This window comes from Chanos chanos, chromosome 3 (genome assembly GCF_902362185.1).
Source record: "Chanos chanos chromosome 3, fChaCha1.1, whole genome shotgun sequence".
NCBI lineage: Eukaryota > Metazoa > Chordata > Actinopteri > Gonorynchiformes > Chanidae > Chanos > Chanos chanos.
The window spans coordinates 41324417-41396505 of record NC_044497.1 but is presented as its reverse complement, the minus strand read 5'-3'; the positions used below and the strand labels follow the sequence as shown (position 1 = coordinate 41396505).

Here is a 72089-nt window from a genome sequence, read left to right as displayed (position 1 = left end):
ATCATGAATATAAATATGAAATAAATTGTTGTTGACACATGACAACTCATTAGGACAAACTCAAGGGTACATTATATAAAGGATATTTTATTTAAACAGTAATCAGAATTTAACAAGATATGGTGCACATTTCACAGTATGACTAAATCTAGGAATATAGCAAATCCCGTGATTCAACCAATTAGCATTCAGGATTGGAACTGTGTAATTTGTAATGTAGCTTACAGATCAATGAGTAAAATGAGAACTCCAGAGTACATGCAGTTTGACTCTGAGAGACAACTACAGACTTTCAAATATGTATACCTCTAAGTGTGTGAGAAGAATTTCTTTTGAATACCCATGCTGCTAAGTTAATATTTATGGATTTATTTGACATCACACATGACATTATATTAGGGTACTCAATTCTGGACTTCACATCCAAAATTTGTTGTGTTTCCTCTATCACAGATAATAAATTGGGCAACTAGTGCAATCAAGTGCAAGTGTATGGCCCTGGAAGTTCACAATGTACAAGTATCCCTAATCTACATCATAAAACTCAAAGAAACATTAAAAAATCAAAAAATCATAGACGCTCAAGATTTAGATAGTAGTCTTGTGGACAGTTTTCATCCTTGAACTGGTCTTTTACTCACTGCAGTCAGAAGAAGAGAGTGAGAGAGAAATCTCAAGTGAGGATTGAGGATCTCAGGCTAACTGTTTGTGACGTGCATTTAGAATTCGTTTCCAGGTCTTTGCATGTTTCAAAGTCTACCCATCCCCCCGGTGATCACTGCCTTCGACTGAAGTATATTCCTCAAAATGTCACAAACCTACAGAGTGGTGGATGGATCCTAATGGGATTTGGGAATTGTATTAATGAGTTCTCTTCATCTACCCCAGCAGCAACCAGAAGAGAGAGAGAGAGAGAGAGAGCAGAGCACTTTAAGAGACACTCATTCTTTAGAAATAACATAACTGTACATTAGAGCCCGGTGAATGTTTATACATCTATGTGTTGCATCTTCGCTTGTGATATTATATGCTGTCAAGATATGCATCACCAGGCTGCATTTTGCAATGTGTCAAAATGCACATCAAATGTTTGCGGCTGCCCTGCCATGTATAAGGTGTATGTTATGATATTAAAATAAGATTAGACCAGAGGAACAGCACTGACATCTATATCTGGTGAGAGACTTTTGTCCAAATAAGACCGAAAACCATGTTGCAGTTACAGTGCTCAATATTTATTGTTTGGAGACATCCACCATTTCAACTCAAATATGATAAAACATTGTTTATGGGTTTTTGGTATGTTTTTGTTTGTTTGTTTGTTTGACATTTTGTTGGTTGTTTTTTTTTGGGGGGGGGGGGTTCATGTTGTAGGTGAAATCCTTTGGGAGATATCTAAGGTGACTCGCCTTTACATTTCGTAAGACCAATCATTTTTCTAAGTCATTCACAGCCACGCACACAGCATCTGTAAACAAATAAGGAGCACTCCAGACACAGGACCCTGTGCTGAGAAACAGCACTAATGAGGCAGGACTTCTTCCAAGCCCAAACATTTTCTAAACAATCCTTGCTCTCTCCTTGTCATTCCTGTGGCAGAGCAACCACGGTTGTCTCCTGCTGTATTAAATGAAAAAAGTACAGCTGGGGATTATCTTTCATCTTTACATGCCCACGGGCAGCACAGTCTGAGATGAGATGTGGGGATGCGGCAAAGTCTCCAGTCTTTAAAGGCTGGCTGGGCTTAAAACAATGTCAAACATCAGCGCAAAGGTCACTGTTTCAGTCACAGCTTAATGTATGTTCACTCTAAACTTCTGTCTCTCAGAAAAAGGATTGGGACAGTCCTTCTAGCTTTCCTTGGTGCATTATGACAGCACAAAATAAATGAAAATAAATAACTATGACTCAAGATATGTACCTAGTGATGACAAAAAGGGCAATATTGTCAAGACAAAAAACGATGATGAGAATGATGGTGCAATCACACTTTCATCTACGGTAACTATAAAGTCTGAAGATTGAGTTTTTTTGTAGCCGTGGAGGAGGTAAATACATATTGATTATGCTAATAATTTTGTAGCAATGGTGCATAAAGTGAGATGAGGGGCAGTGACAGAATTTTTTATGTATTGATTAAATTTCAAATTAAACGCTTGCCCTTGATCCAGGTTGCCGGTGATGTAAAGAAATGACAGAGCAATAGATTGTACAGGAACACCTTGGCCTCTCCCGCTAGATTAGACAGACCGCTGCATCTCTTTTGCTCATGCTTGGATTCTTAAACACACCACATAAAGTTCCTTGACACATAATCAAACAGAGCCTGTGAATCCTCTTTCAGATTTCAAGTCTTGAGAGACATGTCAGTTCCCTGCATAGTCAATGGAAAATGATTCCTATATCCCATTTTTCATTCATGTTCAATTGTAGCGGAAAGAAAGAAAGAAAGAAAGAAAGAAAGAAAGAAAGAAAGGAAGAAAGAAAGAAAGACTACTCTACATTTGTATACTGTAGAGAATCAACATGAGTCATGATTGTTTTGTTTCACACAGTTTGCTCTTTGATCTCTGAGAATTAACAGCCTTAATGTGGCATAAACCCAGGCTCAGTGAGCCAAACGAATGACTTCTCACTCTCTCTAAAAGTTCTCACCAGTTCTCATGACACTGTGTCACAGCAACATCAAGATTTGTGTTTTTATGGTTCAATTCAGAATCATGTTTTTATGAAGGTCTTATTCAATTCTGATGAAACAGTTCCGGTTAAGCCAGATTTCTTGATTAGAATAACCCAGAGTAGAGTACAAAATTCTTTGTGGGAGACCATCAGAGTGTGTTTGACCATAGTTCAATATCTCTGACAAGTGTTAAGTATACAGCCTGAAACTACTGCGGTTTGCTAGCAAGCATAACTCTGTTAACATGACCTCACAACAGAGGCAATGTTATTTCTGGATTTGGTGAAAACACACCTCTCCAGTGTCTATGATTGATTCTATAGAACAGTATTTTAAAATGATTTGTGTGTTCACAGTGTTTTCCATTTAAAGCTGTCTGTAGCTGAAATGGCCAACATTACTTTCTCTGAAATGTTATATCAGTCTGATCAAAAACAACAACACTCTGGTCTGCTGCTTCTCTCAAATATGTAAGCTGAGCAGATAGCAGAGACAGTGAACTGTCTTTTATCATTTAAGGTTATTGCTGATTAGCCTATTCTTGATAGGGAATGAGTGAAGAATCAGTGTTTTTTAATCACTCCAACAAGATTCATTATGGCAAATACATCTGGACTCTACTAATTTTCAGTTAGAAAGAGGCTCAGAAAGAATATAATCTACTCTCCTAGATATACTTTTATTGTTTAAGTAAAATTTTGATGTCATGTACAGCGATAACACCACTGTTTAACTGTACCCATCAATTCTTTTCAGTCATGTTCACAAAATTAATGAAGTTCCCTCCTTCAAAAATGTTACTCAGATAATTAAATGATCTTGCACTTTCTTGCTATGAATTGCTGGGAGTATTTGTTCTCCTAAAGAAGTGCATTGGAAGTTTCCATTTAAGAAATTAGGTTAAAATCGTTGTCTCCCCTGACAAATTGAAATACCATAAAGAATAATTACATTGCTTCAGTAGGGGTGCTTGCATTTGTCCCTGCAAAGCTTTTGTCAATACCATCTCCTCTTTGAATCTATTTCAGTGGTGGACTCCAATAATATTAGCATAGTGTAATAGAGGGTTCACAGTGCTGTTTAGGAGCTTTAGGTCAGACCTGTAGAAATGTGAAAACAGCCAGTTGGTCCAACCATTCCTAATATTTGTCAGTTATGAAACAGGAACATAATTTCTGCATGTCATTCAGTCACACTCTGATAAAAAGGTGCTGCAGGCAATGTTTCTGTGCTGTTCCATTTCCTTAACAAAGTGTTATAAAAGCTTTCAAAAATAAATAATGAAATACATTTCTGCCTATGTTAAGCATTAAATATGTGGTTGAATGGAGACTGTCAGTTTCTGACTAGATAGCAGTCTTTTGCAATGGTCGGCTGTTGCTCTGTAATTTTGAATGATTCATACTTTTAACCCTGTGAGGAGATCATCATTCAAATTATGCAAATAAGCAATAAATTGCCAATTTCCAACATCTTGATATATGCATGTTAAATCTCAGAATAGCTTAGGATGCCAGGGCTGCTTACAGTTACTATGTATGCAGTTACTTACCATGTAAGTCAAGTGTGTTTTGCCAGCACTGCATTCCATATTCATGTTCATGTAAGTTTAGGGCTCAGTCCAGTGCATGTCCAAAACAACTGGGACCAGACATGGGAAAAGCAGTGTAATGGTTGCAGCATCCTCTGTTAATGTGATTTAAGAAGGACTTTGGTTTATAAATCTGACTGGATGCCACCTGCGGTGAGGGAAGAGCCCTAGATTACATTGTTTGGACCTCTAAATGCCTGAGACCATGTACCTGTTTGTATAACTTCACTCAGTCATAGCGCAGAAAATTTTTACAAGAGCATTGTTCAATTTTAATTGGCCTGATGAACATGTGAGTACAAACCGCTGTCAAATTGGGCTCACATTAATTGGGAGAGTGAGAGAGACGGAAAGCAATTAGCTTAAAAGCCTCTGAGTTCATGATGTGGGGCTGTGGAATGGATCATTGTCACTGCCTGGATGTTATCGCAAACTTTGAGAGCTTTGATTGGTCAGCACAGACATATTTTAGATTTATGTTTGCCCATCAAGTGTGTGTTAATACCCAATGCTGAACTAAGAATTTGGTTTGCAGAGTGATCCAAATAATCATAAAAATTGGATGATACAGAAAGTGTGTAGTATTAAGTGAAGTATCTAAAATTTTAACTGTACAGAAGTTTTATAATCAAGCATTTACACGACTCATCCTTCAGTGATCATGTGAAGATTAATAAGTAATTCAGTTCAGCTAACACTGAACTAGTTTTGTGATGAAGAGATCACATGCTTATGTTGGACAAGTTTTGTCTTCTGTTTTCATGGTTTTTTGGGCAACAAGGTCATTTTGGGCTGCTTAAACCTTAAAACTCTGTCTCTATTGAGAAACTGTAACCTTGTGCTAGGAGTTAGGTCCAAGATGGACAGCAACTTTTTTGGAGAACATTTAAGTATAAAATGATAAATACAGCAAAGCCAGGTCAGGGGCAATGAATCAGTTGTTGTTATACCTTTATATCTATACCTACAATACCTTTTATACCAAATAGACTTACAATTAGTGCATCAGTCAGGTTTAAAGTACCACACAAGCAAAAGATCATGGTAAGGATGCAAATTACTTTCAGTACCACGTTCCTGTATATCCTGTGACGGTAAACAGAAAACTATAAACAAAACCTGCAACAGAGAGACAAGGCTGGTATGTAGGATTTTTTTTCTGAACATTTCATACCATGAAATGTAAAAACATAATATAAAAGGAAGGTTACAGGTGGGCTTTCAGTCTCCTGCGGAAGATAGTGAGAGATTCCGCAACAACAGTGGGGAAAGCTGAATGAATGTATGCAATCCCTGCCCTGTGTCTACATCCAGAATCTTGTGTTCTCTGCTGATCTGAACTGCAGATCAATCTCTTTATTCTGTTACTTTGCTGATTGCATCAGACCCGTGTTAAGCACTGGCACTCTTCATGGCCCATATATCAAACTGTGTTCTTCTGTGAGCACAACACTGCATAAGCGGATATGCGCACTACACACAAGACAACACAAAGTTGTCTGCACGTACATCAGTTTTTTTGCTGAACCTCTAGTGTTAATGCATAAGACACTGACACATGTTTACAGTTAATGGAATTTTCAGTAAATTGGACAGTCATCACACTTGTTCTGGTAAGGTATCTTTTGTGTCATAAACAGTCAACATTGCACTGAATCAGTAACTGCCAAAGTGAGCTACACAGAAACTGCGACAGGCTATGTATTGATAGGACAGAAAACTAGAAGGTCCAGTAAAATCTGATTTGTTTTTTTTTTTTTAATTGATTATACTTGTAATTAGATACTGCCACTTTGCAATAGTACTGGGCACTTGACTGAATTTTTAATTCAGTTCACAAGCGTGCAATTATTTTATATGAAATAAAATTGAATTGGTAATTATTTTTCAAGAAAATTCCATACATACACCAAATCTGCTATTGGACACTGGGCTTCATTCACCAAAAAGAAATTTCTTCTTAAATCCCACTTACGCAATTTTCACGAAGATTCTGACATTCACCAATGTTTTCTTATTTGGGATTTGTTCTTGGGTAAGAGTAGAATCTACCCTCACTCACGAGCACACTTGAGTGCTGACATGTTTGTGTAATATAACTGGTTATTGCATTTTCTTCAATTCTACAGTTGTATAATACTACAGGATTTAAATTACAATAATATTTTTATCATTTATAATATTTTAATAATTATTTTCACTATTTCACAAAGCATTACGGTCTTTTAAAATAAATAAACACTGCACTACACAGCAGTACACACATACTCACTCCACCACTGAGCGCACCATTGGCATCTTAAAAGGATGCTGGATGTGTTTGGACACATCAGACGGTAAGCTACTTTACAAACAGGAGAAGGTGTGTATAAAGAGAACAGCTGAAAAACTGTGTTTAATTCTTGAAAAAACATTAGAGAGTCTGTAGACTAACCCAGCGAAATTCAGCCATAATTTTTTTGCATTTTATAATGTTTGGGCATCTTTCCATCGTTTTAGGCTTGTAGGATTATCAAACTGCTGTGTTTTGCACTACATCGCCATGAAACGTGGTGTACCACTCCCCCCTCCTGGGACCGGACAACAGAGTTGCTGTCCAAATTTGACAGCAATTGATTGCTCGTTTGTAAATAAAGGCTTTAAAATTAATTTGACTTTTGCAGTGTGATTATTTATAGCTTACAATTAATCTCAAGAAAGAAACACATCGTTTAAAAATCAAAAATCAAAAAGGTTTCAGAGCATATCTTTATTTTTTCTTTCCCCCTCCAGTGGTCAGTGTCTCACTTCTGTTTTGGCAATATTTTTTTGGGCCTCAGATTTGAGATCAAACCGTTTTTTTTTTTTTTACTTCATCAGTTGTGTGCCCTTCTCCAGATGCAGCATTCACTGAATGAGTAAAAGCATCCCATGCATCTTTGTTGTTGTTGTTATTTGTTGTTATTATTATTTTATATCCACTACTACTACACTACTAAATATGACATCTTGTTTGCGGTTCACTTCCTGCAGCAATACCTCTACTTCAGAACTACTGAAGTTTTTCTTACGTTTAGGGTCTGTTGCTCCACCGTCTTTAAATTTCCGTTTGGGCATTCTTGACTTCTCTCTCAACTTTTCTATTCAACTTCTGTGTGTGATTTCTGTGTAAGCACATGGCCCTGCAGTTTCATGGCCTTTTATGGGGACTGGTGAGGCGTTTAACTATGCTAATTAGGAACACCTGCCATGCGCATTCAATTTACACGAACAATGGGATTCATCATTATAAGAACACAGATGCACAGAGCAATTCTGCGGTTTAAGAACACATCGTGGGCAGCACGGCGGTGCAGTGAGTAGTGCTGTCACCTAGCAGCAAGAAGGTCTCGGTTTCCATTCCTGGCCAGGCGGACAGGGTCCTTTCTGTGTGGAGTTTGCATGTTCTGCGTGGGCTTCCTCCGGGAGCTCCGGTTTCCTCCCACAGTCCAAAGATATGCAGGTTAGGCGAGACACTAAATTGCCCCTAGGTATGAATGTGTTTGTGTGTCTGCCCTGCAATGGTGTTTCCCCTCCTTTCGCCCTATGAGTGCTGGGATAGACAGTGACCCTAATTAGTATAAGCGGCTTAGATAATGAGTGAGAGAAGAACACATCGTGAATCTGACGTAGACTTTTCTTAGGACCTTTCTCAAGAACAAATTTAAGAAAAAAATTTAAGAAAAAAAAGATATTGGTGAATAAGGCTATGACTTTTATTTTTTTAAATAAAGTCTTAAACTGATATCATGAGTTTTACCATCATTAAAGTTTTGACATTAAAAAAAAAAAATCACGAATAGCCAAGGCCATACACATAATAAAACTTTTGGTATTCATGGTTCAGAAAGCTACACCCTGCTGAAGTAAGGAAAATAAATTAATAAACATACAACAATTTAATATCAAAGTGCTCTGGATGAAAGTGTAAGCAATCACAATTAAATAGTTCCGCAAAAGAGAACAGCAACTGAAGCATGTCACTTGTTATGGGTACAGTTGTCACATTAATCAAACACTCAAGAATCTCTTTGGGAATGAAGCTCATTACATAGCCATAACTCATTATTGTCATGGTAGCCCAAGTGACTCGCCCTCATCATAATCAACAAACGCAAGTTGGTGTTACAGAGTTTATTAGCTTCATTGGTTTGATTATCAGTGGTCACCAGACAACACCATCAGGCCCGTGTTAGTCAGCCAGCTCCACTGGCGTGAATTACCAGACATGTGATTTTTCAATGTGCACTTGACATGTTGGACAGCTAATAAGATTTATTGTGCTTTTCATAGCCAGGGTTTTCATGATAAATATTATCCAGGAAAACGCCAATAAATGAAGAAGACTATGAAGGAGAAAATATCTCTACCCCAAGAACGTAAAAAGAAGGCTCACAGAGAGTAACTTGTGTGGTTGGCGATAGAGGGGGCATGTCTGCACTTAATTTTTTTACATAAAAAATATTTAGAAACGGAGAATAGCTCCTACTGAGATGTATAGATTAGACATATTCTACATTGCTTGTATGTGAAACTCACAACTGGCAGTATCATAATATCTTGCTGTCTTGCTACAGAAAACAGCCAAAGCAAGCATCTTGTGAAGGTGTCAGCTTTTACTATCAGCATGTGTATCAAATTGTGGAACTAACATTAAATTATATTTGAAATATGATATCATACATTGCCCAGTTTATCGCAAATGACAATCTAACAAATTGTGCTTTTTTTGATCATAAAATGTATGATGAAGGCTGTATTAGAGCTGTGTGAGCTAGCTATCTGTATTTACATTATAAATATTGCATTAGCATGGCATGATTTCACAGGCAGCCTTGGAATTCATGTGCAGCAGAATGAGCTCACTTGCCATTCCATTTGGGACTAAACCCCATGCATATTCAGCGGCACTGGTGTAAACATTTGGCAGCACTACAATGCTGTTCACTCAATGAGCATTTCATGGAGCTCCAAGCCTTCTGACAACCTTTGTAGACCAATAAAACTAGAAACACAAGCCAAGCAAATAACAATATATCGTAAATGCAAGACCGCATCTGATAAATCCTTACATGTTAAATCCAGTGATTCCCAACCTGGAGCTGAAGTGGTATGAGTGAACAAGCCATAAATGTAACAGTAAATACTGGGAAATGGCTTAAAAAAGATTAATAGGAACCATTTTAAGATTATGCTGAATACATGTGATTTTTGAGGTCGCATTTTTTTTCCCTTTCATCATTTCTTTTATGTAAATAATGCAAAAAAAAAAAAAGGCCATAACATTGTCTTTGTGGTAATTTGAATAGTTGTATCTAAGCCCTGCCACACCAACAAACACAGCTAGACACGCTTTGATACACTATATGTGATCAATCTCCTTGTAACGGTGTGTAGGACATAAATAAATCAAACATGTTTCCTTTTCATTTCTCAGTGTGACTATGTGTAGGCTAAGTGCATCAGAGTGGGTCATAACTTCTGCTACCAATACGTCAACACGCAGAATTGTCACTAGGGCTGAATATGAAGAAGTTTCACCTCAGTCCTTTAAAATCCAGCTTCATTTCAGATTTAGTAAGGGGCATGGTGCTGAGCAGAACCCTTTATGTAATTTTTTTGCAGACCACAAATTAATTAGAAGGATTTGATCAACCAGGTTGTGGAAAGTTTGAATATTAAAGTGTTAGCAAAGGTATCATCTCAATCTATTGTGTATAAATTTTGTGAACCTGAGGAAGGACTACAGTCTGACTCTGTCTTGAGCATCCCCACACATTTATAACTTATCACCAGGTCACAAATAAAACACTGCCATTTATAACATTTATAACACATTTATAACAGAGAAATGTCTTTTTTGGCCACATTAGTGATTTGCTCACTGATGAAGAATGTAATGACTTTAGAATTTCAAAATGTTACTTAAATGTCATTCTCTGATTAAGTTAATGCTGGTTCAGTGAGTCCATGGTTGTTAAATAAAGATATCGTGCACATTTCAAGGTAAACCATCCAAGTGACTATTACCAAAGTCTTATAAGATCACTATGACCAACAAAGATACAGTTTACTTTGAGGAGGAAGCCCTGGCTTCTCCTTGAGTGCTGTCTTCCATTCGTGTACCCTTAGGCGTCAGTTAACGCCTGCCATCTCTGCTACCTCTGGGGAACAACTCCTGCAGGCAGTTGTGGCACTTTCTTGTCGTGTGAAATGAGATTCCAGCTTCTGTCAGTGACTCTCCCTGAGCTCTCTTCTCTAACCTCTCAGCTCTCATGACTCTCACTGGGCCTCCTCTTGGGACAGGCTGCACCTCCACCCAACACATCTTACATGGGAGTCCAGTCCCATCCATGCAAGGCATGCATGTCCACATGATTTCAGAAGACCTTTAAAGTCAGCCACGGATCAATATTCGGACAACCAGGTGAAACCACTTCTGAGTTATCAGTTCTCATAAGCACAAAAGCTAGGATGAGATATGGTCAAAAACTGAACGTGCAGCAACCCAACAGTCTGCACATGAATGCAAAATGTGATATATATATATTTCAATTACACCTTATGGCAACAGGAACCTTGCAAAAATTCAGTGCTACCACAAGACCAATGCACTGTTTAATTTCGACGCTCACTGATATGGAAAAGCAGTTTGGTAATTGACTGGTTCTCCTTATTATGGTTATTTTTAGGGTAAATAGCAGAAACCCATTTACACAACACATAGTCTGGCATTTAAATCATGACTGGCTTTGTAATACTGAGTAAATACAATGCTTGTGGCTGTTATTACCTGTGCTGTGTTGACATTGCCTCACTCCAGTGATTTGCCTCAGGAAAACTGTGGATGGAGAACCGATGTGTGATTTCAATTACTGCATTATAGCCAAAGTTTTGCAAGACTTTCAAGAGATTCTCAGCAGTGAAATGTTTCCCATTTCTGAGGCAAAAGACCTTATCTGTAATGATCAAAGAAAAGCTTCATAGCTTAAGTCCACTCCTGGGATAAATTTTGATATCTGCTTATTCGATGATCTCCATTCACATATAAGACATCGCTTTTAGGTGTTCAGTATCGAGTTGTTAGGTGGCTGTTTACCCTAATGTAGGTGGACTCACCTACTTTGTCTCTTTGTCTCTTGTTTTGCTTTGTGTGTGTTTTTTTTTTTATCATTTGTGGAATTTCAGCCAAATTTGGAGTCAAGTGGTGGTTTATAGGCTTTCAATTCTGGTGATAATTGTAATTACAGAAGGCCTCTCATGGGGTGAGCCTCATTAGAGCTAATGCTTGATAAAAGTTTCTCTCTTTCCTACTTTCCAGGCATCTTTCATGGACTTTCTTCAGTGAAGGCCTTAATGTGATTTATAGACCGGGTTATAGGACATTTAACAGGCAGACACAGTAAGAGACCAATGCATTAATCCATTCCCAAAGGATAAGAACCAAAACATAGCAATATTGTAGACCCATGTTCAAATATAAATACTTACTATTTAGACTACTATTCCTTTTTTTGTCTTTATCAACAGAAATTAAACTGAAAACGAACACTTTGTCCAAAAAAATTCCTATTCACAACTAGACTTTTAAGATTACAGAATGGAAATATTAGTTGCCTCTAAGAAGAGAAATATCCTTTATGAAAGCACTACTTGGCAAGAGCTTGGTTTATTGATTCATGATCATTGGAACACTTTACGACCTGGCACACTTGGAGACCTACTCCCATTGGTCCCTCCCGCCTCCATGTTTCTCACTGTCAAATAGCCTTGCAAAAGACAGACTGTTTGAGTCATCACCCATGGCTTATTATATGTGACAGCTGTCCCACCCAGGTGCCTATACTAAGGTGAAGATCACTGGAGATACAGTGTTCACTGCGCAGACAGATTCTCACACTGCAGATGTTTGACTGACAATAGGCAGTGAGAAAGCATCCCCCTCTCAAAAAGTTAAAGATGGTAATATCGCCCTTAATCAGCTCTGTAAGGCCTAAATGTTCCAGAATTTTTCCTCTATGACTTATTAACAGATTTATTATAGATTGTTCTGTTTGAAGGGGAGGTATGTTGACCTCTCTGTACTACACTTTTGAGCAGAGAGCTTGATTAGTTCATTGTTCATGTCTTCATGGGTTATGAATTAACTGTACTAGCTGTACTGTAGTAATGGCTTCAGTTTTATTATTGTTATTATTATTGTTGTTGTTGTTGTTATTATGTGTCTGTTTTTCTTGTCAACAAGCCATTATGAGGATTAGTAAATTTAGGATTTTTGTCTTCCTCAGCAGAAAAGTATTCAGACTATTCTACAGAAATACTGGTTCTTACTGCAGTACTCCAATTTTAAACACTCAAAAGGACTTTCATTCCTCTCTGAAAGAGAATTGGAATGAAATGGTCTGCAAGACAAGGCAATGCGTGACCGCAGAATTAGGACAAGAAAAGACAAACGACAGCAAGATCAATGAAAACGGCTGGCCAAATAAATCACTAGGTCATAAATAAAACACTGCCATCCAGCCAAGACATCAGCCATGTTAGTCAGACCTGTACTGGACACCCCATGACATGGTGGATGTAATGCATTAAATGAACTTGGCTGGGATAATTCATTAAGAAAATAAATAACATAAACATGCACTTAATGCTGCAGCAGCTACCCATAATATTAACACAGCTTAATGTATCATATTTTCATCAATTCCAGGCAAGGCAAAAATCTTGTTTTCCAAAAAAAAAAAAAAAGATTTGAAATAAGATTTTTGAAGACTGATCAAGTACTTCACTGTGGCTCCATTATTAGATAAACCACAGATAGAATTACTAGGTTGGATCATTTGCTGAGTAGGCATGTTCTCCTCTGTGTGCTAAGCTTTTTTTACTGAGAGATTGATTAGTTTATAAAGCCAAAAGCTCAAGTATGCATTATTTGTGTAAGTCTCTTCCCTGCCTTCTAACAATTTCTACTTCTTTTCTCCAGCTATGATTAGAAATGAGAAGCACACCATGTGCAATAACAAAACGGGTTAGAGAGAGAGAGAGAGAGAGAGAGAGAGAGAGAGAGACAAAGAGGGAGGGGGGGGGGGGTTAAATTATAGCAATCAGCAGATGATTTTTTGGTTATTTCTCTCTCCCTGCACTGATGAGCTCACATTTTCAGCTACTGCATTCATCTTCAAGGGCAAGAGAGAGATCTTGCCTGTCAATGTGAATTCTTTTCTAGTTATGTGATGCTGGAATGTAATACTTAATACTTTTCTGTTCTTGTTACTGTCTATTTCTTGTTAATATTGGCTTTCCCTCTGACCACATCGATGACTGACTCATACCACTTTGTTGCACCAGATGAAAACAAACAAATTAAAATCTAATTACAAAATCAAATGAAATCTGATTATATGACAACTCAGAGGTGGAAGTCTATGTACTGTTGGGGAAAATTGTGAAAATTGTGGAAAAATTGTTGGCAAAAAAAAAGTGCATAGCTCCAGAAGCCAATTCAAAAATGGGACTGTTCACATTCTTGCGCTCTTCACGTGTTCTAAGCGTTGTTACATTTGGATGGACTGGACTGAGCTGGGCTGAGTATGTTCTGATCTGTTATTGTAAAGAGATCCTACGGAAAACGAGCCCTTCCCCCTGTGTATTGAATCGCTTGAGTTAATGTGATTTTTCTATTGTCCCATGTGATCAACAAATCATGAAATGTTGCTCTATATTTGGCTGAAACAAACGGCCTGCATGTAACAAGCCACCTTTTCTCACAGTTTCATTCAGCAAAGCTCCTCCTCTGATCTCCCTGAGGAATATGCTTTTTTCACATTTGGGGGAATTTAGCTCTTTTAGAAATAGCATACTATTTCTTATCCTTATAACAGCTGCTCTCCCATATAATGATGAAAAGCATGGTGGATATAAAAACCAAGGTCCAAATAATATTCACTTACATATTGTGTCAAGCCAAACTGATTTCTGTGAGAGTGTGTGAGTTATATATAATGGAAGAAGTACATGTCTAGATCTACAGATTAGCTTTATTAAGAGGAGCATGCCTATATGTGCCTCAGCATATTTGTGATGTACATTTGCCTCTCACTTTGTTTTACAGGCCTTTCAAGAGATAAGAAACTCTCAGGTTATGTTTCAGAAACTATGCTTTTGTTGTGTTGCTTTTTAATTGAATACAACCTCAAATTTATGATGAATTCAAACCTAAGATTTTAGCAAGTTGCCTAGAAAGTATTTGTCTGTTTAGTAGATTTTGTGGCAATTCAATGGTAATTAGCGGATTGTGTCGATGTAATTGTAGAGATAAGACCCCTGATTTATCTACGTTAAAAGAAATTAACAATCACTTCCCAGGAGTTTGTCCACTGCTGTTTAGGAACTGGAGTGTGATGATTAATGCAAATGGGTAATGGATTTCAACATTTTCTGCTGTGCTGATCATTAAGCATTAGCCTTATGTGAACCCAGAGCAGCCCTCTACAACCTCTCAGGTCACATTTACAGCCAAATTACACCGCACTGCAAAACAAGGTTTTATGTTGAACCCAAAAAGGAAAAAAAAGAAGTCTTTGATTAAATAAATTATTTACATATAGAATCAAGGGGCTTGTTAGAGGGATATTGACCAGACATTTCATTGTTAAGTAAGAATACAAATTAGAAAGAGAGTGTACATTCTTCATAGCTGTGTCCATGTAACTAGAGTGACTGCTCAACAGGAGAACAAGACAAAGTTCCCAAAAATAACATGTTATTGTTCAGCATTCTTCTCCCTGCAGGAAAAAAAAATCCAACACTGCTCTTTTTTTATCAACTAGTAAAGATGCCAATTCTAAATTGAGCTAGATATTAGCATGAAAGTCCCAGGAAGGAGTACGAATGGTGGTTTGATTGTAATACATAACATGTCACAGGATTTAATGAGTGTCAGGCTGCACGGGCCCTGGGGATCTTCATCTGTCTCGTCTAATTGTGCACACTAGCGAGACAGACATTGAGTAAGAGACATAAGACAGATCGTAGGAGGAGGGAACATCCCAGTAAAAATCATTGACCCCTGTTAAGCAGAAATGCCTCTGTGCCCACGAAAGGCAATAAATAAACGTTAAATCTTAAAACTATGTCCTGAAAAAATTTAAGAGTGTCAAAAAAATTGTTCCCAAACCACATTTTCAACTCAGCTATATTAGACCAGCATCAAATAACTGTCAGAGTCCTGTCAAACATCAGGACTTGGATAGCAGTGTCAGAGAGGTGGAACAGCGCAGGATCCAAATAACACGCTGAAATCCTTTTATCCAGCAGTGAAAAGAGGAGGTTTGTGACAGCATAGATACTATATGAAAAGCAATGATTTTATTTTGTTGTTGTTGTTTTTGGGTTTTTTTTAACAACTGTGACTGCATCTCCTCTCTTTGCAGCTTGCAGTTTTTATTAATGTTTAATCAAATTAGTTGTTTGCTTGTTTGTTTTAATGAAAAACTATAGATCAGAGTGCAGGTGATCTTGAGAGAGAAAACATAATGTAAACAAAGCCCCACTGACTGACAAATATCCAATAGCCCAGGACAGACTGAACTGCAATTACAAAGTATAATGATGAATATGTTCACTTTACACAAGGTGTCTGTGGTCAGGGTGTTAACGCACTCCCAAAACTGAGGACTCTTATTATGTTTTACAGAGATTGTGCCTTTTCAGGTGCGGCAGTGAATGCTGATAGTCTCTTCCCTCTCGTGTTCTTGAAGCCTGCATCAAGCTTTGGATTCTATGACTGTGTGCAGTTTAATATTTATCCAACTCTGAAGTTCAGTATCATGAGATCTGTGTGATCTGAAAGCAGTTTCAAACTTGCATTATAACAGGATTATGACAATTTCTTTTGCTCTGGTCAAACATGAAAGATGATTCTTTCTGTGACATCATTCATTGTCTTGTTGCTTATCAAACACGAAGCAACACGAAGAAGAAGAAGCAGAAGAAGAAGAAGAAGAAGAAGAAGAATTAAGTAACTGAAATTATGGATGTTATTATTTTTATGTTATAAAGTGTTGGGAGGGTTAATGAGAGAGAAAGCATAGAAAGCATAGTAAATATTTAAATGAGTTCTCATGCAGCCAGGTTAGCTTTGCCACATTGTCTGTTCCTTTGTCTTCTGACAATGCAAATGAATTGGTCCTCTCTTAGAGTTACATTCAACCACTGCAGGTGCTTGCTGCTGCACAACAATATTGACAAATAGGACCAATTGTGATGAATTATATTTGAGTCTCAGGCAGTGTTTTGCTTTGGCTCCTGAATCAGCTAGCTACAGGACCGACTTGATTCACCCATGGCAATGCTTAACAATATCCACAGCTTTACAATGTCATACAGAGACAAAGCCAAGTATCCCCCTCTTGGACCATGCCTTTCATTGGGCCGCCACCAAAGAATATGCAGTATATGTTGGTATGCTGCTGGACGACAGGACATAGAATGCATCGTTTCCTCTTAGTGTGCTCATTTGTTTGTTGGTTCTGCTGTGTCAAAAGATTATGCATATGCATATAATATGAGGCATAACATGCTCATGCTTTTGTGTCTCACAGAGATATAGGACCTATTCACGTTTGAGTGCAGCACAGCTGCAAGTCAGCATGTTTGTCATCACCATTTAAGTCTCCTGTCAGAATCAGCAAGGACATGACCAAACAAGAGCTGTTTCTGGAATTCAGTCTCAGTATCCTACGGAGCTACAGAAAGTACAGGAGTTTCACAGTTGCATGAGGTCCACAGTTCTGGGACCAGACTTTGTGCCGTTTGATAAGGTGTTTATGAAGGCAGTAGAGGCATGTAGGACCTCTCTGAGATGGTGCAGTGATTATAATTTCATTTCACAGATTCCGCTGAGGATTGCTGTTACATGTAAAATCGTCTTATGTGAACATAAATGGAGCTGTAATCTGCATAACTGTTGCAGCATTGAAATCCTACATTATTCTTTTCTTATGACAGTTTTTTTTCATACTACAGGGAGAGTGCCTCAATTTGAATGAGATACACACTTATTGAATTTTGGCATTGACAGTCTCTCTGAGACAGGACAGCATTTTGTTCATACATGGTAATAGGTTCTGATAGTATCCAGCGAGGTTTGGTTTCACTAAGCTCTCCCTAATTGGATGAATGGGAATATGGTGGCTTGACACTGGCTTGGCGAGGACATTAGAAAGGTCAAATAGCCAAAGTCATTATCTCAGACGCACATTTGGCCAGCTAGTGATTTACAGACATTGGGTCTGATTGCACTACAATAGGAATGTCTAGCAGGTACTCTCTATCTGAGAGATAGATCGCTCTCTTATCAGGGCAAAAGTCAGCCATATTATGTGACAGGCTAATCTCAAAAGACACCGAGGGTGGCGTTTCAAGGCAGATGGGTTCTCTGGCTGACAGCCAGAAAACTACTCCGTCTATTTTGTTTGAAACATCCTGGTGCCTCTGAGAGGTATTCTGCCGACTTTACCTTAAGCCAGTTTGAAGAGAGAGGAGCTACTGTCTTACATGACCCAGTTTTGTGGTTGTCACTGAAAAGGCACTTATCCAAAGGCAAACATGTACACAAAGAAAAAGAGGATGTATGTGTCGATCTGAACACAATAGTTCAGGATGTAATGGATGCATTTCCCCTTCAATCGATGTGTGCACAGTGGCTTAAAACTTTAAAATGAGTGATTAAGATAAGAAACATGGTTGGGAGAGAAATGGCTATATACATTATTTGGAGAGGAACATTTCTGCAAGGTGAAAGGTGGTGTGGTGTTGGAGAAAAAACTGATGAAGTGAAAATGTAGCGCTGCAGATATGCCCCATGATGTTGATAATCATTGTTCCATTTCCACCCTCTGCTAGCGCCCACTGTTTGTAATGCAAATATGTCTGTCAGCTACTTTCAGCATAACCTCCATCACAATGTGGCCCGGGGCTGCAGAACTCTTGGAAGAGCCCTCTTTTGTTTGTGTTTGTGATCAGCAAAGGACCGCTCATTAGAGAGAGTCACTCCACAGCCTCTTCCTCTGTTCAAATATTGTCTGTTTTCAGGCTGAACATCTTTGACTGAAAGTAGTGCAATCAGCTTTCTTTCATTTATATGAATGCACTCTGTAAGTGTACATCGATATCATTGGTTATCACTGGTGACAAAACGTGCTTCAGTGGTTGAGTGTAAATCAAAGAGGTAATTGTAAAGGCTGAACCAGCTTCTCACAGTATTGCTTGGGTTCTGTTGTTAGCTGATCTTTTTTCAAGATAACAGAGGTGTTTTACAGGCGACTATAAGTGCCAGCCGTTAATTGTTACTCTTCATGCAAGACATTTGTATAAAAAAAATGCTTAGAGGAATCTTCTACCGCACAATCAGTGGCTCAGTGTTTGTTTGTTTACTTATTTATTTAATCATTTATTATTGTGCTTCATCAAGTACTGTAATAGTACAATGCCTTCTCAAGGACAGGACTAAGACACCCAGATGCCATGAATTCAAAGAAATAAATAAAAGAAAAACCCTGAAATGATTCTGCCTTCAGTTTGTCACACTTACCAAGAAAGTAACAATTTTCACAGTTGCCCATAACAGTCAGCTACTACTGAGAGCACAAGGAAAGACCCATCATTTGTTCTCACATTCCTCTCAGCAGAACAGCATTTAATCACTGAACTGTTAAAGTTCTGAGATAGCCCTGAAACGCCATGCTGGCAAAGAAAAGGCTGGTTTAACAAAGAACGGATGCAAAATAGTCATTATCCAACAGGTAACTCAGCGGGGATTTCCACTACTGAAAAACACTCTCACCCATACCCCAAAATGTGTTCCGTATAGCAACACATGCTGGAACAGCACGAAGGCTCTCTTAAACAAGCATTATCACATTTTGTTGATCATGTCTTTGTCACAACCCACTATGTACCAATTTACAACATAATCAGATTGATTTAATGAGGAGGGGAGGAGAGCATGTGGTCTGTTTTAACAAACCATCATTGAAACAAGTTTTTCTCGGCACTGTGTAAGGAAAAAATGCATTTGCTTAGGCTAGTGGTTCTATAAGCAGTCTGTGTGAGATAACGGCTGTTGCCTGGCTGATGGTCGATATGATTTCATGACTAGTATTGTTTGTCTTTCATACTGTATTACGTGTGCAGTTTCCAAAGGATGGGTCTGCAAGCATTATTCTGTATAAACCTACATCTCTGTCTTGCACATTAATTACTTGTGTGTTGGCAGCTGTGCAGCTTCTGGCATGTGCTGTCTTGTAAAGACAATGAGATGAAGCTGTCTCTGTTGGGGTTCGGTTAAAATGAAATGGATGACGTAGAATGATGAATAAAAGGAGGAAATGTGAATGCATTTTTTTTAGATAAAAACATATCAGTGACACCGTTAGGAATATGTTGGAGAGACTGTTGTTCTTTCACCCTGAAGTCTGAATCAACATAGTGCCTGTCACTGACTATATGAAAGGACCATTTGCACTTCACTGAAATGAAGTATATAAATAGATTCTATGGCCATAGCTTTATAACTATTATTAGGAGACACTTTCTCTACACATATTTGCATACAACAACCACTTAATGTGGGATATGAATGTGAATCATTGATCTAGCCGTCTGATTGTCTCGGGCGGGTATTCATGCTCCTGTGACATCACATCAGCGGGATGTGTCGGTGATTCCCGTGATGGTAAAACAGGGACAGTACACAAGTGAAATACTGTAAGACAAGAAACTCCAAACTGCAGATATGTGTTGCACTTCTTTGTGAGGGACAGAAAGGTTGGACAAGTTTCCAATATGTGAATAATGAAGTAGATTTGCCAAGGGCATATCTACTCCAGCAGGCTAACTCTAACACTGACTCACTCCGCTCTTTAAGTAAACAAACATTTTTTAACTAAAATGTATTATTAAGTGATAAACTAATATGAAGAATTAACATTTATAAAAATAGTGTTTACAAAATTAAAGGTATTTTCAGTTTTTTGGAAAATTTCATAGATGAAAATGAGCATAAGAAGACTGGAATGTTCAGAATTTCCCTTTTTAATATGGCTACTGAAAATACGCTTTTATGCTCAAATGTGTGGTTTGGCTTGTGCAATAATGTGATTACTGTAATTGTTTTTCACAGGAGAAGTAATTGACTTATCTGTCATTGCGGTGTCTTTGTACTGTTTTACTGAGCTGCTTTGGCAGACCTAATAGGTCCCAACAGTCCAGACCATTTGTAGCTGGCAGAAAAGTGAACATTGCTTGAATATTAATACTACATGAAACGTGGAAATAAGAGACTACAAAAATTTTGGTGTGGCATTGATCAAGGATTATGGTGACTAATGTCTTCTATGAGCATTAAATAATTTTAAAAGCCACACATATTTCATTCTGTAATGAGATAAAAATTAAGTAATTTAATCAGTCAGTTTATTAAATAGCCCCAAAAACTCCCTCAACACAGGAAAACAAAGCAGGTCCTAATGAACCTGTATTTTGCCACCCTGGCAGCGTTTTCACCCACTGGTGTTACAGGTGATGCTGTACTTTGACTAATTTCTATTTCTATGGCTACAGGTTTGTTTAAACGATCATTTTCACAGGCTCAGGTAAGGTAGGTTCATGTATATCTGAACAGTAAAAAGGTGGGTGTGTGGCTGATCCAGGCAAAAAGACTCACTTGGAAAACAGATAACGCAATGGAAGTGAAGGAGCAGAGGACTGTAGTTTAGTGTTCTCATATTCCTAAAATACAATGTGAATGGAAGTTTTTTCTCCTTTTCAAACTGAGTCCCTTGGAGTTCTTACTGCAGTTAGCGCAAATTACTTTTTGTAAATCATGCTGGATTTTAATCATTGCAAAAAAAAAAAAAAAAAAAAAAAGCAAGCACTTAGGATTAGATGTGAATCCAGTTAAAGTTTAACTGTTAACTTTAAGTGTTGTGCATCCAGTTAAAGTTTATTGTGTACAGTACTCAAAACCTTTAAATCAATGCTGTTGCACCAGGGAAAAAGAGCCCTTAATGCTGTAAGTTTAAAAATCAGTGTGATGAACTTTGTAGCAACAATAAAAAATCAGGGTTTCAGAGACTGAATAAATGCTCATGCTTACTTAAACACTGGGGAATTTAAACAGACAGAAAATGGGTTCAAAGGGAAATTCTCTGCTTTATAATAACAAACCCCTGTTTATGTCCAGTGCCTCTTGAGAGTGGTGTGTCACTACTTTTATGTCTTTGGAATAGACAGTAGACAGAGGAAAACAAGACAGACAGTGAGAGAGAGAGAGAGAGAGAGAGAGAGGGAGGGAGGGAGAGAGAGAGAGAGAGAGAGAGAGAGAGAGAGAGAGAGAGAAACTGAGGGACAGATGGTGCATACGGTATCATGCTTTGAGATTTTTCCCTATATTAAAATTCTCTGTACAGATACCTGCTCAAGTATTGGATTTATTCCTCGTAGATCCACACGCTAGATCTATAGAATAACAGCTGCGAGTGTTACCTTTATGTTTGAAAAGACCGTTTTTATAATCAAGCAATTTCAGAATCCATTTATTTAGTCAGTTCTATTGTCTCCCATTATTTTATATCAAAATACATATACATTAGTTACTACAAACTTACCAAATGAATGGCAGATTCAGGGACTATATTGACATAGACAGTTGACATGAGAACAGCTGACTTTTGGAAAAAAGAAAAACAACAACAACAACAAACTTCTTTTTCACTTCTTCTAAAATGTCAGTTTTAGGCAATCTGCTCTGTCATCAGAAAAGAGATCATTTCTGTGTAGGTGAGTCTTGAATGTCCTTGGGTGTTCTTTTGTCATTGGCATAAATTTACTTTTTAATCTGAATCTGTCTGATTCACCAGAGTCATTTAAGGTTTCTTATTGTGAACCAAAAAATAACATGAAAACATAAAAGCAATGAGTGATTCCAGTGAGAAGTTTCAGAGTGAGATGGACATTACCGCCGGAGTTGAGAGAGTTAGGAAATAATAGTAGTCGGAGACAGGGACTCAAATAGCGAGCCCTTTGAATGATCCGTTTGGAAGGACAAGTTGAAGGAAAGAGATGGAATTGAAAGAGGAGTGTCATCTCGGTAACTGTTGGAGGGTCCGTGTGAGGGGAATGAAAGTGACAGGAGTGGCTGCGAGACCAAAATCCATCAGTGCGAGTGTTGAAAGGTCAAATGGGGCAGGTAACCCCTCTGAAAAACCTCATCTCTAGGGGTGCTGAACCTTGCTGCTAACTGTTACTAGACGCCAGGCCATGAATCTGTGCCCTCTTACACAACCTCACCATAAAGCGCCCAGCATTAATAGATGACATATCTTTATAGGACTGAACACATACATTTGTTAGCAGTAATCAATTTTAGATTTATTACCCCTCTTGGAAAAAATGTTTATTTGAGCAAGTAAAATCTAAGCTGTCCTGTCACGACCCAGTATCTCAGCAGCAATTTCAGTATATGTGTGAGTGCTGACTGGTGTGCTGGTATTGACCATCGCTCACCTCCTGTATTTCAACTGCCACAGTCTTCAGCAAGTGCAAATAAGACTGATATTCACAAGGCCTATGTGTTAATGGCCTGGCACAACTCTGTCGCTCTTAGTGGAAGGATTTAATTTTTTAAATGGATTCTGGTACATAAAACATGGTAGACTCTATTGAGTTCTGTACAAATACGTTAATTTCACTTAGCTCTCTCAATCTGATTAGATCTGGATTGTGGTGATTTATGTAACCACTAAAACAACTGTTATTTTCACATAGACAAAAAAATGAAAGAAGTCGACAAAAATGCCCAGATTCAGAAAGCTATTGAAAATATTTACTATTTGGTCAAAATTCACAAATAAGTGATGCAATCTGATTACCTTTAATAAGAAATACCTGACTATCATCTGATCATCACATATAGTTCTGACTGAATTTCTATAAAGCAGAAAGGCAGACTATTCCTTTAAAACAAATTCTGGTGAAATCTAGTGGATTATCAAAGCAACCTTGTGTTTTGTGCCCACAAGGTTACCCACATCCAGTTAGCATAATAAGTTAAACATCAGTCAATTTCTCTGATTTCACTGAATGTTAATTAATATTTACTCAGTCTCCTCTGAGTATGTGGGCACATTGTTGGGAGTTTGAGCTGCCAGAGGGAGGAAGGATTGAGCTGGGAACAGTTCTCCCATATCTCTGCATCAGTGAGTTCCACTGATGTGCTCTGCCTTGTACGTTTTAAACATCTGCTTAGACAAACAATTCAACAGAGAGACGTCTGACCTTGGATTAAAAGGCCTAAATGTGTTTTAACTCAGAGAATAAGCCGGATAATTATGCACTGCTGTACGTATGTGGTCCTTCTTTTAGCACCGGGAAAGTACTGTCTAGATAACAAGAAGTTAATCATATTCTTTTCAAAATGCCTTGGGCTTAATATAAAAAATTTTTCTGTAGGTGCAACGGTTTTAAAGGAAATGCTAAATATTTTATGGGGGTTATTCCATTATCTTTTAAATATTTAAAAGTCTGCTCAGTGAAGACTGCTGATTGTTGCTACCATTAATATATTGTGCAGTTATTAACATGCTGATTGCTGAACTATAGTCAGTATAGCTGCTAAACATATGAGATCAGATAAAATGAGCTGAAAGCTCAGAAATTATCCAATACACTTACCTTCACTTGTCTGTATATCGTTAATAGATGCCACATATCTGACAAAAAAAAACAAAAAAAACAAATACATACCATTCCGACTGCTCATGCCAACCGTTATAATAATGAAGGAAGAATGGCACTGAGTCGCACATTACCTCTTTAAAGTCAGTATCATGTACTGATAGCCCGATTAAGGCTTGTGGACACTCCCACACACATCAAAGTGAACCACACTTCACTATTCTACACTACACAGCATGGCTGATGATCCACTCTAGATACTCATGCACCCATCTAGAATAACTGATTCTGACATGATTTAGATTTCAGTGAGTGCATGCTCCCACAGAATTCAGGGGCCATACTAAATACTTATTTGCAACATGTTTTTCTTATTTGCCGAATATTGCAGTCTATGTCCATACACAATTTAAATACTTGCTGGGTTTCTGAGCACTTGAGGGATCATAGGCATTTATGAAAAATTAAGTTTAGACAGAAATATACATCTTGTATGTCTTCTTAAGAGAAAGGCCTGGGAGTTCAGCGCGTCAATTATGGTTTTAAATGCTGCAGAAGCGTTCTATGTGAACAGGAGTTAAGGTATCAACCATGACAGGTCACAGACAGTGCTTCTATCCAGTTGATGTAAGCAGCAACTTCTGTTTCAGTTACTTCTACCCAAGTGTGTGTGTAAAAAAAAAAAGTGTGTGTGTGTGGGGGGGGGGGGGGGTGCGCTTATAGACATGTTTATGATATTGGAACACAATGAACACCATATTAAACCACAAGGTTGAAGTTTGTTTCTTATTCTAAAATGAACTATTGATCAAACATAACTTATAAAATTTCCCCTGAAATACAGCATTGTTGCAGCCCTGTAGAGTTACCCTGCTTAGCAAGGGTTTACAATGTGCCTGTTAGCAAGCTAGCAATTGAAGGTTCATCAGGCATGAGATGGTATTTTATGAAGTCTGTTGTTATATGAAAAATGAGCAATCACATACTATCCCACCTGTTTTCCATCCCAGTGATCCTCTTTCTCCTCTGGAGCATCTCCCATTGCTTATCATTTCCAAGCACAGTGGCATGAAATTGGACTTGTGATTCTCAACTTAAGTGAATGTTATAAATACAAAGAGCCACCAGTTCGCATTCTTTCTAACGAGTTATATTCTGCCACGAAGTATGGAGACATCCAGCAAAAGAGAGTATGTGAAAAATAGAACCTCAATTAATTTTGTGAAGAATATATTTTTAGCCAATACCCTTATTTCCTGTAATGTTATATTTGATATATTGGAATAATTTCCAATAAGGTGATCAGTGTAGTACTCAGCACCCACGGACTCAGAGTAAGTATGTAGTCTTTTTTTTTTCTTTTTTTCAGATACACTAATATACCTAAGACTGCTGTTCCACTATCTGTGTGGATACAGCATGCTCCTAATTGTTGTCATGTGATACTTCAAAGACTGTGTTTTTTTCTTTGCAGTTCTGACTCATACGCATTGGTCAAACTATAAAGGTTAGGCAAGTATTTTACGGCAATGCCAGTTCACAATAAGCAAAATGGAAAGGGTGAGTTAGGAACCTGGCTGGAATGGTGGATGGAAGAAGGAAAAGAGTAGAATATAATGTGATGATTTGAAAATAGACCTTGAAATGCTTCACCAGGGAGGTTTCAACGGGTATTAGCCTCACACATCTTGGCAGATAAAAGCCATTACCTTGTTACTGACAGGGTAGGTTACCCGTCTAATGGTTGCTCCCTGGTTGAGGATTTAAGAATTCAGTTACACTTCCTTTGTTGTATTTTCATCATGACATTGCTTGACGGTTTTCAGTGTTACCGTTGATTTGATAATGGTTGTCTGTATTCACAATCCACCACAAATATCATGTATGCACTAAAATGAGTGATAGACATTCTATTTGACCGCTTCATCAGAGATGCATCCTCTTCCACTGGATTGCGATACTCAGTTGTGCATATTATTCTTAGCTCGGGAGTTCTGAATTTATGTGGCACGGAAGAAAAGTTACAAAAGGGATCTGTTTATTCCCAATACTTTAGAATTGCCATAACTAGGCAATACTAATAATAATCACAGTAACTTGTTGCTATCAACTTAAAAAAAAAACAAAAAAACACGACGCTTAGGACACATAAATATGAATTAGTACCATATTTTATCATTAGATCATCTTATAATTCTAAATGTTTACAGGACAAATCTAACTATGTCATTCTTGTCAAGAGGATTCAAGAGGATTGGCTTTAATTGCCTGATAGGCTTAATTACAACAAATACAATAACAAGGTAAATTAAAAAAAAACAAGGCAATTCCCCAATCTCTTTTATGTGGAGGCATATGGAGTATTTCAGAAAAAATGGTAATGGCCAATCACTGTAGGAGCAAATATTTTTGTTCTTTATGATGGGTTGTTCACACTGATTATTATAATAAAGCACACATAATATTTTATGGTTTGTCATAAATGCAATGGGATAGTAAGTGAATTTAATAATATGGAGCTCTGTTCTAACAGCCAGTGAGGTATGAAATACAACTCAGTCACTTCTCAGTAGAATATAACAAACATATACAAACACATGTAATTGCCCCCACAAGGACTGCTTTCACACTTGTAACCACTGTTTTGTTCCATCTGTTACTCGAGGCCGTTGCAAATCATTTTTGTATAACATACACCTAAGTAATTCTTACAGTTTGGGAAATGCCTGTGTGATATCATGTTTTGGTTGTACACAGATAAAGATGACACATTTACAGGGGAACCCTGGGGAGGTTCTCTCTCTCTACAATGCTCCTGACGGTGGATTCATTGTTACTGGTCTGTCACCATGACTAATGCTTTCTCAACACAAACATGCACTGCAGGTTGCTTGCCCCAAGAAGATACACAAGTGTTCTCGGTTTCACAACAACCTTTGTCAAGTAATGCATAATTTGGCTTTAGAACTCAGTGGGGTGTTCTGAAGTGGACACATAATTGCCTCCCCACCTGGTAATGTCCATGGATCCTGACCTGATCATTGATTCAAAAGGTTATCTGTGATTAAAACCAGTTCTGTCTCAAAACGTGCACCCAAGAAAACAGAACAATTACTGTCAATCTGAGATGCAATCCTCAAATCAAATCAGTGTGGCTTTTATCAGTTGTGTCACTTGTGACCCACAGCAAGGAGGGCACAATATGCAAATTCATAGAATGATTTCCTTGCCAAGTTCAACATATTAAAAAAAAAAAAGGAAAAGTTGAAAGTCTCATTTTCTGAGCTCCTGAAATATTAAAACATGAGTGCTTTCTCTTCTGCTGCTCAGGAGAAAATGCACTGATGAAAATGTGTGATATTGAAGCACTGCGTCCTAACTTTTAGCAGAGAGAAAATTATCCTGTGGATTTGTTTTCCTGCTTCAGTGAGCTTAAAACCTCACCTTGCAGCAACATCAGCTCACCTGCTGTCAAACTCTCAGGAGATTATCATGTATATTATGAATATTTGGGACACCTGCCTGACATCTACATGTGTTTAAATTATTGGTAATGAGTATCCCTAATTATTGGTAATAATAAGTATCCCTAAAGTATCCCCAAGAGTAAAGGGAATCTGTGCTTTGGTTTGCAGTAATTAATAATTTGTTAATGCTAACTGAGTGAACAGTTATAGTTAGTTAAGGGATATTTACTGTAGAGTGTTATCAAATTAGCTTTGGCCAGCTGCTTTTTCTTTGTTGCTTTGTTCGATTTTAATTTGTATACTGCACACTCTCTGAAATGATAGATTCCCTTACTCACGCAATAATGATAAAAATAAATAAAATAAAAATTAAAATTAATCAACAGAAGAATTTTTTGGTTTGATTAAAAAAAACATTCAGATGTAAAACTGCTGTTAAGTTACTATTTTCCCTTAATTTAATCTTACCAATAAAGACATTAAGTGAACCTAAGCGGCATTTATCATTAAAACAATTGGTAAAAGTACTTCATACTTCTACCGTCCTGCTTTGTTGCGGTACAGGCTGGACATTTGAAAAAGTAGCGTCATAATAAACCCCACAGTTGTGATCCTGGCCTCATGTACAAACAATTTTATACCATACTGGATAACTACAATATGTCTGCATACTGAATGCTCCCATCTTAAAATGCCAAAGTAAGTAAAAAGCTTTCTAACATAAACATACAAAGAGCTTCTAACTTCAGAGTCCAAGAGTTTTCTATGAGTTACATTTTTTGTCAGTTGAGTAACCCGCAAATCTACATTTTGATCAAGTTGTTAACATTCTTTTGCTGTGCAGTTATGCAAGTGTGCTGTGCACTTGTCTTCATTTGGTGTGTACGTGCGTTTATGAGACATTTTAAATTGTTCAGTATTCTTGAGTATGTGAGCAGAGTGTGGCTTATCAGAATGTGTTTGCATGGGTTGGCTTATATAAACGTGGAAATCCACAGTATCTGCATCCAGACAGGGCACTGATGCTCAGAAGCTCAGAGTGCCTCGTCTTCTGTTTATAAAAGCAGAGTCTGTGAACCAAAAAATAAGGAAAGGCAAAAAACTGGATATTTAGGTGTCATTGTAGACACACACATTCACAATGGAGAGGGATTGCTTAGCACAAAGAGAGACTAAATTTAGAGTAGCATCACTTCAAAGCCATTCAAGGAATTTTCCAAGTTCAAAATATTGTCATGTCAGCTGATGCACAGACAGGGAACTCTGAGGTCAGGGCTTTACTTGGAGGGAGATCAGAAAGGAATCCTATTTTTAGGTGTTATCATCAGTTATTGTGAGCATGAAGAGTTTGCACTGTCATATGCTAATGTACTTATATTTCTAAATAAATGCAGCTGCCAAGGGAGCTTAAGGGCATCAAACAGAAGTTATTGTTCCTTTGATATTCGTGGAGTGAGTAGGGACACTTCATTTTTTTTTAACCTCAATAACACTAAATAAGGGTATCAGAGCAAACATAATGACAGAATTGTTTTGCTGTTGTTGTCGTTGCTGTTCTTTGTTTTTTCTTTTGAAAAAACATTTTCCTCCTCACATTGGTTAAAACGGCATTTTGTTTCAACTCTATTGTGGACAAGAGAATATTTTGAAACTGAAGAGAAGCATCTACAGTGAAGGACTGTTCCTGTAGTACTCAGTAATTCCAGGGGTAAAAATGAAATTTTAACATATTCTTTTAAAACATTAAACAGATTAAATGTTGACAGAGCCTATCTGAGAGCCTGTTTGTGTGAAATGCTCGTCAGAATTCCTGGGGAATTGCAATAGGGAGTTTAAAGGGGTCAACAGTGCTCTACATTTTAAAGAGACAGCCAATTTCACTTCATGGGTGCCCTGATATGAAATCTTGTCAGATAATTCCCAGGGTAAGAAATAATGTATAAAGCTTCTCAATTTTGTGTCTCGGTTTTGTTAATAAGCATTTCTATTCAAAGAACACAACAGATAATCTGAATATTTTAAAATTAAATGAATCATGTCATATCAGATAAAGTTGGGGGAAGGAATTATTTATGAAACGTCTCAATTATTACATGTGACATACAATAAAATATTTCAATCCATAGACTAAAGCAGAAAATCTAAATATTTTTGAAGTCAGCATTGACAACATAATGCCTCCAGCTGAAAATAAGGCAGAAAGATTTCATTTTTGGAATAAACACTGTGTAATGTTTATCTTCAATCCAAAATTACAGTATAAATCTTCACTTGATTACTGGGACTGAATCTTTTTTGTAGTTTTCTGAATGAGTAATTGAATAAGAACCGGCTAAATGCCCTAGCTCTTCTGAACACAATCCAAAACGGCAATTTGATGAACAATATGTCAACAATTAAAAACAATTAAATGTAATATTGTTTCACTGGGCCAGATGGCCCTGTGATACACAACAGGCTTTTGTAGAGTATGATGCATCCACTCTATGTAGTTTAGTGCATATAAAGCAGATCAACCAGTCCCTCCCTCGTGAGGTTCATTACACAGACTTCATGTAGAATTGACAGGAAGAGAGGGATGAAAATCTCACCAATGTCGAAATCATTTTTTCACACAGGGTGCTGATGCCTTCTTAAGGAAATTCGGTGATCATCTAGTGAGTTTAACTGATGAATGTATACAGTGCTGTTGTCAGATTATGGGTGCTGTGTGCTTATTACACTGACAAGTAGAGGAATTAGTCGAGTCAGTGTGACGTGTTAAATATTAATAATGTTGCATCCTGTATTTTGACATTCATTTTTAGACCAGTTACAAGAAAACGCGACTGCTGCAGAGCTGTGAACTGATGGCATGTATGCATATGTGGCAGAGATTAATGTTGCTGACCAAGAAGTCTTCACAACTTAAAACAAAAGGATCTTGATAAAGATTCATGAAGTAGAACACCACACATTATGTTCTCATACTAAAAGATTTCAAGAAGACTTTTTTATTCAACAAAATTCTGTACTTTACAATGATTGATATATTCACTGAACCACAAAACCTATACTGGCTGAAGCTAGTCATGAGTTCATTTTTTTGGCATTATTTTCATCAAATCAAACAAAATTCTTGGCTTAAGTTTTTATTGATAAGTTATACATTTATCATGCTAAACATTCTTGTTTCTTTGTTTGTGTATAGATCAATGTATAACAATGCAATGTATGTATTCATTTCACTGTCCCTCATGATCATGCATGCACTGTTTGGTGCCAATCCCTTTCAAAATACGTTGAGGTTAGCATTACTAATTAGCATAATATGACTCTTATAGTCAAACTTGTAAACCATGTCATTAAGTTTTTATACTTTGGATAGTTTTCTATTGTCCAAAAACTTAAGTGAACATGTCTAATTCCACAGGAAGCAGCATGGATTTTCAGACCTCTGGTAAAAACAAAAATATGATTTAACTGAGAGTGCAGGTTCTTGACATTCATACTCCTTGTGTTCTTTGATTTATTATACTACAGCACATTGGCATGAATCAAGTTCGACAGAAGATTGTCCTGTATCCATGGTAACAACATATTTGAATTTGTCCTCATTTTGTTCCATTTCTTAACCTTCTGTGTTCATGAACAAAATTTGGTTTTGCTGGATTAAAAGCATCAGAAAAGATCCTTGCATACAGATTATTTCTGTTGCTTGAATATATGCTGATATTGTACTACTAAAACTTCTGTCAGAAACTTATTTTAAATCTTACTTTAGGAAAATATTAACCACATGTCTTATGAGCACTCATCTTATAATGATGAGGAAATACAACATAAAGATTTATATAGTTTGGACCATTACGAAATGTTAATATTTTTGAAGTGTGTGTGTGTGTTTTTTCATTAAACCAAGATGGTTATGAACTCTTATCCAAAAAAAAAAAACTGAAAAGAAAAAGAAATGATTTTATCAGTGATACACACCACGTAATCTTCTGATAGGCTAGATCCATCTGAAAACACATGAATTGAGATGGGTTATCCTAGGATGTCCCTTCTGGGAAAAAGACCTATTAATCTCAAATAAAATCATTGTCTGTGCAGATCAGAGTGCAGAGCAAAAGACAAAAAAGAATTCCCAGCCTAAGCCTATCTCCATTTTCATTCTGGCATATTCTGAAATCTCCTCCACTCTCCTCCGATGCGCTTGGCTAGTCAGTGTGGTGGTGTGATGGATGTGCTGTGTGTGTCAGTCGGAGACACCTGCACACCTCAGATTTGTTTTTTTCCCATTAATGCCATATATAATCTGGTGAGTGTATCTTGCTTGTGTGTAGCTGTCTACACCAGTCTGGAATACCTGCTAGGCCATGGCAGATGTGCCAGGCCGAGGAAGGAATCCCATTTGATTAGCATTCCCTATTCCCTCTTGTGATTTGCTGTGCCATGTGTATTAAAAACTGACTGACATAAATCTACTGATGTTCCCTTGTTGGCAGAAAATGCATTTGCCGATCTATGAATCAAAGAACCAATCAGCAGCATCCGAGTGGTAACTAAACACATCATTAAAACTCCAGTCATGTGTTGGAGGACAAAAAAAAAACACTGAGCTTGAGGTATCTCCATTGAACAAAAGCGATGGGAAAGTATGCATATAAGATACAGTACGTAAAATTCCTACATACCTACATACATACATACATACATACATACCTGCATACGCACATACATACATACATACCTGCATATGCACATACATACATACATACATATGCTACTGGAAGGTGGTCACAAAACTCGACCAAACTAAATATGGACTACACACATTTTGTATATGTATATATGTAAGTATAAGGGATAAGTCTGTATATTAGTGATATAGTAGACAAATACTTTAGGAAACTTACTGAGCATTATTTTTGGTGTTGTCTTAACCTTCTGTGTTCATGAACAAAATTTGGTTTTGCTGGATTAAAAGCATCAGAAAAGATCCTTGCATATGGATTATTTCTGTTGCTTGAATATATGCTGATACTGTACTACTAAAACTTCTGTCAGAAACTTATTTTAAATCTTACTTTAGGAAAATATTAACCACATGTCTTGTGAGCACTCATCTTATAATGATGAGGTGGTCACAAAACTCGACCAAACTAAATATGGACTACACACATTTTGTATATGTATATATGTAAGTATAAGGGATAAGTCTGTATATTAGTGATATAGTAGACAAATACTTTAGGAAACTTACTGAGCATTATTTTTGGTGTTGTCTTAACCTTCTGTTGTCTCAAGCTCAAGAAGCTTCTGCCTCTAACATCAGCATACCTTTAATAGTTCTAACCATCACTCATGTCTAAAGGATATTCTTATTAAAATAGATCTTATTAATTCAATTCATTAATAATTCTATAATATCGTAAATCTTTAAATTCAGTAATGCATGTTTTGTTATCATGCAGTGTTTTCACATGTGATTGTGTTTTCAGATTATGAAATATCTGTGAATCATATCTATTGTAAAGGGAAGAATAAGTGGGCATGATATCATTTGTGGGAGGCATCTGTACTGTCGGGGGGTGGGGGGGGGGGGGGTGCTTCTTAATTCAAGCACTGCTGTTTTCTTATGCAGGGGCTGCCATTTCTCCCTCAAGGCTCAGAGTTCCTGTTATCGCTCAGTAAATGACAGAGATGCTGTCAAAGAACAAGAATGACTTGTTGTCCACTTCAGGGAGACATCTTCGAGAGGGAAAAAATCAGACTGACAAGTCAAACAAAAAGCTCTGTCTCATATGCACTGAGAGTTATGGTCTATTTAACTCCACCATTACACTGAATGCTTCCAGATTTCCTTGTCAGTTCTCAATAGTTAAATGCTTGGTACCAATGTAGCCTACATCAAAGGACAACTTGTAGAAAGAACTGATCCCAAAAATATGTCAGCTTTCACAAGTTCTGGACAAAAAACTGAAATGCACTGTCTCTGATGCATTTGATGTGCTTCGAAGAGTGGAATAGAATATCATATTTTTGAGGAACTGTAACTTAAATGTACTTTGGGATTATTTGTTAAAGTGAGTATGGAGGTCAACTTGGGTTTTCTGCTTTATTTTTAGCTTTATATCTATAATTACAGTCACACAATAAAAGCTATTTTCCTGTGTTACAACAAAAATGGCAATTAACCTCATTCTCAGTGTGAGAGAGATAAAAACAGATAATAAAAAAATAACTTGACTTTTTGACCCCTCTTATTGTGCAATAAATGTGTCATTTATTTTCAAATTTGTTGAGTTCTTTCTGACCAATAACATGCCTCTGCATGTAATCAGTTCTTCAGTTCAGAGAGTTAACATAAATAGTAAAGACAGGGCATCTGAGTTTTTTTAAGGGGGTAAATATCAAAGGTACCATAGTAACCTAAAATTATCTCTCACTACAACATTTAAGCACAGCCAAGGAGAGGGGTTATATAAGCATGATTTCAATGAAGATCTGAACAAAGACTCTTAATCCTTTTAGCTTTGTGGGGGAATTAACAAATATGAAACAAATTTAATGTATGCCAATAACATGGGGGATGTGTGTTTACAATCTTTTGTCAGTTAACATCTATGTTCTTAAAAAGTTCTTATATTTGTGACTTATCAGATGAACTGTGTGGTCTACAAGAAACGCAGAGGGATATCAACAAAGATGTATATTAATGAAAAGAATGTGCAAAACGTAAGGCTATGATTTTTAAAACCCTGCAGTCTTGTCCCTGAAATTAATGGATAATGACATATATGACATCAGTGTAAATGTTCAGAGGTGTAAGTCTCACAAAATTCTTGAGGAATATCACAAATCATGTCATTTTTCTCGCTTTTCCGTCATGGTTCGCGTACTGTTAGATGGACAAAATCCAGAGAAACTCTGAGAACCGCTAAGCAGCCCGTTGTGTGGGGAAGATGTGTGACTTTAGCGGAAGTGTGTGTTTGCCTCGCTCACCTGAACTAAGGTGCCTGTCGGAGTAGATGGGAACTTCCGAGTAATTGGACAGCCCATATTCTGAGTAATTAAACACGACAAACAGAAATGCATTGATGCATTGGAGAAACACTGATTTTATACACAGTAGCTGAAACCGTCAGTGTGTCGCTGACAATAATTTCTTCTGCACTATTTTGAAATTTCAAACGGTGTCCTTGCTTAGCTGACCGGACCGGAATAACAATTTCATAGAACACACCGGCGGTCTTGACATCTGTCTTTCTGAAAACCTGTCTCCGAAGTGAGGAGGGTCTAATTTAAGACACCGCTGTCCATAAGCGACTGTTGCCGCGCCCTGCAACATTCGGTACTGTGGTGGAGTAATTTTTAAATGTTAGAGGTAGCATGCTTCAAAATGCAGATGTCCGGCTTATTCAAGCACTTCCTCATGCTCAATACCCTGCAGTCTGTTTTTGCACATATTGCGGAAACGTGCACACATTATGGATATTATGCACGTTTCGATTTGCATTTTGCAGTACAGTACACATTGTCACACAATCATCCGCCAGAATTCAAGAACTGCCCAGAGCACATTTGATAAAAGTCACTGCAGATATACTCCCCGAATGTGCAAAAGGCATGCAAAAGGATCAATATGTTAATTATATATAATGGTATATCATTTATATATACAAATGGTATACCATTAAGAAATGCGGCAATTTAGCAGGAAGACTGACATGTGTCTGCCGTGTTCAGAGTTGACAGTTCTTGTTCAATTTATGTATTAGGAAACATGATTTCCATTTTTAAACGTATCAAAATCACACAAACGCACAGTTATCCTGCAATGGCACATTTTACTAAACTCTGTTAGAAATGCTCGAATTAAACAAAAAGAGTATGTTTCGTACAGACGGTTGAGCACAAGATAATGAGCTTCTCGCCATGTTAATTCCTCCTATTCTGTGTGGTGACCTGAACCAAGTCCTGCCGAACCAGATCACCGTATATATGAACATATCAGAAAAAATGGTATCGCATCAAAACCGACGTGACGTAAGTACTGTGTCTGTTAAAGTGACATCTATATTCATGTGGAACATAACATAATCATTTTAATGATTTAAGAATTTTAACCGCGAGTTCTGGCCAGTTACGACTGAGTTCATTATCGGGAAAAGAGAGACATTCTGGGTATTGAACTGATTACAGTCGTTTTAGTTCCCGTGCCACAAACATTGCAGGAAAGCATTGTTTACATTTAAGTGTACAACATAGACACTTGTGTTTTATTCATGTCAGCGTCTATGATACTGTAGAGGTGCGGCAATGTGCAAATAGCATGTCTGTTGTGTTTTAGAATGTTAAATTCAAACCCCAAGGGAAACTTGGTGAACACCATGTGAAAACATCATGTGAAACTTGAGTAAACACTATGTTAGCGCCACAGTTTTGAAGGTAGGCTACGCAAATGTGTATTTTATATGTAAAAACACGATATTCAGTCATGTTTCAATTTCCTTTGGCTACTTTCTAGGGTTCTTCAGCAGGCCTTGGTCCAGTTTACTAGTAGCTGGGATGCAGTTCATGTGATGTTAGTAGAAAAGTTATTTTGTTGCAGGATATAGCGACCATCTCTCCTCTCTTTCTTCTTAGTTTTAGTCAAGTCAAGATCTGCTACTGTTGTAAATTCGTTTAAACCATGTATTTATCGCTCAAAACAGATTATTGCGGTTGCAGTGATTGCAGTAATTCACACACATGGTAAAGGTAACATTAGGTGGTGTGAATAAATAGGATGTTGTGTCACCCTTTGGTCACTCCCTCCATCTGAACTCCTGTGCCTCTTGTCTAATTTGGCCCATTTCCCACCTATCCTAGAATGTAATGTGAATTTAGTAATTCCATTTTACATTGACAAATAGTGAACATGTTGTGTCATTGCTTATCAATTGCCCTCCTTTTACTGCTTTATGTATATTTAAGTGTTAATAAGGCTGTCCTGTACAAGTGAATTCTATTCATATCTGAATTCATTTGAACACGAGATTACTCTGTAGTTGAAATGTAGGAAAGAGAACAGAGGTATTTATAAGAAAAAAAAAACTTCATCCTGTTTAAAGATGGAACCTTTCTCCTGTTTAACAATGTCATCTTTCTTAAACATCACAATTTAGCTTTATTTTTCATTTCAAGCAGAGAGCTTTCTTGACACAGCTTCATCTCCATCTCTCAAAGTTCTTCAAGACTCCCTTTCTGATCCTTGCAAACTTTTGAGATGGTTTTTGAGAGAGGTTAGCAAGGCGAATCATTGTGAATCACCAGCAAGACAGCAGAATTCTTTAAAGCTTTGAGCTGAACTGTTGAATGGTGCTCTTACTGAATAGTTCATATTGACATAGCCTGCACAAAATCTTGGCTCCTTTCCCTACTAACAACTGACACAACAGAAACATTGGTATAACAATGCATTTGTGGTTTATTCTTGATTTTTTATGGTTTATTCTGGATATCCGCAAACTCCCAAATGGTCAGCAACAGATTCACATAATGACCAGAACCTTCATGTCTTTGTATTCAGATGAGTTGGCTCTACTAATCATCTCAAGATTCTGCACCAACATCTGTAGAAAAGCACATGAACAGATAATATATATGAAGGGTGTTTTCACACCAACTTGTGAAAATTGTTTTTAAAAAATGTAAAGGACCAATAGATTATCTACTGTAATATCAGTGCAGGCATGCAGTACAGGTAAATGGTCTCTCTTTATATATATATATATATATATATATATATATATATATATATATATATATATATATATATATGTGTGTGTGTGTGTGTGTGTGTGTGTGTGTGTGTGTGATGGGTAGGGAATGAGGACACAAGATTAATAGCAGGTCCTGTCACTAAGGCCAGGGGGAGTCAAGCCCACCCCTTCACTGATGATGGTCTGCAACTTGGCCTTACTCAATGCTGGCACTGAGGCCAGATTTCACGCTTGGATAATTACAACGACATTGTCTTTTTTCATTTCACTCTCATATCTGGATCAATACAAAACACTGATCTGTGGAGATTACAGAAATACCCGTCTTGTTGTTTACCTCCACCCACCCCCAACCCCCCCAAAAAAGAAAAAGCCATTGCATTTGGTCTGAATTATGGGGAACAATGAATATTGGTCCTATGAAATTTAGTTTTGGAGATGTTATTAATAACATTAGAATTTTCACTAGATAAGTGACCACTAGTGTGACCAAAAATGTTGCCTTTGGATGGTTACTAAAGGAACTGACATTTGTTTTTCGTTTGTGTGTATGTTTGTTTGTTATTAAACATGACTGTGAAATTCTTTTGTGTGCATATAGGAAGAATCACTGAAAATGTTGTCTTGTGAAAACAAATACAGTAAAAACTATTGCTGCTTGTCGTATTGCAACTACTTGGTAATCAAGGAGTAAGTTTAGTCATTCATTAATTACATTACACATTATTTGATAAGGGTGTGTTCTAACTGGTAATATTAATGTCATATATTTAAAAAAAAAATGAAGTCCTAATCCACACATTGCATATGACACAACACCTTAGTAGCCTAATTTGACTTAACTTGACTTGGGTCAGTACACGTTTGAACAATCACACAAGGTCATTTGATTTTTGTGTAACCATGGCAACACAAATTATTTGATGCACGGTTGGTGGGGCTATAAGGGGGTTAAGAGACAAGTATCATAGCATCACAGTCGAGGATTTGCCCTGTGTAAGCATCTCTGTGGGAGTTAAGTGCAAGCAAGCGACTTGCTGTTGTTCTCTTCTAGAGTTTCGAGAAAACAAACGGAGTACTCTTTGTGGTTACCGTTCTTGCTTTAGTTGTTGTTTTTGTTGCAGTTCTTATTTCTTTGGCAAAAGTCAATCCCTCATGTGCACTACTTTGGTAGGTGTGGGCTGTCTGATATTCCGTTTTAGTGTGAAACACTGTATCCTTCGCCGCGTCTCTACCTCGGTTTGGAAAACGCGGAAAATCAAAATTGAGGGAACATATTTTTCACAGAAGATTTTTTGATGCTTAAAAACTTCTGAGATGAAAAAAAGCTGCGTTGATAAACGTTTTGCGTGTGCGCTGCTTGCGGTCACCCTCAAGCCTGTTGGTAGCGAGAAGCACAACTTTGCTGCGTCTAGGATCTATACTGTGCCGCGATTTAACCAAAGCTTTGCAGGGTCCACCAGGCGAGCGGTTGGACGAGGACAGCATTGTTTTTCGCGTGCTTCGGAGGGTTGTGTTGAGTAATGACGGGCTCGAGGATTTGGGGTGCTTTAGGCAGGCTGGTGCTGCTCCCTCTTCTCGCGTCAGGCGCCTTAATGTTCGTCCTGGTGCCAGCTTCCTTTGCACATCCACAACCGTGTCAGATTCTGAAAAGGATTGGACACACGGTCAGAGTCGGGGCCCTACACCTTCAGCCCCGTGTTTTCAGCCAACATGCCTGGAAGATCAAAGGTTTAGACGAGGAATGGGATACTAACCGAGAAAGAGAGGAAAAGGAGTTGGAAATAATCACCCAAAGTGTAAATGAACACGTTGCACGGGGTATTAGGACTAAAGGATCAGTGACTAATCAGCAAAGGGGTGCAAAAAGTAAAAATGCGTTCAAACAAGTGGAGAGCGAAAGGATATTTTCACCTAGAGACTCTATTCTACTTGCTACAGATAACCTTAACCGAATGACAGGTATTTTACCTTACAACTTGTCTCTGGAGGTGGTGATGGCTGTTGAAACAGGACTTGGGGAACTGCCAGCTTTTTCGTTTGCATCCTCTTCCACAACTGTATGCGCTGATCCTGTGTCGTTTCTACAAAGTGTTTGCCATACTGTCATTGTTCAGGGAGTTGCTGCTATAATTGCATTTCCTCAAAACAGAGATGAATTAGTGAAGTTGGAATTCCTTTCGTCTTCGCTTCATATTCCCGCTATTAGTATTGTCCAGAGCAAGTTCAAACGGCGGAGTAAGGTGTGTATGTGTTTTCTGTATGATTTCTTCAGTTTATGTACTTTGCTGAGCCGGTTGATTCTGTATGTAGCATAGTGGGACAAAGGTGCTTCATATCAACACCAGTGAGCCCCTGCTCAACCGTTATATTAAAAATTCAGAGGAAGGTGCTGAAATAACGTGTGGTGGCTTCCCATGGTGCACCCCTTTGTAATTAAATAAACTGCGATGTGTGAGTGTTAAACATCATCCTTCCCCATGTAAATAAAACCTCAAAACAGTAAGAAATAGTGGCCACTTTAGTATGAAGCACGATTATATCGATATTCGCTGAGTGTGTTTGTTATGAAGCCATCTAAAGAACAAGGACCACGACGTGTTTATAGTGTTTAAAGGTTTTTCGCTCTATAAAGCGTCAGTTCTGGATTTAATTGTATAGTTGCGCGTATCCGCTGATGTCTGTCAGCCACGATGCACGACTGCTTTATACTCTTCAGCATTTCTAAGCATTTCGAACAATTACACAACAGGTGCGTCATGGTCCTGTTCAAACTGACAGAATCTTTCTCCACCAGTGTTAGGAGTGCTTCTAAGGCTTTGGCCAGCCTCACTCACTGAATCCTTCAGAGCAGTGTGTCACACAGCGCTAAAGCACTGATGTGTAGGCTGTGATGTAGCGCTCTCTCCAAACTGTGAAGTGTCTATAACGGAAGTAAAAAAATATCTGCTTCTTTTGTATTTAACTAAGTATTGAAAGGACAGCCACCGCATCAGACTGTGTACTAAACGAGGTCCAAATAGTTTCATTCAGATCTCTGTGATGCCACCTCTGCTTTCATAGTCTATGTCTGATCGCAACGCTAATATAAGAAGAAAAAGACTGTTATAAATGGCACAGCGGACATTGTAATGCTTACTCACAGAGAGAGAAAGAGAGGGAGCGAGAGAAAGAGAAGGGAGGGGATGAGGGAGAAAGAGAGGGAGGGAGGGAGAGAGAGAGAGAGAGAGGATTGGAATTCTGGCATGTGTAAGACATAATTGTTTTTTATCATTGACCAAATGGACAAATTACACAAAATGCCATGCTCTTGGCAGATAACTCATTTGAAGTGAGCACCATCTTCTGGTTAGAGAATTGTCTGTTTACAGATGTCCAGGTTAGGGTTATACAGTCATGACCATCTATCATTAAATACAAACCTGATGTTAATTCAATATGTACTGATTCAACAGCAACTGAACCTTTGTGTGTGTGTGTGTGTGTGTGTGTGTGTGTGTGTGTGTGTGTGTGTGTGTGTGTGTGTGTGTGTGTGCATGCACACATGTTGGTTAGGGCCAGTGACTGCTGTTGTTGCCACTGAATGTTAGTGTTCCCTGTCAGAATCAGAAACATCGCGTGTTTGCAATGCTGCTCTGTGGTGACTGGTTGGCAGGACGCAGATAAAAATGAAGTTGTAATTTGTTAAGGTGAAGGATTCTGGGATCATTTCCACTCTTAAAATTCTCTTAAATGCTCCTCTGCCCCATCTATCTCATTCTTCCTGGGGTAAAGTGCTCTTGTACTATGTTAATAAATTTTGTCCTAAAGGCCATAAAGTGGAAACAGGGTTGCTTTAAGGTGGATTTATATGAAGACTAAAATATGTTAGATTATAGTCTGAATCTTTAGGGTGACATTAATGGGATATATAGCTTGTTGTTTGTGACTTTTTGTTACAGTCAGACAAAATAACCCACATTGCTGGGATACATTTTGTAGCCCCATGCAAACTGACTGACATATAAGTTAGTAGGTCAGAATATGTGACAGTGCTTTCAAAAAATTAATGTCATTACAGAGGAAGGACTTTTTGCCGTTGTTTTACTTGTTTGTACATTTTCTCAAAAAAAAAAAAAATCAATCAAGAAGAATTTCCCTGGAGTTATTTGAAGTTGAAGTGTTGAATAATTAATTTGAATAATTAATTTTTACAGTGGAAGCTTTAGCCTACCAGTGTGAAAATTCTTTAGCCTGACCTGAACAAGCAAGAAAGCCAGTGAAAAGGTCAATTATTACATCTCTGGTTTTCACCAAGAAAGCATTTTGAGAATGACGTGCTATTCATGTATCCCCTCTGCCAATTATAACAGTTTGTTGGGAAAATATTCATAAAAAGCCTTAAATCTATTCTGCCCATTTACATAGGGGTTTGGGCTGTTTTAACCAAGGCCAAAGAAGTAGTAATCACTTTCCATGATGTACTTGGGGGATTTAGCCTGATGTTTTCACTAAGAATTAGCTCTTGGTACATCTAAGACCTCCTGCTGCAGCAGAATTTCAAGAATAAAAAGTTCAGTCAATTTAAAGGTTTGTCATATTTCATAATTTATTATGAACACATCAGCAGTGATTTGTGGTGGGATTTAATAACTTGGCTTGAGTGTAAACTAAGACGGCTTTGTTACATTGGGGCTGTGAATACTTGAGTCTTTCAAACATGGATATCATTCATGTTCAACTAGTCTGTCATTACAGAGGAGGTACCATTTTTAGAATAAAGCTGTTACACTGGAATCATTTTTTATGAAATTGTGCTTGCAAACCTAGCAAAGGCTTCCCTTACACATCGTTAAATGAGACAGAGAAAGGGCCACAAGAAAATTCAGCTTGATATGGCCACTCAGATTTTCAAAGTGACTGCTTCTGCATTGTTACCTTGTGTACTGTTAATGGTAATTAAAGGTCTGGTGCAGCTTGGGCCAATGGGGACTGTTTTATGTCATCCGTCTTATAATAATAATAAAAAAAAAATCCCCCTTTGTTTAGATAGCTTGAAGTGAATTCCCAAGAAGCTTTTCTTTAATCAGTTACCCTTAGCCTGTTTTGGACTGCCACTCAAAAGCAGCTCCCTTGGGAAATTAAATAGCCTCACTAAGCATTTCATCTAACAACCTTTATGAAGGTCTTGGTCTGCTAAGTAAGGCAATGGGAGGTCACTGATGGCTATTACATGACTGATATGTGGGACCTCCATGGTACCTATGATAAAGTAGATCTTTGCCAAACAGTCCAGTGGACTTTATGGTACTGAATATTTATCTGTCCCTTACTATGTGTTTGTTGGTGATATCTGATGTAGTTTCTTAGACGAAAAACACTCTGATGTGCCCATACAAAAGAAACGTTGGAAAGAGTGTCAACTCAGAATACTTAACATTTCTTATGAGAATGTTGTGAATTGCAAGATGGTCACTAGAATTCACTCATGAATGACTTCGCTGTATGAAGATCAGAAATCAATTCAGATTCCCATCTTAGGGGTGTGTAAATTCTTTGAAAAGAATGCTTAGCAAAGTTAAACTATTAAAATAGAACCTTAGAAATATGATAAATAATTCTGGGTAGCTTTTCACAGTCTTGCTTTGGATTCTTTGCATCAACTTAAGCAATGAGATTGTAATTACCCAGTTTGAGTGTTAATGAAGAGACTCATTAAAGTGATGAATAGAAGAGTCTGTCTCTATTTCCAAAGTGCAGAACATACCCAGTGCACAACTGTCTGATAAAAATTCTCCAAACTTAATCATAAGATGTCAGTCACACACAGAATAATTAGTAAATGTAGTGAAAAGGACATTATATTCACAATGCTTTTTCTAAATTATATGCTTCTAGATCTGGTCTCACACACAAGCACAAAGTTATTCAATTCAACTACATTTTACTGTTCAAAATTCATCCATCCATGTGCAAAGAAAAAAATGTCCCAATCAGTAGAATTATAATAAAATCTGTGGCTCCACAAAAAATTGTCTGGCAAAAAATGCATTTCAAACCAAGTTAAACCACTGAGTATGGCTAAAACTCACAACGTGCTTATATTTGGCCAAACCACTCTTTTCCCTTATATTTTCTGAAATAATTTTTCACTCCTTCCTTCCCAACAGAATCCTCTTCATTTCCAGATGGCCATGCAGAATCCTCCTACTCCAGAGGCAGACCTCATCTTCTCCCTTCTGTCCATGAATAATTGGTATGATGTCAGCCTGCTGATGTGTCGAGAATTGAACATTTCTGACTTCAACTTCCTCCTGCGTAACAACTCTAGATTTCACCTGGGATCAGTTGTCAACATCTCCACAAACAGCAGTTCCAAAAGCCACTTCCAGATCTCCCTACAGGGACACCTCGAGTCTATCAAGGACTCTACATCCACTATAGTGACATTTGGATGTGATATCAGGGACATTAAAAGGATTTTTGCCGCTGTAACAAAGTTTGGTTTAATGCTACCTGACTATCACTGGATTTTAGGAGACTCTCAAAATGTCGAGGAGTTGAGGACAGAAGGGTTACCGATGGGCCTTTTGGCACATGGGCGTATGAGTGAGCCCCCTCTGGACCATTATGTACAGGATGCTCTGGAGCTGGTGGCCAGAGCTGTGGGGTCAGCTGCCATTGTATCCCCAGAGCTCGCCCTCATTCCCAGCACAACCAACTGTATGAACATCGAGGAGAGAAACCTGACATCAGGAAAATATCTGTCCAGGTAGTTTTAACATGTAATGGATATCTGGTTTCATTCACCCTCTGGTTGTAAACAGTTCGGTTAGAGTTTTTATCATCCCAGCATTCATCTACATTGACTGACCATTCATAGAAACTAAGTTGGGTCTTTTTTTATATCCTGGTTGTATTAAAAACATTGGCAGAAGTTCTCAATGAAGTTTCTGAGATTTGTGAATTGACATGTGAGCCCCTGACGAGTTTGAAGGGCTTAAGGCACTTTTGGGAACATACTGACCCAGGAAAACATGATGAAGGATAATGTGTTCTCTCCAAGTTGGAGGAATTGCAAAAAGTACAGCAGAAAACTCAGTGGTTAATTAGCAGTAAATTAGAGTTAAAGGCAAGGTAAACACACAGAGAAAGGGGGTTTTTATGTAGAAATGATAGCAAATTCATTAGGAGACATCATTCAGTATAAATATTGTTCCTAAAATCTCTAGAGCTTGTAAGTGTGCGCCATCATTGCAAGTACAAAAAAAAGAAAAAAAGATGGAATCATTTGGAAGTTGTTTTCATCTGGTTACTGAAGTACCACTGACAAAGAGTAAACCTTTTTTTCAAAAGGTTTTCAATGTTACATTATCTTTCCAGTGTAATGTCACATTGGATACTTGTAAAGTGGGTATGAGATGTTTTATTACTGAGATAAAGTACTCTCAAATAAGCTGTAAATGAGAAAGGTGCATGACAACTGTCATTGTTGAAAGGTGCATGACAGCGGTCATTGTTGAAAGGTGCATGACAGCGGCCAAATGACAGCAGGGTCCACAGGAGAAAAAAATACAGCAACAATGAGAAGAAAAGGGTTGATGATGAATAGGGAAAGGAAGCAAAGAGGAACAAACTAAAACAAAACACAAAAGCAGCTGTAGTGATATTATCTGAGAAGCTGACATGTTCTGATAGTCAGCAAATCAGAAACATTCTTGCCAACCTCCATATGTTGACGCACCTGTCATCCTCTCCTGTCCAAACTGATATGGGGTTTCATCTTAAATACAGAGCTGAGCTCCTCTCTCATCATAAATTTAATAAGTGTTCTCTGCCTCCACTCATACCCTTTCACAGAATAGAAAGGGAAGAGAAATGGAAAACATAAGAGAAAAATGAGCATCTGAGTTCATACCAGAAAAAAAAAAAATTGAGCTCAAGATAAACAAAGTTTGTTCCTTTATTTTGCTCCAGATTCTTGGCAAACACATCGTTTGATGGTCTAAGTGGCTACATCAAGATGCAAGAAGAGTCTGTGATCACCTCTGAAAGCCATCATTTTATTTGGAATCTGCAACACGATCCCATTGGCAACCCTATGTGGACCCGTCTGGGGAGCTGGAAGCAAGGCAAAGTGGTGATGGACTATGGCGTATGGCCCAACAAGAGACAGTCCCATCAGGGAGGTGACTGGCGGCATTCCTCCCGGCTGCACTTGCGCGTGGTTACATTAGTTGAGCATCCCTTTGTGTTCACTCGTGAGGTGGATGAGGATGGCCTGTGCCCAGCCGGACAGCTGTGTCTGGACCCTTTAACCAACAATACAGCCGTCCTGGAGAGCCTCTTTCAGAGCCTGCAGGGTCTCAATGACACTGTCCCCATGGATCTCAAGAAATGTTGTTATGGCTACTGTATCGACCTGCTAGAAAAACTTGCAGAAGACATGGGCTTTGACTTTGATTTGTACATTGTGGGGGATGGCAAATATGGTGCTTATAAGAATGGTCGTTGGACTGGGCTGGTGGGGGATCTGATGAGTGGGGCAGCACACCTGGCAGTGACCTCCTTTAGTATCAACTCTGCCCGTAGTCAGGTGATCGACTTTACCAGCCCCTTTTTCTCCACCAGCCTGGGCATCCTGGTGAGGACAAGAGATACAGCTGCCCCTATTGGAGCTTTCATGTGGCCTTTACACTGGAGCATGTGGCTTGGAATCTTCGTGTCACTGCATGTCACAGCTGTGTTCCTAACGTTGTATGAATGGAAGAGCCCCTTTGGGATGACCCCAAAAGGCAGGAACAGGGACAGGGTCTTCTCTTTCTCTTCAGCTCTGAATGTTTGCTATGCCATCCTTTTTGGCAGAACAGCAGCCATCAAGCCGCCTAAGTGCTGGACAGGCCGATTCCTCATGAACCTCTGGGCCATCTTCTGCCTGTTCTGCCTGTCCACCTACACAGCTAACCTAGCTGCTGTGATGGTTGGAGAGAAAACCTATGAGCAACTCTCAGGTATACATGATCCCAAGGTAAGATTTTTACATCCATTTGTCTTGGAATGATGTGAAATAACCGTAACCGTGTGTTCTAAGAAAATTCTATATGTGACCTCTGGTAATGGCTCTCTTCTTTTCCAAGCTTCATCATCCATCACAAGGTTTCCGCTTTGGGACTGTTAGGGAGAGCAGTGCAGAAGACTATGTGAAAAAAAGCTTCCCAGAGATGCATGAGTACATGAGAAGATATAACGTCCCAACAACCCCTGATGGGATAGACCATCTTAAGTGAGTCATAATCGTTATGGCAAAGGCATATAGATCACAGACACAGACATCTAATTTACTAAATGTTCGGAAATCGTCCTCTACTGTGTCCTCCTTTATCACTTAGCTCTTCCTCTGAATCAGCATATTGTACAGAAGCTTACTGATTGATAGTTCTCTATAACAGATAGTTTAGCATAGTGGTAAAATAGAGTAGAGTAGAATGGAGTTTTTATAATTTCAGGTTTGATAAAGTTCTTTGTGAGTCAGTATCACTGTTCACATGGAGAGCTGAGTTCTTGACCCTTACAGGGCAACTCTTAGTGAAAGACATCCAAATTCTTCTGCCTGCATGACATGAGTTCATGATAAACTATGTGTGAGAGAATGCAAAGAGGGTTTTCCCTCTTGGATATTCTGTTTTCTGGGGATAACTTCTGAACCTGCAGAGTGCCCTTTTGATCTTTCCCAACCTCTGGGACCCAATTTGATGCTGTCTATGGATCAGACCGCTTGCCCTCGAAAATACTGCCAATGTGTATTTTATAATTCCTTCAAGCAGGCCAGGGTGAATCGAGTCAGAACAGGCTGATGAAATTTGCAGTATTTTTTCCAATAAAGGTGTTATGAGGTCCTCTTCCCAAATCAAACTGGCACCTGTTTTGCCAAGATAAAATGCTTTTGAAATAGCATAGGATAAACAAACCCAAGTCTGCTGGTGCAGTGTTGAGTCTGGTTTTATAAGTTGGTGGTTACCTCTCTGAATGTATAAAATGTTAAGACAATAAAAGCCATGCAGATTTTTCATTCCAAGTTCATTCCAGTTTTCCAATATTTCCTTTATTCTTGGGGACATTCCCATTTCTCTTTAGATATAAGTAAACAGGATTAAGAGATATATTCATACGTCTGTGCTGATGTATTAATTTTTGAAGCATAATGTTAAAAGATAACAGGCCTCATTTTACTGCTGTGCATATGTTGGGTGTGTGTGATAGTAACAGGTAAGTTCTTTATTTCATTTCAGAGATGATCCTCAAAAACTAGATGCTTTCATCATGGACAAAGCCCTCTTAGACTATGAAGTGTCTATTGACGCTGACTGCAAGACTCTTACCGTAGGGAAGCCATTTGCAATTGAAGGCAAGTCAACTGGTTCAAACATGTGCCCTTGTTCTATTAATGTTATTAAAACTTTGTAATGGTGTTGTAAAAACATCGCTGTGCCATAAAAAAACAACAGAGAAGAGGACTCTAAATAACTTTAGAATGAATGCATTTAAACTCTTAAGTTAGATATTATCCATGTATTAGATTTATTATTTTAAGTAACAACAATTTTGTCCTCAGGTTATGGCATTGGCCTTAAACAGAACTCCCCTCTGACCTCAAACATCTCAGAGCTGGTTAGTCAGTACAAGTCCGATGGCTTTATGGACATGCTGCATGATAAGTGGTATAAAGTGGTGCCCTGTGGCAAAAGAAGTTTTGCTGTCACAGAGGTAAGAGCTTGGACAAAAGGAAAAAGTAGGTCCATGTCAGCTACTTCAGCTAACATTACATTTCATTCTGTTACATTTTACCCAGTACATTGCAAAAGGTCACCATGTTTCTCTTTCTGGGGATTATTTAAAGTCATTGTTTTACAATAAAAAGACATGACTTTATTACACACTCTAGGAAAGCAACCTCATGATATATACATACATACAAGGGGTCCTTCACATTGTCATGAAATTACTCATGCATGGTCTTCATTTTTGCTTTTTAATTGGATATGCTTACAACACGGTTTTGATGCTGGATGCTTGGAGATATGAGACCCCATGCTTGTAATTTTTGTGTAGTTTAATGGTCGTTTTGTTTTATCTATACAGACCTTACAGATGGGGATCAAACACTTCTCAGGGTTATTTGTAATGCTGTGTGTAGGAGTGGCTCTGTCTCTGCTGACCACTGTTGGTGAGCACATAGTCCATCGCTGGGTGATTCCCAAAATCAAGAAAAAACCACAGTACAAGTACTGGCTTCACACAAGTCAAGTGAGTTGATTTGTTGCATTGTTCATTGACCGCACAAACCACAATCAGGTTACATTTCGGTGACATATTGTAGGATTAATGTAATACTAAGTCCATTATAGGAAAACGTATTAGTGGAGTCCTCATCGCCGGCTCTTTATTTCCTTAAATGACAATTGATGTGATTATTCTAACAGAGATTACATCGAGCACTTAACTCCTCCTTCAGTGAAGATAAATTACCAACGGTTGCAAAGTCAGAGAAGAGGTAAGAAATTGTTTTTCCCCGTACAGTTTTTGTCATCCATTTTAAAACCATTGATTTGAAATTTATGAATGAATTGATTTAGTATTACACAGGCCAGTTGGAGTGGGAACCTGAGATCATTGGCCAGTGACGGGTGACACAAATATTAGTATAGACAGTCAGCTAATAGAATGTCAAAGCATAAGTCAAAAAGAATGCCCACCTTTTAATTCGGATAGATTAAAAGCCAATTTTGAATTACCAGGTCAGCAATGCAAATGCTGTTCTTCAATGCACAAATGTTCAACTCACAAACGATATATACATTAATCTCACTATTACATTTGGTTTCACTTAAAAGCTCTGTAATTCCACCATACTGACTTCCCAGATTTAGGAATTTCTAAGTGTCTTAGTGTTCATATATTATGCACAATTCTAACAATCTATCCTCTAAGATGCAATGTGGATAACAACCAACCAGTGCCATGGAGCACCTCGGACACCTTCAACTGCAACAGACGAAAATTTCTGAATCAAGAAGGACAGCAGAATGATCTAGAATGTAACCAGTGCAAAGATCCTCCTCAGGTGAAAAGGCAGCTTCCTCTGCAGGCCACTTCCAATGGGAAAACAGACATGCTGGGTTCTGCACGGAACCCTATTGTGCAGGAGCTGTCAGATTTGGAGACACAAATCCAGATCATCAAACAGCAGCTGCAGCTGGCCCTGAAGAAAAAACAAGAACTGGAGCAGTACCAGCAAACAAAAATAACAACTCAGCCCTAGAGGTTTGGGAGCACTTCTATGGCCAGAGCCTTGTGGATTACTGCATTCAAAAAGGCTTGGCCTTAATGCTGATTTACTTCCATTATTGGCTCCTAAAGGGGCAAAACCAACTCAAAAAGTTTCCCCGCACATCTTTTTAAAAAGGTCTTTCCTTTTCTATTTCTCCTTTTTTACAGAAGAAAAAACTAAAACTGATTCCTTCTGAACTTTTGAAAAGGAATGTGAAAAGGGCGAATGGAATGTTCAGACCGGATTTCAAAGCTCTCCATTTGTGCATTTGCAGAGCTCTAATTTTAATGGCATTGTGTGTTTGTATGGTAGTGTGCCAGAAATGGTATGTGACTGGACTGTGCAGGAAGGAGAGGCTCACTGTGTGTCAATATGACAGCCATTTAGTTAGGTTGTCAGAGCGTGATGAATAGCAGCACCTTCTGCATATTGATAGCACCGAAACATTTTTTTTTTTTTTAAGAGAAGCATGACTGTTTGGGGTTGTGATGGGAAAGAGCATTTTACTTCAACTGTTTACTGGTTTCAGTTCTAAGAATTGAAATAAGCTTGCAGACACACTGAAGTGACAAAAGAAGAATTGTGAATGTGTCATTAATATGAACTTGAGTTCATGTAATAATTTACAGCTGTTATTTCTTTAACTGACATTAAACACAGATGAAGTACAATCATTTTATTTTCACAGCTCAAAAAATAAGGAGATGGAACATCACTCAGTAAACTAAAAAGAACATAGGCAGCGGGGTAAGGCTATATGCAGTGGCCCTGGTGCAGTGGTTCAGTATTTCAGTGACTGACTGCGTGTGAAGTCTTTCAGTCTACATCTGTTCCTCTGTGGTGTAGTTAAATAATCCAAAACTTTCAATCTAAAAGAGCAACAACTGATACTTGCTGCATTTAACGCCTCTGGATATGTTTACGTCTAAGCCAACTTCATTATTATTGACATATAACAAGACAAGCTTGAATGCCACACCAGAATAGTTGTAAAGAACAGTTGCTTGGAACTCTAATGTGGCAGCCAGGGAAAACATGTTCTTTTAATGGAATGCAGTTCCTTGAATACAGAAATGGAAAACTGGGACACATCGCAGCAGTAATCTATACAATCTGATTCTTATATCAGTGTACACACACCTGTCAAGCAGTATGGGATCTATATTACAATCTCTTAAAGTTACAGATTAATTATCAGCACGCTTTCTATCACATAGCAATAGCAACACTTGCCTTTATCATACTCACATACTCATGTGTGAAAAATTTGGCATCTAAAAGCATTATTCACATTATGTTTAAAGAGTGTTGCTTAATTAGACTTTGTACACCAAAATTGTTGGTAATTAGGTACATATGATCTATCAATTTGGTTATTGTGTCCTTTGATGACAAATAAAATTAACATTTTACAGCCAGTTATACAGTTGATCACAGTTATGCAATGCTAAAAATACTGGTTCAGGGAATGTCTCTCTCTACAGTAACTAATTATTACTTTGAGGGGTGGGATAACTGTTGGACTTATGGTATGTAGGGAGTATCCATTGTGATCAGCTCAACTGAAACAAATCTTTTAAAGGACCTACACACACAGGGGGTTTCATTCCAGCCATGGTAGAGGTACATAGTCGCACATCAGTGAGATTCAGTCAAATGAAACAAAAAGGGACATAGTATTTGTACATTGAACTTTTGTTGGAATTTTTCATGCACTGGATTCAGGTCTGCATATTTAACATGTTGTGGAGAAAGGAAACCTCTGTTGTAAAAGTGCTGAAACACCTGGCTTACGCTGTCAAAGAACAAAAATCTGTATTGTGTACTATAAAAACTATTGCTTCAAATGTTGTATCAAAATTATTTCGACAGTCAGACGAATTTCACTTTCATCAGGGAATCTCAGCGTTTGTGTTTTTGTTCTGTTGTTTTGTGGAGGAAAGACATCTTTTATTCACAAATTGCTGCTACATCCCTCATCAAAGATTTTATATCACACATATATCTCAACAGAATTGAATTTCACTCCCAGGTGATTTAGAGAGATAGAACTAGACATCATCAGCAATGTAGCCAAATTATATGCCATGCTCTCAAATAACTTTGCCAAGCATAAGGGTTTGTACAGAGAAAGGCAAAAGGTCTGAAACCGAGTCCAGAAGGTCCCCGTCTTTTTCTTTGCTCTGAAACTCCTTCTGCAATAAATGAAGATGTACAGCATCAAAGCTGCTCTCTAGTCTAGGAAGACTGTGGCATAGAGACGTGAATATCGCAGATTCAGATCATTCTCTGTTCTTACTAAATAAGTGTCTGTGTTGTCATTTTGAAATCTGATTTAAGTTCTGTGATGTCTTTTGTGCTTTAAACTCCAAACAACTGTTTAGAATACATCTTCAAAAAATGGACATTTAATAATCGTGGAATGAATACACATTTCGTAAAACACCATTTCTCTTCAGTCAACATTCAGCGTGTGGCTTTAATTCAGAGAATATGCTGAGTTTTTATTTACAACAGTTCACAGGTAAAGCCTAAAACTGCTAGAGGGCAGCTGCATACTCCAGACTTCAGACAGATGCCACTGCTTGTACTACAAATAAACGGACTAGCTTACTTATCTGTAGGCATGTATTGCTAAATAGTTAACGACCTAAACTGAGGTATTATTGGCGTTCACCTGAAATTTCACTTTGCTAATAGTACAAGTAGACACACCCAAGTCAGTTTCACTGTACAACTTATGAAGCTCTCCTTATCAAAAATGTAACTTGCAATTTTACTGTAAACGCATTTGTTTATGGGGCTCTAAAGTAGTTCAACTGGTTAAGGAACTTAATCTCACTGATTGATCAGGGCTTAACCAGAAGTCAGCCACACTCCTTGCGCAGGCAAACTGGGATACTCCTATCTCTCTCAGCAATGGTGTGGTGTCCATGTAATTATAGAAAAAAATGATTTAACAAAAGACATTTTATAATGGAAATAAATAAAAGGTGAAACACTTGATTACATAGCTTTGGCTTTAAGTTTGGATGAATAAAGACAACTGTAACAGAACAAGAGAAAATTAGGATGGCTGCCAGGGCCAATCAAAATGAGATCGGAGCGGCTTAACTCCCCACTGGGACAAGAGGGACTATATTTGATTAAATAAAAGGCCGCACAGCTCATGAACTTGGCTACAGACTATTTATTTTTCAGACAAACCAAGAAAATATGTGGTATTTCAAAGAAACACCAGCTGTAAAGAAAAAAAAAAAAAACAGTATACAAGTAAGATTTACAGACTATTCAAACAGTTCTGTGTACCTTCATGCTCAGTATATGGCAATTTAAAGCTGCCAAAGGAAAATCAAGTACAACAACAGGTCACAATCCAACGCATACTTATGTTACATCAAAACAGGAATAACTCAAACATTCCTGAAAAAAAAACAGCAGGCTAGATTGATCAAAATGTTCTATACAGATAATAATACAAAATGTGAGCTTGGTCAAAACAAAATGTACAGAGAAAAGAAATAAAATAATTCTTTGTACAAATACCACATAACAACATCAATATTCCAATAACATTATATATAGGCTATATTTATTTATTTATGTATTTATTTATGTATTTATTTATTTATTTATTTATTTATTATTTTTGTGATGTAAAACATGATAAGGAAGGCATAAATCCTGACATGTAGTTGTTCAGAGAAAACATAAGGGAAAGCTACACCACTCTCTTATACAAAATGTACAAAACATCTGCCTCTAACTAGGTACGACATAATACTGTCCTTTGTTTTTTTTTATTTCTTTTTTGTCTTTACAGTATGCCACAGTACAAAAACCTTTGTGCCTAGAAGTGTTGAGGTGAAGCAAAAGTGACTCTGTGCTGGCCCCTTAGTCATGTGACCTCAGTCATTGACGCTGAGTGGTTCTGAAAGACAAAAAGGAAAAGAAAAAAGAAAAAGTTAGATGAAGTCCTTCACACTGATCTAAAATGATGCACTCAACCGTTAGCACTTCATTCCATGGAATGCATTCACCTTCACCTCCTTCCCACATTGATTACCTGTCAGGCATCAATCTTAAAAAACAAAACCACGTTGAGTCAGGGTGCAAAATGTCTTCTTTTGCCAACCCCATTTTCTGTTAAATCAAGCATTTGGCTGTCTCCCTCTTTCCAGTTAAGAGTCTACGACAGGACTCTTGCTCTTGCCCACATATATATACACACACATGTTCGATGCAGCCAATCTCTGACTGGGTAAAGCTGATGAGCTTGTCTTGCTCATCAAAGTCCAGAAGAATTCTCTTATCCATTGCAGTCACATCTGCAAGAGAACCACTATATCACTCCAGCAACACGTAGTAAAATACATCAGCTCATATCCAGCCCATTTTGGCACATGGTAAAATTGCTAAGGTAATCTCATATATCCATAGGCTGATAACTCAGCAGCTCGAATTTTTTAATGAGGTTAGAAGGGCTGTTTAGAATTAGAGGGGATATCTTGTCAAGTATCAGCCCGTGCATTCTAAGACCACCGCGGATTAATGCCAAACAAGAGAAAGCACTCTCTCGACCCATAGAGATTAAACATGCTAGCAGCATTTACACAAATTCTGAAGAGATTAAGAGACAAATGTGACGCCGGTTGTAAGAATTTCAAGTCAGCGTGAATCTGCTGCATTCAAAAGTTCTGCATTCAGTTTTCCTTCAGGCAGTTCATTTCACAGGCCCTGTCATCGGACAGATAATCACGATAATGTATAAAGCGTTCATATCCACTCGTGTGATATTATCTGGTTGATGCTGATTTATGCAGATAAAATTTGACAGAATTAGAAAGATTCTCTGTCTATCCCGAACAATGACAATACTAGAGTGATAATTCAGAAGGACTTGTACAAATGATCACATTCCTGTTAGTATGAATGATTCAAATGAAAACAGCAAGTTGGCAAATGACAAAGTAGTCAACCTGTACCATGGCAACAATACGTGAATTAGTCATCTGTTTTAACCATTTCATATTTGTCTAAGAAACAGACAAAATGGTACTCTGAGGATACTCTGAGGAATAGGCTCATGTTAAGATTTATGAATGCAAAAAGAGTGAAAATTCAAGGTTTCGCAATGGTAAATGTGCAATGAAAGAGTCGGGAATTAAAATAAAATCAAGTAATCAAAATCAAGTAATCAAGTATTTCTCATGGTTTTGAATGAACATATGCATTTTCAAATGTTTGCTGTTTCCATCTGAACCAGTATGTAGCTGATGTGTGATGGAGAATACATAGAGGACGCCACCTGTGCACTGAGGGTCTCCAGGGGGCTCTCCACACGCGGGAATGTCATAAGGGGCAGACCACGATAATCCTCTGTCTTTTGTTTTGCAGGAGTCGAGTGAGCCCCTTTGAAGTTGTTCACTACGCAAATCCCCTGTGCAAAAGAGAAACACATAGGACCATACACATATGAGGACAAATAAAAGAGAGATGTGATAGGAGTTGGAGCATAAACAACCGAAACACTTTTAGACCAGATCTCAGGGATGTCATGTCACGTACCAGGAAAAGGGCCACAGAGCTGCCTAAAATGAATCCTGCAATGACATCTGAGCAGTGGTTCCTGTATTCTGACACGCGATTCAGTCCAGTGAGGAAGGCCGCACACAGAGTCCCAAGGCAGAGCACAGGTTTTGCCAGCCGGCTGCTTTTTGTCTTGATGGTGCTCGTGATGTACATCTAAATACAGGAGCATGTGTGCATGCACACACACACACACACACACACACAGGCGCATGCACACACAGAAACACCAGAAAGACAGATTTATTTCACGCCAAGTGTTTGCCTTTTCCAAGCTGAGTAGCTATACTAAGCTTAAACAAATACAATATGCTTGCTCAAACTTAAGGAGATTAAGGCCAATTATGGAAAATGTAATGGTGTAAATAAACCCAAGTACACAAGGGCAGGAGGAGTTTTTAGAGTCATCGACACAGCACATTAATCCAAGGACATTCTGCACACTCACTTGTTCTTTTAAAATGCTGATTCAAAGGTTGAATTAACACTTTGGGGGCATCTCATTTAAGAGATGATATATAGTAGTCACTCCTGCAGAAACACCCTCTGTTACGACCTCATAATTAGGCCTGCAACAACTACAACCACTTTACAACTGCTTCAAATGCCACAGGTTCTGGGTCTGTAAAGTCGCTTACGCTACTACGACATCATTCAGACCCTGTGCAGCTGCAAGCATTGTTAAATCAATGTTCCACCTCATTCCTGTGCGGCACAATCTCCTCTTCCACATTCAGTAAACAGATGCCATAATCAATGCATAATTCCCTAAAGGTGCATTCTGTGAGCTTTGCTTAACCCTTCTAATTGGCAGACACTTTATACTAATCCCATCCATAAACAAACAGAACAGCTCATTTTGTAGGAACATGTGTCTCCATAAAAGAAGAATGCACCGATCGCATGTCTGTGGGAGAGCTGGGAGGTAGAGCAAGACAGATGCAATGCTGGACGTTTACAGTATTGTACACAAGCAAGAGTCTGCCTTTTAGATACTGGTACATATCTCCGGGATGTCAAACACTATGGTGTCATGCCGCTCCAAAACACACGTTTGAGCAAAAAGAGTGTGGGAGGTGCACTTACGGTGACGTAGACAGCTGAGTAAACGCTGAGTGACGCGTCTTTGGACGGAAAAGATCTTCTGGCTTTTTCCACCACCACCTGGCTGCCTGTGCAGATGTTGCCGTTGGAGATGAATTGGTGGTTGAAGCGGCACTCTGTCCCTGTGTAATTTGGCTTGCACACGCTGAGGAAATACGGCGCCAGGTTACCAGTCACAACCTGACCTGCATTCACAAAGATATCCGTGGCGAAGAGGCCAAAAGCAAATACACCTGCCGGGAAGAAGAAGCCAAGAGCCTGTTGAGCCTTTGCTTTGCCCAGTCAGGGCCACACCAGGCCACAAGATGTGTCAGAATTTAAATTCACTCTGACACCTCCTCCTGTTGGCATCTCTGAATTCATTACAAAGGTAATTACCAGATGTTCCAAAGGGACGATTTTATTAAAACTCACAGCTGTAAACAAAATGTGTGTGTGTGTGTGTGATATACTTTACACATAATAACATTTGTCCATGGTAGACTTTTCATTCGTCAAGTACCAAATGTACTAAAGCTCCATTTTCTCCCTAATACTGTGTCCATGGGGCTATAGGGAGTGATATTATCTGGCTTGCTTCACCATGAAATTGGGGATAGCGTATTATAATTCACTGGGCCTCATCATCTGAAAGGTGACCATGAACAATGTGCTTGAGGAGAAGAAAAAAAAAAATCAGTGCTGGTGCAGAGAGAAAGACAAAGGCAGAGAATGTTCTCAGTCAGTCGTGTGGAAGATTGTCTACTAGCCCAACCTGCAAAGGACTCGATACAATGGTCTATATCATTGCAATGGTAAGCCTCAGAGGATCCTATTACCTGAGACTCCGCTGAATTATGCATTAAAATCTACTCAGTCTCCAGGTAGAGTTAACTCTCTTTCCGTTTTTTCTCTTGCATTGGTGCTGATGCATGTTACTTACAGCACATTGCTCAAACATATGTTCATGAAAATGGTCGTGTCAGCACCTCCTCAAATTCACATCAGAAGTCCCATTAGAAAAACACATTTTATATTCCATGGTTAAAGGATGGAAATTGACATCTGAAAATATTCTGATCTCTTTCTTTTAACACGACAGGTATAATACAGCAGGTTTTACATAATCTCACAGTGCTGAAAAGCTGTTCTTTTCTTTTTTTTTTTTTTTAGGGCAGTCTGAAGAGTTCAGTGGGGTTTTTTGTTGTTTTTTATCGTCATAAGGCTTTTGTAAATGAGATGCACTCTCTGGTAGACATACTGACTAAACTCCAGAGCTCTCATAGAAATCAACTAGGTCCTCCCTCTGGCAAAAAGCATTAGACATACTTAAGACTAAACCAGCCTCATAGCTTTTCCCCTCACGCTTACAAAAAGCTCAGTTCTAGTTATGAAAATAAAAACTAAAAAAAATGACCTCAAACCTATCGTAACCATGAACTCAGACAAACCAGGGTTCTGTGATTCTGATGACTCACCAATAAAGCGGATAATTCTGCGGATGAGAGGGTTCAGGTAACAACACTCCCCGGTCACGATCGTTTTTTCCTGGGCAATGAGGCTTTCTCTGGTGGACTTCATGATGTACATAGATATCTCTCCGATGAAGATCTGATGAATGATACCAACAGGTTGACAAAATGAGGCAAAATCAGCAGACTCTAAAAGATTAGTATCATTGGTATAATGTTCCTGTCCTATAAACTCAGTGGTTTTGTTGTTGTTGTTTTTAAATTCTAAGACTACTGTGCAAATGCATTCATACTTTTATACTATGAAAAAGGCACTCATGGGGAAAAGGTCCAATGTTTCAATTTACAAACCACCTCACATCACTTGGTAAAACCAGCTGATGACTTCAACCCATTTGGACAAATGGATCCAGCCCACTCTCATTCACATAAGATTACAGGGTTTATTTAAATCTAAGATTTCACTCTGTTAAATTTTAAAAGACTAATGCTTCCACTTAACAAAGCCCTAGAGAGCAGTCAATGGATTGCTAACTTCATCTGGCTTGACAACCAACAATTCCAAACCATTGCTCATATAAAGAAGTAGTTTGCCCTTTTGACAAACAGGTTCAATGTACTCATTGTAACCTTTATCTCAGCATTTGTTGGTATATTAGATGTTTTTTAATCAACCAAACATTTGGATTTTGGTTTTCTGCTTATTTTTAAAGGTATTAGTTTTCCACAGTGGTCTAAAACACATTTAAAAGTATATTGTTTATGGTGGTGGATGTATCAACAATGAAGATTCAAAGAATAAATTTTTAAAATGTCAAGTGGGGAAAAAGCACAGAACATCATTTCTTGTATGACATGTAATCTGGTTGATACTGTTCTCATTTGGTTTGACAGGACCAGGAACAGAACAGAACAGAGCAGAAAAGAACAGAACAGCATCTTTAGTATTGAGGACAGTGTGAGGTTTTCTCGCAGTCTGTGAAAGTCACGTACCAATATAACTGCTGGGTTTAAATATGTAAACAAAAGAAAACAACGGTAAATATCTGCCGACTACAGTAATGAACGAGACAAATTACACTGATGTGATCATTAAGAGATATAGTGGGCCCAAACGTGAAAATATTAAACTGTTAACATTTCAAAACTGTTACTAAAGCAAATACATTTCTGTTACAATATGTTTACCTTTAAAGCACAGTAGAGTATGGATGACAGTTCATTCTGAAATAAAATCTTGGAAAGAAACAAGTGTATTCAAGAGAGATGTGTAGTTTGAAATAAAAAGCTCTCCAAGGCAAGTTAAACTAGGATACAGAGAGTCCCGGCAAAGTGCCTTTTCTGCCAAAGGGAGAGCTTCAGAAAAGTCTTTTCTCTTCAAGTAAGGACTTTTTTCCATGAGCCAGTAAAAACTTAATGTACTTTTTTATACTCTTCCAGTGTGACACATTGTACCGTTGTTGAAAAGCTGTTTCATCTGCTCCAGAGAGCATGACAGCAAATTTTTACTATGTCCCCTACTTTACATCCCTATCATGTTAAATCCTGTTACTATTCAAACATCGGTTCAAAAATCCTAACGTAACCTTTCGATTAAAAATGATTCCCTTTAAAAAGAGGAAGTTACAATGTTCACCGTCTTCTTACTCAGCACTTTCTTGAACAAACAGCGAACCTTTTGTTTCTCATTAGTGGTTCATGCCTTATGGCACTCACAATCCTTAACCATGCACAGGTCACTGTCAGTAGAATCAAACACACCCCAAAGATTTCATGTTCTATTTGATCACTGAATCAGACTTTTAATGGTTAAAAATGTGAAGATGGCATATTCTTGACCAAAACTAATATCTAAAGCGAGTTATCATTGATCGCACTATGATCAGTACAACAGATGCACTTCATACCTGTATGCTACTGCTGTGGCTACAGTGCCCTCTAGTGCCATCTTTGTGTGCAAGTAAAACTCTACTGAAAAATTTAAAATACTGATGGCTTTCAGCATTTTTAGGTAAATATTTGGTCATTTCTACTTGATAATTTGAGAAATTATTGACTATTCCTCCAGACAAACATGTGCTTCTTTTATCAATAGGACAGACACCAACATCTGCATTTTTGGGACAGAAAAAAAAATTGTCTGCTATGTCAACACTTGAACAATTTCCCTGTTGGTGTATTTGATAAGGCTGATAACAAATGGACTAAAATTGCTCAGATGAGTATGCAAGCAAGTTTAAAAAACAACAACGACAAATTTTACATTAGCTCTGTTGATCAAAATAATACATCATTCACTTTTTTTGAGATGATAACCTGCAGTCATCACGAATACATGGCAGTTTCAGCAGGTGTGCAAAAACACCTTCACTCTTCTGTCTTACAGTGCGGTTTTGTTCATCATGGTAATCCAAAGTGGGTGTGATGACAAAGGGTCAAAGAGAGGGACGCTAACAGAGAGAGAGAGAGAGAGAGAGAGAGAGAGAGAGAGAGAACTGCTGTTGTACTTACAATGGCAGTGGGGGCTGCAGCCACCACACAGTAGAGGACAAGCGGAGGGATGAAGCTGCTCTCCTCTGCCCCAGGGTAGGGCTTCATCAGGTCAGCATCGTTGCAGAAGAATCCCTGGATGTGGATCCCGAAGGTGTCCGTGCACTCAAAGTAGTAGGCCAGGAGCACAGTGCCAGCCATGATGACCAGCTGGAAGTAAAGCATCGTCCCAGACGAGCATTAGACAGACGTGACATACGTACAGCTCCAAGCACCACGGACAAATGAACTCACATCTCCATCTGCTCCCCTCTTTTCATCCGAAAACTCCCTCTTCTTACTCGCTCCTACTCCTCTCCCTGCTCTCTCGTTGCTCTTTACTCCCTCCGTCTCTCAGAAACAACTTACGGTGTTACATAAAGGCTTTTTGTGAGATGTGCTAATGAGAGAATGGCCAGGGGCAAAGCTTTTTTTACGGTAATATGCTATATGAGTAGAACCCCTCAAAAAACATGGAAATTGGGACACTGTTGTCCTTGACGGCTTGCGGTCCGAGTTCAGGACAATATTGCTTAGTCTGTAAAGTGATTGCTTCAAAAGTTGTAAATGCTATAGACATAAAGACAACATAAGAAAGCACTGACTGGGTGTAATCGTTTCGGTGGTTAGCCTATGCTTTGTGACTTTTTCATTGGGTGAACAGAGTGAGTCAGAGTGAGATCCCAACAACATGGCACTGACAGAAAGACAAAACCCATGGCTGCTAAAAATCAAACGATAAGCAAGAGAAGTCTGGCTCACTGACAGACTGCACATTGGGAGTATGAGCAATAGGTCACTATGGTTACTGAGATCACAGAATTGAGTCAGGAGGGGATCTGTGGATGCATACATGTACAAGTGAATATTGGTGAAGTTATTTTAATATGGTAAAGAGATGCTAGTTACGCATAGTAATAAATCAGACTGCACTATTGTAATGTTCCATAGAGCAAATGTAAAAACCCATTGCAATCCAAACATGCATGCACTCTGTGAGTAGAGTGTTAATCTTTTTAGTTCCATATCAAGACACATGCTGTATATTTATTCTTATTCTTACATTATATTTATTCTTCATACCTCATACATGTAATGTCCAACACGTGTCATACTAAAAGGGATCTTTCTGGAACCTCATTAGGTTTGGAATGAGAGTGGAGCCCCGTGCCTGATGTCACTTAAGACTCCAAAACAGACCAGACAATACAGGTGACTTTAAATATCAGAATAAATTTACCATGTACACCAATCCTTTAATTATTAGTTTCCCAAACAAATGTGCTGAGACACATTTTATAATCAGCAAAAGGAAAATTTCTGTGCAATTTAAATTTAGAGCTAAAAATATATTGACGTGCTGTACTTACAGGTTAAATTGGGTTTTTCAAGGTTTCACTTATTATTATGCTGACTATGAGCAGACAGTGCCCTGGTACAAATTTAAAAATACCATGCAGGCTCAACTGTCACCCAAAATTAATTACTGAAAATCTGTGGTGACCAGGCAATCTAGCACCTGTTCGAGCCAGATTAAATTTAGGCAATTCCCTTTGCAACACCTTTACCTCCAGGTAACAAAGTGTGAGCAAACATTTTCTTGTTCTAATCTCATGCATAAAAAAAAAAAAAAAAAAGAGAGAGAGAGACTGGCGTGTCTAGTGCTGGAACATTCAATTATCTCAGACATGAATTGGAACGTCAGTTGAAGCTGCAAATTCTGTGACAAATGGTGAACATAGAGATGTTCAACGTTGTGTCATTTGGATTCTCATCATCAAAGGTGATGCAATCATAGGCAACTCATAACTATATTCCCTTAAGGCATTGATACGTCAGATATATTTCCTTGCCCCCTTGCTTTGAAAGAAGAATGATCCTGTACTTCTGATCCAAACCAATATTTGTAGCCAATTTTCAGCGTATGCCACACTGGACCTGTTCCCCTGGCAGGATCATTGAGTCTTAACTTCAGATTATTCAAATATTCCAGTAATGTCAGTAGCCTAAAGCTCTGCAAACCCCTAAATACTTCCAGACTCAAATCTGTGCAAGGGGTGAATTAGTAATCCTCTCATGTTACTGGAGAGGGAGAAGACATGAGTCACATGATTATGCATATCCAGCTAGCAGCAATACCATAAAAAACACGCTAATCTCTCTTTGGGTAGTCTAGGCATTGAGTAAAGAACATTTAGAAATGAAAGCTAGGATGTAATGCACTTTTAACGAAGTTAATTGGGATAAACAGGCAGTAGATCATTTACAAAGATGTCCGTGTTCATTCTGATGGAACAAAACAGTCTCCATGCATTTCAATCTGGACCAGAAAGTTGAGAGTTGATGTTCTGTGTGCAAGATCGGTGATATCACCAAAGGAAATGGAAAGTGACTTAATGTCTGCAAAGGTGATCTTCCTCTTCATTTAAACAGGGGTATTAAATAGATCCAACTCCATTACCTAAATTATGGGACTTTTCTACCAGATGAAATCAGTTCTAGAGAAAGAGTTACTCAGCACTGGAGGAGTCATCAGGATGTCTATGCTACTTCCTCAGTCAGAAGACAATGATGTTTTTGAGTCAGAGCCAACAGCATCGACAGTGATGCTGTATTTCCCCATTAAACCAGCAGAGGGCAGTGTGATACTGGACAAACATTGAAGCAGGATACAGCCCTCTTCCTCATGTCTTCAGGAACCAGAGCAAAAAAATGGGTTTGTTAAACACACAGCTGAGCTAAATACCATGACAAAGTCATCTTACCAGTTTCTGTCAGTTCAGTTTTGGCTGTTAGTGTGCTAATCTTCTTCCTCATTCTCAACAGATTCACCTGAGTAATAACGCACTTCAATTTTACCCCCAAAACAAAGAGAAGGACAAACACACATCATCATCTAGCCTACATAAGGAAAGAATGGTGTGTTGTGTTGTGAAGTGTAAATAATAAATTCAGAAGTCCTATGAGATGATAATACATTCGGTGTGACACACTCTCTGCTACGGTACGTCATTCCACTTATGGAAAGAGGCAAACACCTCGGTAAGTGAGATCACATAGGCTAGACATGTGCCTCACAAATGAGAAAGAAAATTCTGTTCTTCTACTCAGTAAAATGCACATTCGTTAAAAAATATAGGGTTTTGTTCTATGGTATTTCAGTTAGGTATTAACTGGTAAAATGATGATATGGTCTGTCACAACTGTGCAGGCACCAACATAAATCCATCCAGAAGTACTAAGGCATAAACTGATGCAGCAATTCTGTGCCAATTTTACTGAGCCAAGCTCAACATGTTAATGTAGCTGGTCCCACTTGTACTGTAAACACAAGGGTTGAGGAGAGCACTGTTGTCAGCACTAGCTAGAGACTTTAAGATGAACAAACTGAGAACTACACTTACTAAACACATGCTGTTGTCTGAACTGAATGGAGAAAAAAAATCATGACACAATCAGGCAGTCGTTATAGTGAAAGACAGCCAACACCTTTTCATCGAATAAAGACAATGTACTTATATCCAGTTACATCTCATTGTTTTTGGCAATCAACTATACATGACACATTATGAAGCAGCATACAAGCTTGTTCATTCTACCATAACAATGAAAGACATAAACAGTGTTGGGAGCATTACACAAAAACTGGTTAATTACACTGCATGTAATGTGTTACATCCTCAAATAATTAATGAATAAAACTATCAGGCTACTTAGTGAAAAATGTAAGGCTGTTCATTGCCTTTCTCCAGGGGGAATCAAATTAGTTTGTAAGTAAAATCCAGGTAGCATTCTATATACCACACAAACAGTCTGAGAGGCAGCTGTGCTCTTCTGCATTTAATTTCAATCTAAGTCATAACTTGTGGTGTTATGTTGTCCTTCTTAAGCGCTTTAAACAGAATCTTGCTATACAGAGAGGACAAAGAGATAATTGGTGTGTTATGCATTAAGGAGGACTATTTTGAGATGCTTCTCTTTCTGCCTGAAATTCGCCTTCATGCTATATTTCTTTTAAAAATGCATGAAAACAAATCAACTTGGATGGTCTCCAAGTACTACACAACAGGGCTAAAGCCTGTATCTCACATTTCCACAACCATTTCAGATGGTAGAAAAGTGTTTTTTATTTAGGGAAAGTGGGGAAAAAAAGGTTTCGCATTCCTCCCTTAATTTAAAGAGTAAAAAGAAAGTAAAACTATTGCAGTTACCCCAACACCTGTCATAACATCAAGATGGAGCATGTCCAACTGCCCCTAAATGATAATACTGGATATTAGTCATATTTACAAAGTTTAGCCATACCTAGCCTAATTATTCACGTCACCCAGCCCAGGTAGAGTGCCAGCACAGACATTATCCAGCAGTTCCTACCGACTGTCATTCCAATGGAAAGACAGGTGCACTCAGTGTATTCGGAAAACCTGAAAGTTAAGTCAACTTTTATTCTAAATTTTTTCCGAAAGCTCCTGCAGTCTAGACCTGATTGTAGGACTCTGAAACATGTGACAGATGGTTGTAATCTAGTGCCGGTATGAAACTGTCATAGTGGGGGAATTTAGAGGCCTGTCTCCAACACAGATTGTAAGTGGCAGGTAGAGTCTTCACAACACAGGCTACACAATAAACGCACAAGCCCACCGTTATGCGGAAGACTATTCACTATGCTTGGTGACAGCACACATTTGCTATGTTGCTAGGTTCCTTTTAAGTCTTTTTGACTGAGCCAGACACTCAAAAAGGCACTGACTGCAGAGACAACAGGAACATGATATGGGTATGGACTGTTTCCAGTTCTGGCACTGTAAGCCGCTGAGAGAGAGGGAAACTGGCATATGCCAGCATACTGGCTCTGGCAGTCATTTAAAAGGCAGTGTCATAAACATGAATACGTATGTAGCAAACAAAAGACACGAACAGGCCTGGCCATACGCTATTTCTTTTCATCATCAACTCTCCATTAAGACATAATAGGCGGCCTATTTTCTAAGGCATGATTAGCTTTGAGAGCGACATGACAAGAAGGAGACTGGAGGAAAATTAGAGAAACACCTCTATTACCCACAATGGTTTCAGCGATAATGTGCTAGCAGACCTCCAGTGAGAAGCAACTGTGTGAGCACCATCAAGTAAGGCAGGAGAACAAGTCCTCCATGCCAATACCCCCATACTCTATCTGGCAAGCAGTATGGCTCAGTCCTGCTTGTGTACAATAACAATATAACAAAGACAGAAGACAAGTGGAATATGACAGCTGGGGAGTATTAGCTGTCAAGAAAAGGCAAAATGATTGAAGAATTAAACATTCAAAAGGAGACCGTGATACAAGACAGTTTGAGGACCGCGAACGCATTACGTCTCCTGTCACTGTGAGGTTATTCAGCCCATTGTCACTCAAACCTGAGAAACAATAATATGACAAATTCAGAGCCAAACAAACTGGTTTGTGTAGAAGTACCAAACAGCTTATCAGTGCCATAGCCTGTCTCCATCTGGCACGGAGACATTTTGAGCTTTAACAGTTCTGCACCGGGTGCTGCTGGGGGCAGAAAACGGAGAGAGAACTGTGAATGTAATATGCCAAGCATGTCCCTCTCTGCAGGAGAAGGCTTTGAAGTGTCTACAGACATTTCCCACTGATTAAAGGGGATTTGACAGCAATTTTAATTAAATGCCGAGCCAGTGAGCTCGTGAGCATTGTTTTGGGGAGAAGACATTCGTAACCTAGCTGTGCAGAGTGTGAACGGGATCATCAAACACCAGCCCAAAGAGCAAAAGGACGGAATACAAACGCATGCGTGAAGGGTCGAACGTTAAAGGAAAAGCAGAAGCCGGAAACTCACCTCAACAAATATGAAGCATGGTATGATGGAGTAGCTGCGCTGCGTGTTGTCCGAGGCCATTTTCAGTCACAGTTCTGTCGTTCTCAATCTAAAGGACAGATAAGAAAAAATAATCAAATAAAGGCTGCAGGGAGGTTCTTCTAATGGCACTGTTGGGACATTGAAGGATGTGTTCTAAAACACTTAAGAGACAAAAAGGGAGTGGATAATGAAAGAACAAATGACAAGGTGACTTGCGCTTTAGGCCACCACATAGGCTATTACGCACACTTATTAACAATTCAAAATTAAACAGGGAATTACATCTTTCTCTTCACAGGAACAGGATAGATTCTAAGCACAAGATTATTTGGGAAGGATTGCTCATTTCGTATTCACTAAAAGAATCTCCGCTAAAGTAGAAAATGAAGATTGAGGCGATGACAACTCCCTTGTCCTTTACTACCTCAAGAATGACAAGAAAGGACAAACCTGATGTGGTTAAAGGAACACCCTGACAGATGCCAGCGCCGCTCTGAAGATGGAGCTAAACAAATGCAGTGAGGATACCAGACGTTATAAAACGGGATACGTGGCCAGCACTAAATCAAATTCTTATTGGAGACACATTAGTTAGGACAGTTTTCACAGAGGAGTGCTATTGTCTTGCTAAATGTCATTTCATTCCATTTCACAGTGGCTGCGATTCGTGCTTCCACAGTCTCACCCAGACTGTCTGTGCAATCAGGCACCGCTGCGGGTCCAGTGTTTCAGAGGACATGACAGCACTGACAGCTCTCCCTCGCCACAAGACACACACACACACACACACACACACACACACACACACAGGTCAAAAGGAAAGCTCTGGAGAACACTCTACCTATATGGTGAGCATCATGAAATATTCATTTTTTAAGTTTAATTTAATATTTTATAGTTAAGGTGGCCAATTTCGTTCCACTGTGACAAAAAGATGTTGTTAAACACACCAACTGAGGATAACACGATTACAGCATGCAGTAAAATCCACACTCTAATTCAACTGTACATCAAACACATCTTTCCTATAGCCTACTGCATACAGGGCTAATGTGCATACTTAAAGTCAGAATGCATCACGGGACCCATATTCATGAGCATGTTTGACCTACATCCAAAAGCAACTTCATTACAATCATCACAAACAGCTTAATGATAATTACCTGTTCTTGTCTAAAAAGAAGCCTACACCAATTTTATGTGGAGAAACATCTCCCCTTTGTATGAAACGGCCATCCGAAACATTTAGATGAGAAGTGAACGAAATGGGAGTGTAGTTGCTGCAGTTCACTCAATGGGTGCGCTGCATTCTGAGCTTTGAAACAGCCCTATGTTTTACATTGTCTCAAAATGTTTGAATTATCCAATCCTAACAGACTTTAGGACATGCTGAACAAGAATGAGATAACGGTCAATAAGGCGTTCAACCAATATAATTTAACAACAGATTCCATGACCTGGAAAAAATGTATCTACAATTACTATTTGGTGAAATTACGCTATCAGTCATCGAATAAATATATTTAATTCAGCTTCATACCTCCATTAAAAGTCAAAAAATGAAACTTCAAAATTATTAGGACCTGTATTTACATGAATTATTCAGTTTGCATTTTAAAAAATGCTGTCTGGAAACTGTGCTCACAGTACATTTAAGTAGCACTTTTTGCACTTTCAACTCAAACATTCAAAAGTCAAAAAAAAGTTCCAGGTATGGTCTCTGTGTTTCAAACCAACAAAAAGTTATTACGCAGATTTCCAATTCCTCTTTAATGCTTTTTCCTACTTTAATTCAACTTAAAAAGCAAATTTCTGTCCAATGCTCTTTATAAAGATTTTGGTTCATCCTCAATCTGATTAACACTGTCATCTGTTTAAGGACAAACTGGAAAATAATTAGTGGCTCTTGTTAATACCATTAATTTAGAGAAGACATGCACCAAACATTCAATGTTTTTGTTTCTGGAAGATTATATGTTTTTTTATATGTTTTTTTTTTTCAAAATATACCTGCATGGCCAGAAAATGTTATATTCCTAAGTCAAAAAACGATTTGGTTATCTGAGCTACCATCTGAGACTGTCACATTCTTCATCACATAGCTCAACACAGTTTCATATGCAGAAGGTTTTGGGATTTGGGTAAAACAATCCATAAATGCCAATCAACCAATGGATATATGACTGCAAAAATGAATGGAAATCAAGGATATTCTGAGTAAAGCTCCCCTTCATGCAAGCAAATCACAACCAACTCCTTTCTTTTAGGCATGCTCTAATATTATATCAAAAATAAACATAGGCTATCTACTGGAGTGTGCAGCCTGGGCCAGTAATCAAGGAACTGTGATAGAGAACATGTTTGCACTGGTTGCATGAAATGCCTTTATTTTTTTAAAGAAAGGTAACATAGTCTAAATGCCACACACAGAATTTAGACTACTTTACAAATGTTCCTGTACATATATAGAAATGCACTAAATCAGATTTTTCCCACTCAATAGAGGATACAGAAATTTTTGTACTACTTGTACTTCTTATCCATTCCTACAAGGACCACAGCCCTAAAAATTTTTTTGATCTAGCACTAGCTGAGCTCATTTTATTTTAATTACTTAACACTTTAATAACTGAACCAGAAATGTCAGGACAAAGCTCAGTACAACAGGCCTGGGGGGAGCTGCTCAGAGAGAAGAACAGTGCAGCAAACATAATACTGAAGCTCACTCCTTATTACAACTCATAAATCTCACATAAAGCAATTAAAAAGATGAATATCAATGCTGGCTGTGTATGAACGTATTTACATTACTGATCCTAAATCAACTCAACAGTAAACAATTGCCTTCAAAATCATATAAGTAGTTAATTGGTCACCTCGTGTGTGCGGTAAAAGTGAGTCACATGTGAGCATACACAGCTGTTTCTGCCAGACCTCTCTCTTTCACATTTGAAAGTTATCGTGCAACTTTGAAGCTCAAGGGGTGACATTTTATACTGAATTTGGGAGGGGAACCAAATTTGTCCTGAAACATACTAACTCAATCATTGTTATTTAAAAGGTATATGATGTCATGAGCCTAATTAAATTTGTGCAGCCCTTTGGTTAAATCTGAACGGTAGAAGATGTGAACTGATCAGAGTCCACCAAGAGGCAAGCAGGCTGTAGCGCAACAAACCGTATCTGTCAAAATAACATCCAAAGAACTCAACAAATCTATCCTGTTGGCTCAAATGAAAAAAAAAAAAAGCCATTTTTCAAAACAGCTCATCTACTGACTGAAGAAAAATACTTCACTGCGTGACTACAGATATGACACACAAGCTTTGTGATCAAAGCTGACCCAAATGTAGTTTACTGTTTTGCAATATTCTGTAACACAGCTGAAGTCTTGACGTTTAAAGTTAAGTTTCCTCTAATTAAATTTACATTTATCATAATTGCAAAACTGTATTGCTTTCAGTTTCTAAGTCGCTACCCTATGTGCAGTAAGAAGCTTTTGACCAGCCACCTCAATGTACACAACACTCAAGCTCTAAAGTTAAGTCAAATGTGTGCTGATATTAAGGCAGTTCCTTTCCATCTTAGCAGTGCTGCCTAGCATTAAGTTCCGTGTCTTTTAGCAAGTCACTAGGTGTACTCTTGCAGCATGAAGGATGCAAACATCATATTCAGAGTGCATTTCTTTCATCTGACCAAGAGAACTAACTTGAGCAACTATATGAACTTCCTATCAAATAAATCGATGTCATTAAACTGGAAAAATGACACAGATGTTTGCAGCAGGCCTCGTTAACTGTAGAATCATACCATTTCTTCACATTTTGAATAACTTAATGTACTACACCTCACTGAGTATCAAGTAACAATTAGGCTAGGCTGAGCATGAAGCTAACTTTAAGTGTTGCTCCTTTAGCAGGCACAATTATTGCAGATCCAAGTAGGGCTTTCCTCCAAGTCTCCAGTGAGACTGTACATACTGATGGGAGATGTGGGCCTCAGGTTCCCCGTGGCAATGTTACCATTCACAGATAGGACAGCATATCTCCCTGCTGTCTCCCCAGGATGCTGAGCTCAGTCATATCTCTGGCTGTGATCCCAGCACTGTCCTGAGGGGCTGATGAAACATCTACTGCCCATATCAGAAGATGAAGAAGTCCCTCTAACTCCCATCAAGGTAATACAATACAAGATAGCAGATATTAATAGGCCAAATGGTCTGTGTGCTATTCTTAGCTTTTCAGACAGGGGTCCTTGTCTGAGATGAAACGCAGATTGAATTCTAAACTTATTAAATTATTCTTCATCCCTGTGTTTCTAACTGATGTTTTTATTGGCGTGCTGAGTCCATATTGGAATTGTTTTGACAAGGAAGAACTCAGAAAGCAAATAATATTTATGCATTCCAAAATATCATTGACTTTGTAAATCCAGCTAGGCCATTGTAATTTTCAATTAGAAATGGCTACTGACATTAACAGAGTCTGAAAGAACCCGATGTCGCTATAGAGCAGCTTACAGTTATAGGGACAATGACTACAGCATGACTTATTATTTGACAAACTGCACAGCAACTATTACAAAATGATACTACAATGCTATTCCATTTAAAATTCCACAAGTACAATGATAATTTTACGATCCAGGCCTGAAAGTGAACATCTCACACGTTTTGAATAAATTCAAATTAGCTTTCATACAAGACCTTGTTCAGTCTAATGATATGCAAGACAATTCTCTCAACCCTTTTCACTGTTAAATCAAAGTGAAGGCTTGGGAAGGAAGGACAATTGTGTGTTCAAGCAAGATTCTGCATAAATCCAGTTGGCTGGCACCTCATATTTGAATCCCAAGCCCAGCAGATAGATTATTCTAGTCTCCAAATATCTTGAGAGCCCTGCACAAGCACCAGCATTTGCTATTCGCCAGCAATTAACAATGGGAGAAAATCCATTACCACCACATGAGAAAGTCAACACATACCCAAGAAAATCAGTCTTGGGGGACACTGCATTTCTCATGCAGTTTGAGCAGTGGCTAATTAAAATTTGGACTGAGAGGTGTTTCACATTAACTGCCTGAGACAATTAAATGAACACTTGAAGAGAGTTCACTCTGTGACAGTAAATCAGTCAAAAGACTTGATGTGCAACCTTGGCATCATTAATCATCAGATGCCTGAGCTGCATGACAATGGATTTTACACCTGGCTGCATATCACACCACTAGACAAGTTTGCAAAGCTATAAGTTAGTCACATAGAAATATAAAATAAGACTCAAATTAAAACTCACTCAATTCGAAGATAAACAACCCAATAATAATCATTGATGTACGGACAAAATCTGGCAATTTTATGGCTGTTTCTCTGTAACATTTCAACATTTTTTTAATGTTCTATATCTTAAAATTCAAGTCAAAAATCCCAATCAAGTATTGCAGTTCAAATTATTACAAAAAAGGTCAATATTTCAGTTTTTATCTTAAATTCTAGTTATGTGGAAACATCCAACCAACGCATGTTACCATCACATTACTGTTGACACTATGATGGTTAGTCAGTCACTCATAAAATGAAACAACTAAACAATCTGTACTGAGCAGCAGTAAAACACCACTGAACACACACTCTTAGACCTTTAGTATCCTAGAGAGGCTCTGTTCCTTCAGTGTCCTCAATCAGGATTTCATCTTTTTGCCTTTACAAACCAATATCTTTGTACTTTGTCAAAAAGTTATAACAGTGAAGTTAGCTTTTTAAAAAATAAGGAGGCCTCTATTCAGTGCTTGATATAAAATTAAGTTTGACTGTTCAAATTGCATTCTAACAAGAGCACAATTCAACACTACACTTTGTAAAGACGCCCCTTAAGTTTTTTTGATCAGTTCAGCTACAACAGTAGCTGTTTTATTAAAGTTTAAGCCTATACTAGTTTGTGTATCGAGGCTAGTGTGTAACATTAGCAATAGAAAATCCACTGAACCTTATGAGGGGAACAGAAT

The 72089-nt window shown here is 38.3% G+C and overlaps 2 protein-coding genes across 2 annotated transcripts; one reads left to right on the top strand and one right to left on the bottom strand.

Annotated features, from left to right (window-relative positions):
- The first annotated feature begins 38765 nt into the window (after positions 1-38765).
- Positions 38766-49540, top strand: grin3a (glutamate receptor, ionotropic, N-methyl-D-aspartate 3A). Its single transcript, XM_030767862.1, has 9 exons — positions 38766-39485; positions 43392-43993; positions 45199-46249; positions 46359-46504; positions 47511-47626; positions 47834-47985; positions 48361-48525; positions 48702-48772; positions 49210-49540. Exons 1-9 carry the CDS (start codon positions 38766-38768, stop codon positions 49538-49540), a joined length of 3354 nt encoding a protein of 1117 aa, XP_030623722.1.
- A 3907-nt stretch (positions 49541-53447) lies between these two features.
- Positions 53448-66125, bottom strand: plppr1 (phospholipid phosphatase related 1). The gene is made up of 7 exons (XM_030769530.1): positions 66066-66125; positions 60205-60393; positions 57700-57832; positions 56225-56475; positions 55118-55294; positions 54858-54989; positions 53448-53480 (listed from the first exon to the last, which is right to left on the bottom strand). Exons 1-7 carry the CDS (start codon positions 66123-66125, stop codon positions 53448-53450), a joined length of 975 nt encoding a protein of 324 aa, XP_030625390.1.
- Between the last annotated feature and the right edge of the window lie 5964 nt (positions 66126-72089).

Bases quoted from the DNA above. Each gene is read 5' to 3' on its own strand.
- grin3a (XM_030767862.1), top strand. From the start codon at position 38,766: ATGACGGGCTCGAGGATTTGGGGTGCTTTAGGCAGGCTGGTGCTGCTC. The intron at 39,486-43,391 runs GTGTGTATGTGT...CCTTCCCAACAG, and splicing joins AGTTCAAACGGCGGAGTAAG to AATCCTCTTCATTTCCAGAT. The intron at 46,250-46,358 runs GTAAGATTTTTA...TTCTTTTCCAAG, and splicing joins CAGGTATACATGATCCCAAG to CTTCATCATCCATCACAAGG.
- plppr1 (XM_030769530.1), bottom strand. From the start codon at position 66,125: ATGGCCTCGGACAACACGCAGCGCAGCTACTCCATCATACCATGCTTC. The intron at 55,295-56,224 runs GTAAGTGCACCT...TCCTGTATTTAG, and splicing joins ACTCAGCTGTCTACGTCACC to ATGTACATCACGAGCACCAT. The intron at 53,481-54,857 runs GTGGCGTCCTCT...TTTGTCTTTCAG, and splicing joins TGGAGACCCTCAGTGCACAG to AACCACTCAGCGTCAATGAC.